Here is a 72,089-nt window from a genome sequence, read left to right on the forward strand (position 1 = left end):
CCTCAGCGTCACACAGCCATACAGGGGAGGAGTGGGTATTACAGCATCTCTCTCACCTGCCTTATCATGTCCCAGCCAGCTCCCCAGCCCTGAGAAGGAGAAGGCCCCTCAGCGTCACACAGCCATACAGGGGAGGAGTGGGTATTACAGCATCTCTCTAACCTGCCTTATCATGTCCCAGCCAGTCCCCAGCCCTGAGAAGGAGAAGGCCCCTCAGCGTCACACAGCCATACTGGGGAGGAGTGGGTATTACAGCATCTCCCTCACCTGCCTTATGTCCCAGCCAGTCCCCCAGCCCTGAGAAGGAGAAGGCCCCTCAGGGTCACACAGCCATACAGAGGAGGAGTGGGTATTACAGCATCTCACTCACCTGCCTTATCATGGCCCAGCCAGCCCCCCCAGCCCTGAGAAGGAGAAGGTCCCTCAGCATCACACAGCCATACAGGGGAGGAGAGGGTATTACAGCATCTCCCTCACCTGCCTTATCATGTCCCAGCCAGTTCCCCAGCCCTGAGAAGGAGAAGGCCCCTCAGCGTCACACAGCCATACAGGGGAGGAATGGGTATTACAGCATCTCCCTCACCTGCCTTATCATGTCCCAGCCAGCCCCCCCAGCCCTGAGAAGGAGAAGGCCCCTCAGCGTCACACAGCCATACAGGGGAGGAGTGGGTATTACAGCATCTCCCTCACCTGCCTTATCATGGCCCAGCCAGCCCCCCAGCCCTGAGAAGGAGAAGGCCCCTCAGCGTCACACAGCCATACAGGGGAGGAGTGGGTATTACAGCATCTCCCTCACCTGCCTTATCATGTACCAGCCAGCCCCCCAGCCCTGAGGAGGAGAAGGCCCCTCAGCGTCACACAGCCATACAGGGGAGGAGTGGGTATTACAGCATCTCCCTCACCTGCCTTATCATGTCCCAGCCAGCCCCCCAGCCCTGAGGAGGAGAAGGCCCCTCAGCGTCACACAGCCATACAGAGGAGGAGTGGATATTATAGCATCTCCCTCACCTGCCTTATCATGTCCCAGCCAGCCCCCCAGCCCTGAGGAGGAGAAGGCCCCTCAGCGTCACACAGCCATACTGGGGAGGAGTGGGTATTACAGCATCTCCCTCACCTGCCTTATCATGTCCCAGCCAGCCCCCCAGCCCTGAGGAGGAGAAGGCCCCTCAGCGTCACACAGCCATACAGGGGAGGAGTGGGTATTACAGCATCTCCCTCACCTGCCTTATCATGACCCAGCCAACCGCCCAGTCCTGAGAAGGAGAAGGCCCCTCAGCGTCACACAGCCATACAGAGGAGGAGTGGGTATTACAGCATCTCCCTCACCTGCCTTATCATGTCCCAGCCAGTCCCCCAGCCCTGAGAAGGAGAAGGCCCCTCAGGGTCACACAGCCATACAGGGGAGGAGTGGGTATTACAGCATCTCACTCCTCTGCCTTATCATGTCCCAGCCAGTCCCCTCAGCCCTGAGAAGGAGAAGGCCCCTCAGCGTCACACAGCCATACAGAGGAGGAGTGGGTATTACAGCATCTCCCTCACCTGCCTTATCATGTCCCAGCCAGCCCCCCAGCCCTGAGAAGGAGAAGGCCCCTCAGCGTCACACAGCCATACAGGGGAGGAGTGGGTATTACAGCATCTCTCTCACCTGCCTTATCATGTCCCAGCCAGCTCCCCAGCCCTGAGAAGGAGAAGGCCCCTCAGCGTCACACAGCCATACAGGGGAGGAGTGGGTATTACAGCATCTCTCTAACCTGCCTTATCATGTCCCAGCCAGTCCCCAGCCCTGAGAAGGAGAAGGCCCCTCAGCGTCACACAGCCATACTGGGGAGGAGTGGGTATTACAGCATCTCCCTCACCTGCCTTATGTCCCAGCCAGTCCCCCAGCCCTGAGAAGGAGAAGGCCCCTCAGGGTCACACAGCCATACAGAGGAGGAGTGGGTATTACAGCATCTCACTCACCTGCCTTATCATGGCCCAGCCAGCCCCCCCAGCCCTGAGAAGGAGAAGGTCCCTCAGCATCACACAGCCATACAGGGGAGGAGAGGGTATTACATCATCTCCCTCACCTGCCTTATCATGTCCCAGCCAGTTCCCCAGCCCTGAGAAGGAGAAGGCCCCTCAGCGTCACACAGCCATACAGGGGAGGAATGGGTATTACAGCATCTCCCTCACCTGCCTTATCATGTCCCAGCCAGCCCCCCCAGCCCTGAGAAGGAGAAGGCCCCTCAGCGTCACACAGCCATACAGGGGAGGAGTGGGTATTACAGCATCTCCCTCACCTGCCTTATCATGGCCCAGCCAGCCCCCCAGCCCTGAGAAGGAGAAGGCCCCTCAGCGTCACACAGCCATACAGGGGAGGAGTGGGTATTACAGCATCTCCCTCACCTGCCTTATCATGTACCAGCCAGCCCCCCAGCCCTGAGGAGGAGAAGGCCCCTCAGCGTCACACAGCCATACAGGGGAGGAGTGGGTATTACAGCATCTCCCTCACCTGCCTTATCATGTCCCAGCCAGCCCCCCAGCCCTGAGGAGGAGAAGGCCCCTCAGCGTCACACAGCCATACAGAGGAGGAGTGGATATTATAGCATCTCCCTCACCTGCCTTATCATGTCCCAGCCAGCCCCCCAGCCCTGAGGAGGAGAAGGCCCCTCAGCGTCACACAGCCATACTGGGGAGGAGTGGGTATTACAGCATCTCCCTCACCTGCCTTATCATGTCCCAGCCAGCCCCCCAGCCCTGAGGAGGAGAAGGCCCCTCAGCGTCACACAGCCATACAGGGGAGGAGTGGGTATTACAGCATCTCCCTCACCTGCCTTATCATGACCCAGCCAACCGCCCAGTCCTGAGAAGGAGAAGGCCCCTCAGCGTCACACAGCCATACAGAGGAGGAGTGGGTATTACAGCATCTCCCTCACCTGCCTTATCATGTCCCAGCCAGTCCCCCAGCCCTGAGAAGGAGAAGGCCCCTCAGGGTCACACAGCCATACAGGGGAGGAGTGGGTATTACAGCATCTCACTCCTCTGCCTTATCATGTCCCAGCCAGTCCCCTCAGCCCTGAGAAGGAGAAGGCCCCTCAGCGTCACACAGCAATACAGGGGAGGAGTGGGTATTACAGCATCTCCCTCACCTGCCTTATCATGTCCCAGCCAGCCCCCCAGCCCTGAGGAGGAGAAGGCCCCTCAGCGTCACACAGCCATACAGGGTAGGAGTGGGTATTACAGCATCTCCCTCACCTGCCTTATCATGTCCCAGCCAGCCCCCCAGCCCTGAGGAGGAGAAGGCCCCTCAGCGTCACACAGCCATACTGGGGAGGAGTGGGTATTACAGCATCTCCCTCACCTGCCTTATCATGTCCCAGCCAGCCCCCCAGCCCTGAGGAGGAGAAGGCCCCTCAGCGTCACACAGCCATACAGGGGAGGAGTGGGTATTACAGCATCTCCCTCACCTGCCTTATCATGACCCAGCCAACCGCCCAGTCCTGAGAAGGAGAAGGCCCCTCAGCGTCACACAGCCATACAGAGGAGGAGTGGGTATTACAGCATCTCCCTCACCTGCCTTATCACAGCCCAGCCAGTCCCCCAGCCCTGAGAAGTAGAAGGCCCCTCAGCGTCACACAGCCATACAGGGGAGGGAGTGGGTATTACAGCATCTCCCTCACCTGCCTTATCATGTCCCAGCCAGCCCCCCAGCCCTGAGAAGGAGAAGGCCCCTCAGCGTCACACAGCCATACTGGGGAGGAGTGGGTATTACAGCATCTCACTCCTCTGCCTTATCATGACCCAGCCAAGCCCCCAGCCCTGAGAAGGAGAAGGCCCCTCAGCGTCACACAGCCATACAGGGGAGGAGTGGGTATTACAGCATCGCACCTGCCTTATGTCCCAGCCAAGCCCCCAGCCCTGAGAAGGAGAAGTCACCTTAGCGTCACACAGCCATACAGAGGAGGAGTGGGAATTACAGCATCTCCCTCACCTGCCTTATGTCCCAGCCAGCCCCCAGCCCTGAGAAGGAGAAGGCAACTCAGCGTCACACAGCCATACAGGGGAGGAGTGGGAATTACAGCATCTCAACGCCATAACTGGAGGGGAAGAAGTTGTAACCGTATTAATTATGGACACCACAGCCATGTTATCCCAACAAAAACGGACTACTTTGTTTTTTAATTTTTCTCCCCATAGCTCCAAAGATACTATAATAGGAAAAAACTCCAACAAGGCCATATTCTTTATCAGGCCCGTTGCAACCCATGATATAGGCCATTCCCCCGCACACCAGCGACCTGCAAAGTATGCCCCGTAACCATGGCTGCCGGACGCATCCGTGAACATTTCCAAACTATTATTGTCCACAGAAGGTGTTTGCCAATACACTAGGCCTGTGAAGTCAGAAAGGAAGTGTTGCCAAACTAGTAGATCCTCCTTATGTCCCTTATTCAATCGCACGAAATGATGCGGTTCCAAGATACCGCTCATGGCCATGGCAAGGCGGCGAGAAAAAATTCACCCAACTGGTAGGACTTTACATGCAAAATTTAATTTGCCCAGTAATGACTGCAATTGCTGAATTCACAATTTTTTAGACCGTAATGTCATGTCCACACCTGCTAACAAATACTGTAGTTTATCTCCCGGTAATCGGCATAGACCACGGGCAGAGTCAATCTCAATCCCCAAAAATGTTAACACCGTCGTAGGGCCTTCTGTTTTTTCATGCGCCAGGGGAACCCCAAAATCGCCAAACACATGAATAATTCCCTCCATCAGTATATCACATATCCTAGACCCGGCCGGGCCCGTGCAGAAAAAATCGTCCAGATAGTGTGTTACTGAGGAAAGGCCCGTTCGCTCTTTTACAACACCCATTCCAAGAACGTCGCGAATGGATCAAAATAGGCGCAAGAAATGGAGCAGCCCATTGGTAGGCATCTATCGATGAAGTACTCGTTTTGAAAATGGCAGCCTAGCAGATGTTGACTCCCCGGGTGAACCGGCAACAGCCGGAACGCCGATTCAACGTCCGTTTTTGCCATATAAGCGCTCGGGCCCGCTTTCTTCACCAGATCTAATGCGAAGTCAAATGATGTATAAGATCCGGAGGATAAATCTGACACAATACCATAGTTGACCGAACCCCCTTTGGGGAACGATAAATGATGGATCATCCGGAATTTGTTAAACTCTTTCTTAGGAACGACCCCAAGAGGCGAGACTACTAAATTCGATAAGGGTAAACGCGCCATGCGGCCTAGCTCCACTTCCTCAACTTATCTCGTATTATTTTTGGGTGTAAGCGCGCTGATCTCAAACTCTTTGTAATTTGCAATTTCGGGAGGTTGTTACAGGGGATTACAAAACCCTCCTGAAAGCCCTTTTTTATTAGAATGGCAGCATCCCGAAGCGGATATCTATCTAACCACTGCGCCATCGCCTCTTCTTTCACTGGAGTCCAAGCCTTTTCCAGGACCGTCGGCGCCTCGTCTGGGACCACCTTTTTCTTTACGGAAACACTTCCCAACCGAGTGGCCTCCTCCACAGCCTGAGCATTCGTAACGGAAACGGCATCCGTTTCCCCACTTGCACTGCGAGTCATTGAATGCCCAACAAATTCCACGTTTCGAGGAAGCTGCCGCGCCCCCAAAGCCACCTGAGGGGGCGCCGCTCTGAAAGGGCTCCCCCCGACTTGACGACCCGCCGATTTAGCTGACACGACCCTCATCCAGATCCCAATGTCACGGTGATCCCAATCCAACTCCGGAAGCACGGACATTCTCTGTCTAAATTGCTCATCATAGCGGAGACACGTTGTGCCCCCGTATGACCTATGCGCTTCCCATATTGCATCTAGATAACAAAATAGTGCTGAACACTTCTCAGGGTGTTTTTCCCCGATTATGCTGCCCAATATGGTAAACGCCTGTAACCAATTGCCGAAAGTTCTCGGAATAAGTCTGTACCGCCGCCTGTCCTCGTCTTCCTCTTTCCTATGTTCTTTGCCCTTTTCCCACTTCTCCACATTAACCTTTCTGGCGGTAACCCCGAACGTAGTTCGGGGTAAGCCGCGCAGGAAGTTTTCTCAGGTCCTGCTGGGCCGATCTGTGTAATTTTTTTTGCTGAACGCAGCTCGCACTTTGCTAGCTGCGTCAGTATACCGATCGCCACCGCCCCGCGCCGATTCGCCGCCATCTGCGTCGCCGTACAGCACCCCCCCCCAGACCCCTGCGCTGCCTGGCCTATCAGCGCCGGGCAGCGCTAAGAGGTGAATCGGGTCTCCCTTAGACGTCACGGCATCCATGACGTCGGTGACGTCATCCCGCCCTCCAGGAAATCCCGTTCTTTGAACGGGATTTCCTGATCGCCTATCGCCGGAGGCGATCGGCGGGGCTGGGGGGATGCCGCTGAGCAGCGGCTATCATGTAGCGAGCCCTTGGCTCGCTACATGATTTAAAAAAAAGAAAAAAATCAAAAAACCGGCTGCGCTGCCCCCTGGTGGTTTTTATTAGACCGCCAGGAGGGTTAAACCTTTCTAGAGGGAGTAAAGTAAAAATGTCAAAATACTCTCTCCTCCATATTTTCTCCTTCGTTTCCATCTTTACGTGCGCACCCAACGGCCCCTCGAAACATATATATGAGTGCCCCTTTGCTTTATCCAATATCGGGGTCTTTTTCTTGGTCGATTCCTCAACCGCCACTGCCGCCTGGGACCTCGATTCTATCACCACCTCCGTTTCAGTAAACGTGGTCGAAACCCTTGTCTCTGAAGTGCCACCATTGTCCTTGTCCCACACCTGTAGCGGGTTCCCCATAACCGCCCCAGCTGTGGGGGCTTCAAAAACACCAATTAACTGTTTCAATTTTTCCTTCAAGGAGGCGTCTCTCCCCTCTGATGAACCCCTCCTTGCATCCCCGTTAACAGTAGCAGAACTAGGAATCAAAGACCCACCAGGTGGATGCGCGGGGGTATTAAGGCCGTCATCCGTGGGCCCGGCCGGCTGGGAAGAAGCCGCCGCAGAAGAAGTCCCTTGGTCAGGACGTGGAGGTACGTGAGGCACCGGTGATGCCTCGCCTGAGCCGCCAGCAGATGCTGCAGGTGGCTGTAAAGACAACAGAAAAGAGCCTAGGGGAGTGTCGGAAACAGACCCCCCACAGCCGACAAACCTGAACCAATCCGGTGCCCAACCGTTTGGCCCGGTGCAATGCCTACTGGGAAAGCAGGGTGGTTAGACCCGGTGGTCTGATAATGCAGCGAGGGGACCCAGGCCAGAATGGGGCTCCTGCAGCGTCGAGGCTCAACTGCAGCAGTACCTGGGGTGCCAGCATACTGGGAGCAGCCGCCGCAACCATCTGGGGAGTAAATTGACTATGGGGGACCCCAGCCCCGAGAGGGACATGGGTGGGGAATGGTGGATAGGGTGACCCCGTTGTGCTGAGGGCCAATGCACCGGAGTCACCTGAATCGCGGGACTGTATAGGCCCAGGGGACTGGATAGGGCCTGAACATGTCCCTGGCTGTATTCCCTGGGAAGGGGGGTTGGAAAGTGCTTGCGGGAGGGTAGCAGCACTGCTCGTACTGGGAGAGATGGGGGAAGGAGAGGGGGGGTTAGTAGGGGGAGCGCCTGGGCTGGTGGCAACAAGTTGGGCAGGGGGGGGGGATCACAGTGGGTTCCTCCCTTTATTGGCCCGTTTCCTCCCTTTGCTCTTTTTTTGTTTGGCGCCCTGCGCTCCCCTGACGGCTACTGTGGCCTGTAGGTAGTCGCCGCCATGTGCAGAGGCAGGCCCCGCCCCCCGCCCACTGGGGGGAGATCCGGGGATGGGATCGGGATGCCACGGGGACTCGGCCGCCCGCTTGGGGCGGCTGGATAGGCACTCACCGTCCGGTTGGACCTGTGGGGAGGGGAGGGAGACAGCCTCGTGGTTGCCCGGCGGGTCCTCTGTGGGCGTTCTTGCACCGGAGCGGCTGGGGGCGCCGGGGGGGCGGGGGGATAAGGTGGAATCTGGTCCACCAGGCTCTGAAGCATAGCTTCCCCCCGTGTCGCCACCGCTTCCTGGAGCCGTCGCCATAAATTATCCGCCATCTCGCCGACACAGATGAGCCCAGGAAAGTCAGTGAACTTTCCTGCAGCTCAGCCGTCTGAGAAGTGACGCTATGTCACATCCCCCCGAACTCCTCTAGTCACCCTACGCCTTTCCTGCCTAGTCCCCTCCCATTCCCCCGGCTTCCTTAAAGGCAACTACCCACCTAAACCTGCCTTACTCCTGAGGGGACAGCACCCTGACATGCTGCCCCGGGGGTGACCACCCAGGGCATTACTGTATATGACTCCTCTAGACTTGCAATTATTTATATTGATGAAGTCGAAAATTATTTGTACCAGAGGCATTAGTAACTGAAAAAGCTGGAAGCATGCTGTATATTGACAAATGGAGCGGTCACTACATGGGTGACTGCCGCTAAGCCTAATTCCACTTCTCAAAGGCCTGGTGGTTGGCCTCTGATAAAAACTATTACAAATAATGTCTTTAAGATTTTTCCTCGCCTACAGCTCATTGAGGGGAACGGTTTTATAGCTGAGGCCAAATGAGTGTCAGATAAGATTGGCCAATGTCGTTGTAATTTTTGTCTGATGGCAGTCCACTGATTATTATAAGCGGTAATAAACCGGATAGTTTTATTTTCCAATTTGATTTTTGGTCATAACAAGTCAACTCTATTGGCCTCCTTTGCTCGATTGAATGCTCTAGCAGTTACCGTCTTAGGATATTCTCTGTCATGTAGACCTTTTGTAAGGTCGTGGGCTTGCTGTTGGAAATCCTCATATTCAGAGCAGGAGGTTGACACACAATTCCAAGATAAATGGGGAATTGGCTTAGGTCCTAGGACAGTGATGGCTAACCTTGGCACTCCAGCTGTGGTGGAACTACAAGTCCCATTAAGCGTTGCAATACTCTGACAGCTCTAAGCATAACTCGGGGAGGCAGAGCATACCTCCCAACATTTTAAATGTTTTAACCACGCCCCCCCCCCCCCCCCCCTTTCACACCTACCATAAAAATAATAATAATTTTTTTTTCAATTAATAATATCCCCTAATAATTTTTAATACATATCTCCCCCATATATGATTAGGAGGAGGGTGTCCGTGGGTGGGTGGGTGGATGAGGAGGAGGGTGCCAATGCAAGAAAAAAATGATCGAGGCGCCAGCCGCGGGTAAGTGGGATGCGGGACACGTGCATCCCATTACTACCTCCCTCCCTCCCTCCCTTGGAATCTGCCCTCCCTGTGTCTCCCCCCTGTTTGCAGAGTGTGCAGCTAAGCGGAGCGGGCTGTCAGCTTACCGGTATCCATGGACGCGTACCACCATCTGGCTTCCTGCTTCCTGTGACGTCACAGGAAGCAGATTGAAGCCGGACATCGGTATGTGTCCATGGATACCGGTAAGCTGACAGCCCGCTCCGCTTAGCTGCGCACTCTGCAAACAGGGGGGAGACACAGGGGGGGGGGCAGATTCCAAAGGAGGGAGGTAGTAATGGGATCACTGAGAAGATGCAGCCAGCGAGGATGAAGATGGGAAGGCATGGACTAATGGAGGAGAGCACCAGCTGGACAGGCAAAACACACGCTGCCGGAAACTTTTGTAGGAATTTTGGGGACCACTATATAGCAGATAGGTGACCGGGAGGGGGCAGTGGGTGACAGTGGGCCTTGGGCAGTGAAGGGTACAAGTCCGACCCTGGTAGCCCTCTGGTAGCAGGAATAGCCGGGCCTGATCGGATCCATGCTACTGCACAAGTGCAGACAGCTCACGCCTGCTCAGTAGCATGGACCCAATCAGGCTCGGCTTTTCCTGCCAGAGACCGACCGTGACGGCGCTACTGCGTATGTGTGACCTGCTGACAAGGCTCTTGTCGGAGGAGAGGGACGAGGGAAGCCTCTGTATAAACCAGCTTCCCTCTGCTCAGGTAGACTGAAATGTCCTACAAAACAGCTGTCACTGAGATGCTGGGCTTTCTTACGGCACTCTTTGAGATTTTGCTCTGGATATTTTCCTGATGAAGCTGGAACCTAGTCCTGAGAAACGCGTTGCATTCTCTAGAGCTGATGCAGAAAAGGCTGATAACATTCCACACTGCACACCAATGTAACCAGCCTGTACTGAACATAATAATGCTCTTTGTGCAGATAGCACAAGAGTTTTACCATAGCAGTGCATGTAAACCGTGTACACGTGGTACGGGGGTAGCGTACTACACTACTGCCGTGCAGCGCGTACACTGTTTATGTGCATTGCTTTGGTAACGCTATCAGCACAACAAGCATTACTAGGTTTGGTACAGGCCACATTGCCACGTGGTGTGCAATATTATCGGTCTTTGTTGCTTCAACCCCTGTGAGAGTTTTTATTTTATCTTTCACTCTAAATTGTCTTCCTTGACACTTGAGAGGAGACAAGTTCATATCCTCCTCTTTTTAAATTATGAATATTATTTAGTATTTATATATCGTCTTGTCACTAACAGTCCCTCAGAGGAGCTCACAATCTAATCCCTACCGCAGGCATATGCCCATCATAGTCTAGGGCCAGCTTTGTTACTGGGTAATATATAATACCCTTAGCTTGATCAGCTACATTCTACTGACTGTGCAGGCGGCCTGCGGATCTCAGCGCTGGAACCGGTCAGTGCAGGGCGGGGAATACTCTTTAGGATCCAGAGGCTTCCCCTCCGGAGGTGAGGTGTGGGGTACAGGCATAGCCCCCAACCGTCCCATTTTCGTGGAGATTCTCCCGATTTTGGGGGGCTCTCCCATTATCCCGGTATGAGCCCCTCAAGTCCCGGGCGGCTGTCAGTGTTGACAGCCACCCATAACAGGAGGAGAGCAGCGCAGTGGAGGTGTGGGCAGCGGCGGAGAAGGGGGGCCATCTCTCCCCCCCTTCCCTCATCTTAGGGTGCTCTCCCTCCCTCGCTCTCTCCTCCGAAACTAAGTGCGGTGGCGTTTGGCAGTGGGCGGAACTTACCTTCTGTGTCGCTCCAAGCACTGGAAGTTCTGGTGCCGCAGCCGCTGCTCTGGTCTGGACTAGCGGCAAATCATCCCGCGCCTGCGACGAGACCAGACGGAGTCACGTGATGGAGGTAAGTTCCGCCCGCTGCCAGCCACCGCACTTAGTTCCGGAAGAGAGAGCGAGGGAGGGAGAGCACCCTAAGGTGAGGGAAGGGGGGAGATGGCCCCCCTTCTCCGCTGCTGTGCCCACCGCTCTCCCTCCACTGCGCTGCTCTCCTCCTGCTGGGGGGACACCTGGCTACCTATTCTGGGTACATATACCCCTGCCTACATATACTGGGGACATATACACCTGCCTACATATATTGGGCACATATACACCTGCCTACATATTCTGGGCACATATACCCCTGCCTACATATACTGGGGACATATACCCCCTGACTACATATACTGGGGACATATACCCTTGACTACATATACTGGGCACATATACACCTGCCTACATATACTGGGACATATACCCCCTGACTACATATACTGGGCACATATACCTCTGGCTACCTATACTGGGCACATATACCCTTGACTACATATACTGGGGACATATACCCCCTGACTACATATACTGGGGACATATACCCCTGACTACATATACTGGGTGCATATACCCCTGCCTACATATACTGGGTGCATATACCCATGCCTACATATACTGGGGACATATACCCCTGGCTACATATACTGGGACATATACCCCTGGCTACATATACTGGACACATATCCCCCTGGCTATATATACTGGGCACATATACCCCTGGGTACATATACTGGGCACATATACCCCTAGGTACATATACTGGGGACATATACCCCTGCCTACATATACTGGGGACATATACCCCTGGCTACATATACTGGGGACATATACCCCTGGCTACATATACTGGGACATATACCCCTGGCTACATATACTGGGGACATATACCCCTGCCTACATATACTGGGGACATATATCTCTGGCTATATATACTGGGGACATATATCTCTGGCTACATATACTGGGGACATATACCCCTGGCTACATATACTGGGACATATACCCCTGGCTACATATACTGGGACATAGACCCCCTGACTAAATATACTGGAACATATACCCCCTGACTACATATACTCTGGACATATACCCCCTGGCTACATATACTGGGAACATATACCTCCTGACTACATATACTGGGCACATATACCCCTGACTACATATACTGGGGACATATACCTCTGGCTACATATACTGGGCACATATATCCCTGGCTTCATGTACTGGGGACATATACCTCTGGCTACATATACTGGGCACATATATCCCTGGCTACATATACTGGGGACACTGGCTGTTTGTCATTATGTGCATTTACTGGTGAAAAGCTGTCTCTTATTATGTGCATTTACTGGTGAAAAGCTGTCTCTTATTATGTGCATTTACTGGTGAAAAGCTGTCTCTTATGTGCATTTACTGGTGAAAAGCTGTCTCTTATTATGTACATTTACTGGTGAAAAGCTGTCTCTTATTATGTGCATTTACTGGTGAAAAGCTGCCTCTTATTATGTGCATTTACTGGTGAAAAGCTGTCTCTTATTATGAGCATTTACTGGTGAAAAACTGTCTCTTATTATGTGCATTAACTGGGGAAACGCTGTCTCTCATTACGTGCATTTACTGGTGAAAGGCTGTCTGTCATTACGTGCATTTACTGGTGAAACGCTGTGTCTTATTTGCTAACCACTACGCCACCATGCTGCCCCAATCTAGACAAAACGGAATTTATGATCTTCCCACCCCGGCCATCCACGAACCTCCCTGATGTGCATGTCACTGTTAACCACACTACCATTCGCCCTACCTCTCAAGCCCGCTGTCTGGGTGTCACCCTGGACTCCGCACTCTCCTTCACTTCCCACATCCAAATCCTCACAAAGTCCTGCAACTTCCACCTTCGTAACATCTGTAAGATTCGCCCTTTCCTGACCTCTGCCACCACCAAACTCCTCATCCATGCCCTCATAATTTCCCGCCTTGACTACTGCAATGCCCTGCTGTCTGGTCTCCCTATGACCCAAACAGCCCCACTGCAGTCCATCATGAATGCGGCAGCCAGAATTATCCACTGCTCCCATCGCTCCACCACGGCAGATCCCCTCCTAGAATCCCTCCACTGGCTTCCTATCCAGTCCAGAATCAGATTCAAGATACTGTGTCTGACCTACAAATCTGTCCACAAAACCTGTCCAACCTACATTTCCGATCTTACTCAGAGGTACACACCTAGCCGCTCAATCCGCTCTTCCAATGAACTTTGCCTAACCGCCCCCCGCATCACCCAGTCCCATGCACGCCTCCAGGACTTCTCAAGAGCTGCTCCAATGCTATGGAACTCCCTACCTCCACCCATTAGGGCAGCCCCCTCCTTCAACATCTTCAAGAAAGCCCTCAAAACTCACCTTTTCACTCTGGCCTACTACCCCTCACAAGTGCTCTAAACCTACAGCTGAACTCTGGTCCCCTACCATTCATGTCCTTACCTCTCCCTCTAGATTGAAAGCCTTTGGGTAGGGTCCTCCTCCTTTTGTGTCCTACCTGATCTTGCACCTCCATTACTGTGAACCCATGCTATGCATCTGAGTGAACCTAACTTGCCTAATCTCCATGCTCCATCCAGTGACTAACTAAGCATTACCTTGTACTCATACTATGGTGTGTGATCTGGTTTTCTTGTATTCCTGTATTGTCATATTGCTGTATGTCACCCCTAAATATTGTCTGTAACCTAAATTAATGTTCAGCGCTGCGTAATATGTTGGCGCTTTATAAATACAATAAATAAATAAATTTAGTGGGGAAACGCTGTCTCTCATTACATGCATTTACTGATGAAAGGCTGTCTGTCATTACGTGCATTTACTGGTGAAACGCTGTGTCTTATGTGCATTTAGTGGGGAAACGCTGTCTCTCATTACATGCATTTACTGGGGAAACGCTGTCTGTCATGTGCATTTACTTCATATTTTTTTTATGCAACTACATTAGCTGGTATAATTACATTACAGTTAGCCCCACCCACGGGCACAGTATATGAGGGATATATTTATTAAAAAATATAAAGGCGTAAATATAAAAAAAAATCTTCAAAAAACTTTATGGTAGGTGTGACTAGGGTGTGTGGTTAGGGTGTGTGTTAGGCGTGTAATTAGGGGTGTGGCCTGTGTCCCGATTTCTAATTTTAAAATGTTGGGAGGTATGGTACAGGGGCACGGTCACATCTCACAGCTTCCTTTTAAACTGGACCTGAACTCTTACACAGGACAGAAGGAGATCATAGAGAAATGTACCCTGTATGTATTAGATGTCTCGGGTAGTATAAGTGTACAACTGTTTTCAATTTTCAGATGGCGTCAGTGCATGCAGTTCCACAACCAGAGGCTGCAGTTAGCCTATTCACCACAAGATGGCGAAATCTCACCTCCCAGGTGGAACGCACAGAAAGGAAGTAATGAAACCACAGAGAGGATGTGATGTAACACCAAGAGGAATTGTAGGAGTTTGAGACACTCGGCTGTAAGAGGTAATTGTATGATTATTGTTCTATATTGGGCAGAGCAGAGGTCGGGGTGGGCGTGCTTGTTATATATTGGGCAGAGCAGAGGTCGGGGTGGACATGCTTGTTATATATTGGGCAGAGCAGAGGTCGGGGTGGACATGCTTGTTATATATTGGGCAGAGCAGAGGTCGGGGTGGTCATACTTGTTATATATTGGGCAGAGCAGAGGTCGGGGTGGTCATACTTGTTATATATTGGGCAGAGCAGAGGAAGGGGTGGACATACTTGTTATATATTGGGCAGAGCAGAGGTCGGGGTGGACATACTTGTTATATATTGGGCAGAGCAGAGGAAGGGGTGGACATACTTGTTATATATTGGGCAGAGCAGAGGTCGGGGTGGACATACTTGTTATATATTGGGCAGAGCAGAGGTCGGGGTGGACATACTTGTTATATATTGGGCAGAGCAGAGGTCGGGGTGGGCGTGCTTGTTATATATTGGGCAGAGCAGAGGTCGGGGTGGACATGCTTGTTATATATTGGGCAGAGCAGTGGTCGGGGTGGGGACATACTTGTTATATATTGGGCAGAGCAGAGGTCGGGGTGGACATACTTGTTATATATTGGGCAGAGCAGAGGTCGGGGTGGACATACTTTTTATATATTGGGCAGAGCAGAGGTCGGGGTGGACATACTTTTTATATATTGGGCAGAGTAGAGGTCGGGGAGGAGATACTAGTTATATATTGGGCAGATCAAATTCAAAGGGAAAAAGGATGGCTGGCACTCAATGTGTCCTGGAAAGGCACTTGGAATAAAGTTACCGAGCCGACTATTCTCTCTACTTGGTGAGGGTATCACAATAATAACTTCAGAAGAAAGGCAAAAGGACGGCCTGACAGCCGTTTCGCAGGTCCCCCTGCTTCGTCAGAGGCCCTCTGATGAAGCAGGGGGACCTGCAAAACGCCTGTCAGGCCGTCCTTTTGTACTCTCATGTAACCTTACTGTACCTAAAAAAAATTTCACTGAAGCATTGACGACTGGTGCTGGACCTGCTTTTCTTCTGAAGTTATTATATATTGGGCAGAGCAGAGGTCGGGGTGGACATACTTGTTATATATTGGGCCTGGTCTCCTGCAGCATCATGCTTTACACATACTGCAGGGTAATGTATGATGCTGCAGTAGACCAGGCCTAATGACCACACATACTGCAGGGTAATGCATGATGCTGCAGGAGACCAGGCCTGATGACACACACATACCACACATACTGCAGGGTAATGTTCGACGCTGCAGGAGACCAGGCCTGATGACCACACATACTGCAGGGTAATGTATGACGCTGCAGGAGACCAGGCCTGATGACTACACATACTGCAGGGTAATGTTCGACGCTGCAGGAGACCAGGCCTGATGACCACACATACTGCACGGTAATGTATGATGCTGCAGAGACCAGGCCTGATGACCACACATACTGCAGGGTAATGTATGATGCTGCAGAAGACCAGGCCTGATGTCCACACACACTGCAGGGTAATGTATGACGCTGCAGGAGACCAGTCCTGATGACCACCCATACTGCAGGGTAATGTATGATGCTGCAGGAGACCAGGCCTGATGACCACATACACTGCAAGGTAATGTATGACGCTGCAGGAGACCAGGCCTGATGACCATACATACTGCAGGTTAATGCATGACGCTGCAGGAGACCAGACCTGATGACCACATATACTGCAGGGTAACGTATGATGCTGCAGGAGACCAGGCCTGATGACCACATATACTGCAGTGTAATGTATGACGCTGTAGGAGACCAGACCTGATGACAACACATACTGTAGGAGACCAGGCCTGATGACCTCACATACTGCACGGTAATGTATGACGCTGCATCAGACCAGGCCTGATGGCCACACATACTGCAGGAGACCAGGCCTGATGGCCACACATACTGCAGGAGACCAGGCCTGATGACCACACATACTGCAGGAGACCAGGCCTGATGACCACATACTGCAGGAGACCAGGCCTGATGACCACACATACTTTTACATGCTGTTAAACTCTGGATGCTTCTGAGTGTGTCTCTGCTTTTCTGAGGTGATCTTCACCAGCCTGCAGTCCAGTTTGGGTACAAGTAGATGCTGTAACACCTGACTGGCTGTATATCTGCTGAGCATTGTGTATAAGGGGGGTGCAAGGTTTGCTCACAATCACAGAGCTCAGCAAGGTTTTGCAATATTGAAAGACACGGTGGTTGGTGGTGGCAATTAAGTTCCATGTAAATGCGCTATCTTGAGCCTGTTTATTGCAGGTACACAGGACGGATATTGAACGGTGCTGCATTTACTAAACCCACCACTACATTTGAGCTGTCTTATAATTTTATTTAGTATTTATATAGCGCCGACATCTTCCGCAGCGCTGTACAGAGTATATTGTCTTGTCCCTCAGAGGTGCTCACTATCTAATCCCTACCAGAGACATATGTCTGTAGTCTATGTATGTATCATAGTCTGGGGGCAATTTAGGGGGGAGACAGGTAACTTGTTGTTTTTGGCATGTGGAAGGAAACCGGAGTGCACGGAGGAAACCCACACAGACATGGGGAACACATACAAACTCCATGCAGATAGTGCCTTGGCTGTGATTGGGGACCCAGTGATGCAAGGCGAGACAGCTAACCACTACGCCACCATGCTGCCTTATATATCGGTACTGCTGAAAACCCACAGCATGGCCACTAAATTGGATTTTTTGATTAATGTGCAGGTTTAGCGCTGCTGTCTTTATCTAAGTAACTGTAATGCTGCCACTCCCCACCCACAAAGGAGAAATCATTTATGAACATCCCTCACAGGTTCAAATTAAATATTGTTATAAATGAGTTTTCCTGTAATACTGGGGCTCCATCTGCTACCTACACTGGGGGGAGGGGGGGCTACACAACCGGAGGGGGGCACTTTGAACTCTCCACCTCTAGTGCTGGGTAACCTTTTCCCGGCCCTTACACAGCTGACTGGGGAGGTGAGGAGGATTCTGGGAGATCATGTGACATTATTGTTGGTCTTTCTATACAGAGTTTTCCTCCAGTGAAGTCTGGTGATCATGTGACCATCACAGTGCCCCCACCTCACTCTGGGAGACACAATAAGGAGAAGATTCTGGAAGTCACCAGGAAGATGATGGAGCTGCTGATAGGAGAGGTGAGCGGTGCTGGGAATTATGGGATATTATGCAGAAACAGCAAGGGGTGTGTCTGGGTGGTGACTGTATCATTGTATGTGTCAGGTTCCTGAAGGGTGTCAGGATGTTGCTGTCTGTTCCTCCATGGAGGGGTGTCAGTATATAGAAGGACACCAGGACCTCTACAAGGACACCATGATGGAGAATATGCCTCCCTTCACATCAACCGGTAAGAGGAGACTTTCATGTTTTGTAAAGAAGAGTGCAGACCAAACCCCCCCCCCCCCTCCCATCATCTAATATACACATAGAGACAATGTATTCAGTCAGTGTGTGTGTTTCCTACAGATGTATCCAGTAACAGAAACCCACCAGAGAGATGTACAGGTCCTCTTTATTCCCAGGATTGTCCACCTAGATCCCTCATCATCTGATAATCACATAGAGACAATGTATTCAGTCAGTGTGTGTGTTTCCTACAGATGTATCCAGTAACAGAAACCCACCAGAGAGATGTACAGGTCCTCTTTATTCCCAGCATTGTCCACCTAGATCCCCCATCATCTGATAATCACATAGAGACAATGTATTCAGTCAGTGTGTGTGTTTCCTACAGATGTATCCAGTAACAGAAACCCACCAGAGAGATGTACAGGTCCTCTTTATTCCCAGCATTGTCCACCTAGATCCCCCATCATCTGATAATCACATAGAGACAATGTATTCAGTCAGTGTGTGTGTTTCCTACAGATGTATCCAGTAACAGAAACCCACCAGAGAGATGTACAGGTCCTCTTTATTCCCAGGATTGTCCACCTAGATCCCTCATCATCTGATAATCACATAGAGACAATGTATTCAGTCAGTGTGTGTGTTTCCTACAGATGTATCCAGTAACAGAAACCCACCAGAGAGATGTACAGGTCCTCTTTATTCCCAGGATGGTCCACCTAGATCCCCCATCATCTGATAATCACATAGAGACAATGTATTCAGTCAGTGTGTGTCTGCTACAGATGTATCCAGTAACAGGAACCCACCAGAGAGATGTACAGGTCCTCTTTATTCCCAGGATGGTCCACCTAGATCCCCCATCATCTGATAATCACATAGAGACAATGTATTCAGTCAGTGTGTGTGTTTCCTACAGATGTATCCAGTAACAGAAACCCACCAGAGAGATGTACAGGTCCTCTTTATTCCCAGGATTGTCCACCTAGATCCCTCATCATCTGATAATCACATAGAGACAATGTATTCAGTCAGTGTGTGTGTTTCCTACAGATGTATCCAGTAACAGAAACCAACCAGAGAAATGTACAGGTCCTCTTTATTCCCAGGATTGCCCACCTAGATCCCCCATCATCTGATAATCACATAGAGACAATGGGCCTGATTCACAAAGCGGTGCTAACAGTTAGCACCGTGGTGAAAAGCCCTTTATCATGCCTAAACTCTGTTTAGGCATGATAAGTTTAGGTGTGATAAGTTTAGGTGTGATAAGTTTAGGTGTGATAAGTTTTTAGGCGTGATAAGTTTAAGCACCAACTGGGTTAGCACCGCAGTGCACAGCTGATCAAAAGTTTTGCGCTAGCAAAGTCTGGTGCACTTTGCATAGAATTTAATGGCGCTGCTTTGCGTGCGGGACTTTGCATGCGATCTAAACTTATCTAAACTTAGCATGCCTAAACTTATCATGCCTAAACTTATCATGCCTAAACTGAGTTTAGGCATGATAAAAATGGTTATCACGCCTAAAGTCTTTAACTGGGTTATCACCGCTTTGTGAATCGAGCCCCATGTATTCAGTCAGTGTGTGTGTTTCCTACAGATGTATCCAGTAACAGAAATCCACCAGAGAGATGTACAGGTCCTCTTTATTCCCAGGATTGTCCACCTAGATCCCCCATCATCTGATAATCACATAGAGACAATGTATTCAGTCAGTGTGTGTGTTTCCTACAGATGTATCCAGTAACAGAAACCCACCAGAGAGATGTACAGGTCCTCTTTATTCCCAGGATTGTCCACCTAGATCCCTCATCATCTGATAATCACATAGAGACAATGTATTCAGTCTGTGTGTGTGTTTCTTACAGATGTATACAGTAACAGAAACCCACCAGAGAGATGTACAGGTCCTCTTTATTCCCAGGATTGCCCACCTAGATCCCCCATCAGCTGATAAACACATAGAGACAATGTATTCAGTCAGTGTGTGTGTTTCCTACAGATGTATCCAGTAACAGAAATCCACCAGAGAGATGTACAGGTCCTCTTTATTCCCAGGATTGTCCACCTAGATCCCCCATCATCTGATAATCACATAGAGACAATGTATTCAGTCAGTGTGTGTTTCCTACAGATGTATCCAGTAACAGAAACCCACCAGAGAGATGTACAGGTCCTCTTTATTCCCAGGATTGTCCACCTAGATCCCCCATCATCTGATAAACATAGAGACAATGTATTCAGTCAGTGTGTGTGTTTCCTACAGATGTATCCAGTAATAGAAACCCACCAGAGAGATGTACAGGTCCTCTTTATTCCCTGCAGTGTCTACAGGAAGATCCCACCATCCCCCGGCATTATCAGGTAGGTGGGGCTGAGGGTCACCAGAGACTCCAAACCATGATACATTCTTTTCTCCTGAGTATGCTGTTATCTGTGTTTTACATTGTACATTATCTCTCACTTTGTGCACTTAGGATGGAGAACTTATACAAGGAAATGATGTGGTGAAAGAGGAAGAAGAAGAGACACATGTGAGGAGTGATCAGCAGTCTATGGAGGAGGGTGACAGGATGAGGACAAGTAAAGAGGAAGAAGAGATGTATGTGAGGAGTGATCAGCAGTGTGTGGAGGAGGGTGACATGATGAGGATAAGTAAAGAGGAAGAAGAAGAGACGTATGTGAGGAGTGATCAGCAGTCTATGGAGGAGGGTGACATGATGAGGACATGTAAAGAGGAAGAAGAGGAGACGTATGTGAGGAGTGATCAGCAGTCTATAGAGGAGGGTGACATGATGAGGACAAGTAAAGAGGAAGAAGAAGAGACGTATGTGAGGAGTGATCAGCAGTCTATAGAGGAGGGTGACATGATGAGGACAAGTAAAGAGGAAGAAGAAGAGACGTATGTGAGAAGTGATCAGCAGTCTGTGGAGGAGGGTGACCTGATGAGGACATGTAAAGAGGAAGAAGAAGAGACGTATGTGAGGAGTGATCAGCAGTCTATGGAGGAGGGTGACATGATGAGGACAAGTAAAGAGGAAGAAGAAGAGACGTATGTGAGGAGTGATCAGCAGTCTATGGAGGAGGGTGACCTGATGAGGACAAGTAAAGAGGAAGAAGAAGAGACATATGTGAGGAGTGATCAGCAGTCTAGGGAGGAGGGTGACATGATGAGGACAAGTAAAGAGGAAGAAGAGACATATGTGAGGAGTGATCAGCAGTCTAGGGAGGAGGGTGACATGATGAGGACAAGTAAAGAGGAGGACAGTGTTACAGAGGGCAGAACAGGTGAGTAATCAGCAGTGTGTATAGAATAAATGTGTATCTGTATTGCTGTGATGTCACTGCTCACAGACGGGCCATATTAGGGGTTATGCTATGTGCTCATGTTAGATTTTGCCATCTATAACTATCATTCATGACAGTATTGGGTGACCGCTTACTAACAATAGCAGTACAGACACCCTGGGGAGGGAAAGGTCTCTTTATTCTCTCACACTGGGCTGCCCTCCTTTCCTCTGACACTTTAGCAGGGGCCGCTTGCTGGTGTCAACAGCACTGATTACCTAATAGTGTTACATTTCTGCTAATTTAGTTCCAGCGCTGATGCCCTCATGTCATTGTTCAGCCACCTTAGTGTGATCCCTGGTTGCTTAGATCTATGGGGAATTGCCTGCGTCTCAGCTCTTCCTGTGTCTGACACAGCTGAGGCACACAGCCTTACACCCAGAGGCGGAGTATGGTGACATCATCTGTAGGTGAGTATGCAGCGCTGGGTTTACACACCCACAGGTATGGCTATAAAGCAATGCAGCCTCGGAAGAAGCGGCCACCAGTGTGAAATGGCTGACAGGCTTGCTTTAGTGCCCGCCCACTGCCTGACTCCTCCCATCACCTTGGTATGTCAGGCTTGCTTTACTACCCTGCACCCACTGCCTGACTCCTCCCATCACCTCAGTAGGTCAGGCTTGCTTTACTACCCTGCCCCCACTGCCTGACTCCTCCCATCACCTCGGTATGACAGGCTTGCTTTACTGCCCTGCACCCACTGCCTGACTCCTCCCATCACCTCAGTATGTCAGGCTTGCTTTACTACCCTGCCCCCACTGCCTGACTCCTCCCATCACCTCTGTATATCAGGCTTGCTTTACTACCCTGCACCCACTGCCAGACTCCTCCCCATCACCTCAGTATGTCAGGCTTGCTTTACTACCCTGCTCCCACTGCCTGACTCCTCCCATCACCTCAGTATGTCAGGCTTGCTTTACTACCCTGCCCCCACTGCCTGACTCCTCCCATCACCTCTGTATATCAGGCTTGCTTTACTACCCTGCACCCACTGCCAGACTCCTCCCCATCACCTCAGTATGTCAGGCTTGCTTTACTACCCTGCTCCCACTGCCTGACTCCTCCCATCACCTCAGTATGTCAGGCTTGCTTTACTACCCTGCTCCCACTGCCTGACTCCTCCCATAACCTCAGTATGTCAGGCTTGCTTTACTACCCTGCACCCACTGCCTGACTCCTCCCATCACCTCAGTATGTCAGGCTTGCTTTACTACCCTGCACCCACTGCCTGACTCCTCCCATCACCTCGGTATATCAGGCTTGCTTTACTACCCTGCATCCACTGCCTGACTCCTCCCATCACCTCAGTATGTCAGGCTTGCTTTACTACCCTGCACCCACTGCCTGACTCCTCCCATCACCTCAGTATGTCAGGCTTGCTTTACTGCCCTGCACCCACTGCCTGACTCCTCCCATCACCTCAGTATGTCAGGCTTGCTTTACTGCCCTGCACCCACTGCCTGACTCCTCCCATCACCTCAGCATGTCAGGCTTGCTTCAGTGCCCTGCACCCACTGCCTGACTCCTCCCATCACCTCAGCATGTCAGGCTTGCTTCAGTGCCCTGCACCCACTGCCTGACTCCTCCCATCACCTCAGTATGTCAGGCTTGCTTTACTACCCTGCACCCACTGCCTGACTCCTCCCATCACCTCAGTATGTCAGGCTTGCTTTACTGCCCTGTACTCACTGCCTGACTCCTCCCATTACCTCAGCATGTTAGGCTTGCTTTACTACCCTGCACCCACTGCCTGACTCCTCCCATCACCTCGGTATATCAGGCTTGCTTTACTACCCTGCACCCACTGCCTGACTCCTCCCATCACCTCAGTATGTCAGGCTTGCTTTACTACCCTGCACCCACTGCCTGACTCCTCCCATCACCTCAGTATGACAGGCTTTCTTTACTACCCTGCACCCACTGCCTGACTCCTCCCATCACCTCAGCATGTCAGGCTTGCTTCAGTGCCCTGCACCCACTGCCTGACTCCTCCCATCACCTCAGTATGTCAGGCTTGCTTCAGTGCCCTGCACCCACTGCCTGACTCCTCCCATCACCTCAGTATGTCAGGCTTGCTTTACTACCCTGCACCCACTGCCTGACTCCTCCCATCACCTCAGTATGTCAGGCTTGCTTTACTACCCTGCACCCACTGCCTGACTCCTCCCATCACCTCAGTATGTCAGGCTTGCTTTACTACCCTGCACCCAGTGCCTGACTCCTCCCATCACCTCAGTATGTCAGGCTTGCTTTACTACCCTGCACCCACTGCCTGACTCCTCCCATCACCTCAGTATGTCAGGCTTGCTTTACTACCCTGCACCCACTGCCTGACTCCTCCCATCACCTTAGTATGTCAGGCTTGCTTTACTACCCTGCACACAGTGCCTGACTCCTCCCATCACCTCAGTATGTCAGGCTTGCTTTACTACCCTGCACCCACTGCCTGACTCCTCCCATCACCTCAGTATGTCAGGCTTGCTTTAGTGCCCTGCACCCACTGCCTGACTCCTCCCATCACCTCAGTATGTCAGGCATGCTTTAGTGCCCTGCACTCACTGCCTGACTCCTCCCATCACCTCGGTATGTCAGGCTTGCTTTACTACCCGGCACCCACTGCCTGACTCCTCCCATCACCTCAGTATGTCAGGCTTTCTTTAGTGCCCTTCACCCACTGCCTGACTCCTCCCATCACCTTGGTATGTCAGGCTTGCTTTACTACCCTGCACCCACTGCCTGACTCCTCCCATCACCTCAGTATGTCAGGCTTGCTTTACTACCCTGCACCCACTGCCTGACTCCTCCCATCACCTTAGTATGTCAGGCTTGCTTTACTACCCTGCACCCACTGCCTGACTCCTCCCATCACCTCAGTATGTCAGGCTTGCTTTACTACCCTGCACCCACTGCCTGACTCCTCCTATCACCTCAGTATGTCAGGCTTGCTTTAGTGCCCTGCACCCACTGCCTGACTCCTCCCATCACCTCAGTATGTCAGGCTTTCTTTAGTGCCCTTCACCCACTGCCTGACTCCTCCCATCACCTCTGTATGCCAGGCTTGCTTTACTACCCTGCACTCACTGCCTGACTCCTCCCATCACCTCAGTATGACAGGCATGCTTTACTACCCTGCACTCACTGCCTGACTCCTCCCATCACCTCAGTATGACAGGCATGCTTTACTACCCTGCACCCACTGCCTGACTCCTCCCATCACCTCAGTATGTCAGGCTTGCTTTACTACCCTGCACCCACTGCCTGACTCCTCCCATCACCTCAGTATGTCAGGCTTGCTTTACTACCCTGCACCCACTGCCTGACTCCTCCCATCACCTCAGTATGTCAGGCTTGCTTTACTACCCTGCACCCACTGCCTGACTCCTCCCATCACCTCAGTATGTCATGCTTGCTTGCTTTAGTGCCCTGCTCCCACTGCCTGACTCCTCCCATCACCTTGGTATGTCAGGCTTCCTTTAGTTCCCTGCACCCACTGCCTGACTCCTCCCATCACCTTAGTAAGTCAGGCTTGCTTTAGTTCCCTGCACCCACTGCCTGACTCCTCCCATCACCTCAGTATGACAGGCTTGCTTTAGTACCCTGCACCCACTGCCTGACTCCTCCCATCACCTCAGTATGTCAGGCTTGCTTTAGTGCCCTGCACCCACTGCCTGACTCCTCCCATCACCTCGGTATGTCAGGCTTGCTTTAGTTCCCTGCACCTACTGCCTGACTCCTCCCATCACCTCAGTATGTCAGGCTTGCTTTAGTGCCCGCCCACTGCCTGACTCCTCCCATCTCCTGGGTGTATAAGGCTCTGTTCTCACTAAGCCTGCAACCAGCAAATGGACATGTCATTGGATCCTGTGCTAAGCAAATTCTGACTAGTGATATCCTGCAGTTCACATCAGTGGACAGCTCACAGCAAACATTAGCCGTTGGTATTTACCGCAAACCTTATGCTAAGTTCACGTTCGCCCCATACTTTAACATAGTGCCATATTTTGACCCTTCAACCTCTAGTCTGGTAAAAGCGTAAATGTATACATGAAAAAGACACCTGGAAAAAAGGCGCAGGGGATTGCTGCTTGTAGAATATCGCTAAAATTAGCAATATTCTACTACTGGATTTTTATAGTAAAATATCTGTAGTATTTCCTGTACTGTAATATTTACTATGGCTAAACTGAGCCCTACTCTCACACAGATCCCTCCCCTGGTGGTGCCTGCTTCACTTTTTTTCCTGCATCAAGTCAGGACAGCCAATTAAGCATTTTTACCATATGGGCCACACATGCCTGTAAAACAAACAAATCTAGCAGTCATGTTACAGTCAGACTAGAGTCAGTGTAGGTGGAGCTGTGCTGCTGATTGAGGGACAGAGAGATAGCTTGCTGACAGTGTTCTGTGTTATTCAGTGCTGTGTAGCTGTGTGCCTTCAGTTAGTGTAGGGAGAGCGTTGCTGCTGATTGAGGGACAGGGAGATAGCTTGCTGACAGTGTTCTGTGTTATTCAGTGCTGTGTAGCTGTGTGCCTTCAGTCAGTGTAGGGAGAGCTGTGCTGCTGATTGAGGGACAGAGAGATAGCTTGCTGACAGTGTTCTGTGTTATTCAGTGCTGTGTAGCTGTGTGCCTGCGGTTAGTGTAGGGAGAGCTGTGCTGCAAATTGAGGGACAGAGAGATAGCTTGCTGACAGTGTTCTGTGTTATTCAGTGCTGTGTAGCTGTGTTCCTTCAGCCAGTGCAGGGGGGGGCTGTGCTGCTGATTGGGGGACAGAGAGATAGCTTGCTGACAGTGTTCCTTTGTTATTCAGTACTGTGTAGCTGTGTGCCTGGAGTCAGTGTAGGGGGAGCTGTGCTGCTGATTGAGGGACAGAGAGCTAGCTTGCTGACAGTGTTCTGTGTTATTCAGTGCTGTGTGCCTTCAGTCAGTGTAGGGAGATCTGTGCTACAGATTGAGGGACAGAGAGATGGCTTGCTGACAGTGTTCTGTGTTATTCAGTGCTGTGTAGCTGTGTGCCTTCAGTCAGTGTAGGGAGAGCTGTGCTGCTGATTGAGGGATAGAGAGATAGCTTGCTGACAGTGTTCTGTGTTATTCAGTGCTGTGTAGCTGTGTGCCTTCAGTCAGTGTAGGGAGAGCTGTGTTGCTGATTGAGGGACAGAGATATAGCTTGCTGACAGTGTTCTGTGTTATTCAGTGCTGTGTAGCTGTGTGCCTTCAGTCAGAGTAGGGAGAGCTGTGCTGCTGATTGAGGGACAGAGAGATAGCTTGCTGACATTGTTCTGTGTTATTCAGTGCTGTGTAGCTGTGTGCCTAGAGTCAGTGTAGGGAGAGCTGTGCTGCTGATTAAGGGACAGAGAGATAGCTTGCTGACAGTGTTCTCTGTTATTCAGTGCTGTGTAGCTGTGTGCCTGGAGTCAGTGTAGGGAGAGCTGTGCTGCTGATTGGGGGACAGAGAGATAGGTTGCTGACAGTGTTCTCTGTTATTTAGTGCTGTGTAGCTGTGTGCCTTTAGTCAGTGTAGGGAGAGCTGGGCTGTAGATTGAGGGACAGAGAGATAGCTTGCTGACAGTGTTCTCTGTTGTTCAGTGCTGTGTAGCTGTGTGCCTGGAGTCAGTGTAAGGAGAGCTGTGCTGCTGATTGAGGGACAGAGAGATACCTTGCTGACAGTGTTCTGTGTTATTCAGTGCTGTGTAGCTGTGTGCCTTCAGTCAGTGTAGGGAGAGCTGTGCTGCTGACTGAGGGACAGAGAGAGAGCTTGCTGACATTGTTCTGTGTTATTCAGTGCTGTGTAGCTGTTTGCCTTCTGTCAGTGTAAGGAGAGCTGTGCTGCTGATTGAGGGACAGAGAGATAGCTTGCTGGCAGTGTTCTCTGTTATTCAGTGCCATGTAGCTGTGTGCCTTCAGTCAGTGTAGGGAGAGCTGTGCTGCTGATTGAGGGACAGAGAGATAGCTTGCTGACAGTGTTCTGTGTTATTCAGTGCTGTGTAGCTGTGTGTCTTCAGTCAGTGTAGGGAGAGCTGTGCTGCTGATTGAACGTTCTGTTGGAAACATTTGCATAAGAGTCTATGAATAGTCCGTGAACATTAATGCGCGATGTTCGTCCATCAGTAGTGTGGAGATGTATGCTGTGTCCATCGCAGTGTCAGAAATCACACGTGGCATGGATAGCCATGACAAGGACAGGAAGTCACAGCACATGTTACATCACATCCGCTGTCCTCCTGTTACTCCAGCTCACATTTACACATTGCCCAGCAAGCTCATGGGGAACCAGAACTCCCAGGAGTGTGTAAGGGGCTACAAAGGACCAAAAAGCCCTCTTACTAGAATGCTATGCAAGACAAAAACGTTGCTTCTTAAAGGAATACTATCAAAGTTTACGTTTTTTTCTGAAGCCCTTTAGGAGTTAAAATGGACTTAGTAATGGCAGATAGTGGTAATAAAAGAAAATTCAGCTTATCAGACCTTGCATATTGCTAGGACAGTGCAGTGGTCTCATAAGCTGAATAGAGGAACCCGACACCACTGCACTGTCCTAGCACTATGCTAGATCTGATAAGCTGAATAGCGGAACCCGTCACCACTGCACTGTCCTAGCACTATGCAAGGTCTGATAAGCTGAATAGAGGAACCCGACACCACTGCACTGTCCTAGCACTATGCAAGATCTGATAAGCTGAATAGAGGAACCCGTCACCACTGCACTGTCCTAGCACTCTGCAAGAACTGATAATCTGAATAGAGGAACCCATCACCACTGCACTGTCCTAGCACTATGCAAGGTCTGATAAGCTGTATAGAGGAACCCGACACCACTGCACTGTCCTAGCACTATGCAAGGTCTGATAAGCTGAATAGAGGAACCCGTCACCACTGCACTGTCCTAGCACTATGCAAGGTGTGATAAGCTGAATAGAGAAACCCCTCACCACTGCACTGTCCTAGCACTATGCAAGGTCTGATAAGCTGAATAGAGAAACCCCTCACCACTGCACTGTCCTAGCACTATGCAAGGTCTGATAAGCTGTATAGAGGAACCCGTCACCACTGCACTGTCCTAGCACTATGCAAGGTCTGATAAGCTGTATAGAGGAACCCGACACCACTGCACTGTCCCAGCACTGTGCAAGGTTTGATAAGCTGAATAGAGGAACCCGTCACCACTGCACTGTCCTAGCACTATGCAAGGTCTGATAAGCTGTATAGAGGAACCTGTCACCACTGCACTGTCCTAGCACTATGCAAGGTCTGATAAGCTGAATAGAGGAACCCATCACCACTGCACTGTCCTAGCACTATGCAAGGTCTGATAAGCTGAATAGAGGAACCCGTCACCACTGCACTGTCCTAGCACTATGCAAGGTCTGATAAGCTGAATAGAGAAACCCCTCACCACTGCACTGTCCTAGCACTATGCAAGGTCTGATAAGCTGTATAGAGGAACCTGTCACTACTGCACTGTCCTAGCACTATGCAAGGTCTGATAAGCTGTATAGAGGAACCCGACACCACTGCACTGTCCCAGCACTATGCAAGGTCTGATAAGCTGAATAGAGGAACCCGTCACCACTGCACTGCCCTAGCACTATGCAAGGTCTGATAAGCTGAATAGAGGAACCCGTCACCACTGCACTGTCCTAGCACTATGCAAGGTCTGATAAGCTGAATAGAGGAACCCGTCACCACTGCACTGCCCTAGCACTATGCAAGGTCTGATAAGCTGAATAGAGGAACCCATCACCACTGCACTGCCCTAGCACTATGCAAGGTCTGATAAGCTGAATAGAGGAACCCGTCACCACTGCACTGTCCTAGCACTATGCAAGGTCTGATAAGCTGTATAGAGGAACCCGTCACCACTGCACTGTCCTAGCACTATGCAAGGTCTGATAAGCTGAATAGAGGAACCCGACACCACTGCACTGTCCCAGCACTGTGCAAGGTTTGATGAGCTGAATAGAGGAACCTGTCACCACTGCACTGTCCTAGCACTATGCAAGGTCTGATAAGCTGAATAGAGGAACCCGTCACCACTGCACTGTCCTAGCACTATGCAAGGTCTGATAAGCTGAATAGAGAAACCCCTCACCACTGCACTGTCCTAGCACTATGCAAGGTCTGATAAGCTGTATTGAGGAACCTGTCACCACTGCACTGTCCTAGCACTATGCAAGGTCTGATAAGCTGAATAGAGGAACCCATCACCACTGCACTGTCCTAGCACTATGCAAGGTCTGATAAGCTGAATAGAGGAACCCGTCACCACTGCACTGTCCTAGCACTATGCAAGGTCTGATAAGCTGAATAGAGAAACCCCTCACCACTGCACTGTCCTAGCACTATGCAAGGTCTGATAAGCTGTATAGAGGAACCTGTCACCACTGCACTGTCCTAGCACTATGCAAGGTCTGATAAGCTGAATAGAGGAACCCCTCACCACTGCATTGTCCTAGCACTATGCAAGGTCTGACAAGCTGAATAAGGGAACCCCTCACCACTGCACTGTCCTAGCACTATGCAAGGTCTGATAAGCTGTATAGAGGAACCCGACACCACTGCACTGTCCCAGCACTGTGCAAGGTTTGATAAGCTGAATAGAGGAACCCGTCACCACTGCACTGTCCTAGCACTATGCAAGGTCTGATAAGCTGAATAGAGGAACCCATCACCACTGCACTGTCCTAGCACTATGCAAGGTCTGATAAGCTGAATAGAGAAACCCCTCACCACTGCACTGTCCTAGCACTATGCAAGGTCTGATAAGCTGTATAGAGGAACCTGTCACCACTGCACTGTCCTAGCACTATGCAAGGTCTGATAAGCTGTATAGAGGAACCCGACACCACTGCACTGTCCCAGCACTGTGCAAGGTTTGATAAGCTGAATAGAGGAACCCGTCACCACTGCACTGTCCTAGCACTATGCAAGGTCTGATAAGCTGAATAGAGGAACCCATCACCACTGCACTGCCCTAGCACTATGCAAGGTCTGATAAGCTGAATAGAGGAACTTGTCACCACTGCACTGTCCTAGCACTATGCAAGGTCTGATAAGCTGAATAGAGGAACCTAACACCACTGCACTGTCCTAGCACTATGCAAGGTCTGATAAGCTGAATAGAGGAACCCGACACCACTGCACTGTCCTAGCACTAGGCAAGGTCTGATAAGCTGTATAGAGGAACCCGACACCACTGCACTGTCCCAGCACTGTGCAAGGTTTGATAAGCTGAATAGAGGAACCCGTCAGCACTGCACTGTCCTAGCACTATGCAAGGTCTGATAAGCTGAATAGAGGAACCCATCACCACTGCACTGCCCTAGCACTATGCAAGGTCTGATAAGCTGAATAGAGGAACCTGTCAGCACTGCACTGTCCTAGCACTATGCAAGGTCTGATAAGCTGAATAGAGGAACCCGACACCACTGCACTGCCCTAGCACTATGCAAGGTCTGATAAGCTGAATAGAGGAACCCGACACCACTGCACTGCCCTAGCACTATGCAAGGTCTGATAAGCTGAATAGAGGAACCCCTCACCACTGCACTGTCCTAGCACTATGCAAGGTCTGATAAGCTGAATAGAGGAACCCATCACCACTGCACTGCCCTAGCACTATGCAAGGTCTGATAAGCTGAATAGAGGAACCCGTCAGCACTGCACTGTCCTAGCACTATGCAAGGTCTGATAAGCTGAATAGAGGAACCCGACACCACTGCACTGCCCTAGCACTATGCAAGGTCTGATAAGCTGAATAGAGGAACCCGACACCACTGCACTGCCCTAGCACTATGCAAGGTCTGATAAGCTGAATAGAGGAACCCCTCACCACTGCACTGTCCTAGCACTATGCAAGGTCTGATAAGCTGAATAGAGGAACCCATCACCACTGCACTGTCCTAGCACTATGCAAGGTCTGATAAGCTGAATAGAGGAACCCGACACCACTGCACTGTCCTAGCACTATGCAAGGTCTGATAAGCTGAATAGAGGAACCCATCACCACTGCACTGCCCTAGCACTATGCAAGGTCTGATAAGCTGAATAGAGGAACCCCTCACCACTGCACAGTCCTAGCACTATGCAAGGTCTGATAAGCTGAATAGAGGAACCCGTCACCACTGCACTGTCCTAGCACTATGCAAGGTCTGATAAGCTGAATAGAGGAACCCATCACCACTGCACTGCCCTAGCACTATGCAAGGTCTGATAAGCTGAATAGAGGAACCCATCACCACTGCACTGTCCTAGCACTATGCAAGGTCTGATAAGCTGAATAGAGGAACCCATCACCACTGCACTGCCCTAGCACTATGCAAGGTCTGATAAGCTTAATAGATGAACCCGACACCACTGCACTGCCCTAGCACTATGCAAGATCTGATAAGCTGAATAGAGGAACCCATCACCACTGCACTGCCCTAGCACTATGCAAGATCTGATAAGCTGAATAGAGGAACCTGTCACCACTGCACTGTCCTGGCACTATGCAGGATCTGATAAGCTGAATAGAGGAACCTATCACCACTGCACTGTCCTAGCACTATGCAGGATCTGATAAGCTGAATAGAGGAACCAGACACCAACTTCACTATCCTAGCACTCTGAAGGATCTGATAAGCTGATGGATGTCTTTTTTCCTTCTACCATTATCTGCCATTACTAAGTCTCTTGTAACTCCTGAAGGGCGTCTGGAAAAAACTTAAACTTTGATAGTGTTCATTTAACACAGAAAGTATTTGTGCTTATTCAGGTTGGAGAGAGCATTTGAAATGTCCCACAATGCACCACTGCTGAATATGCTAATCATCCTTATGTTGACCCTGAAAGCTGAACACACCCCCAGAACCGCTGGAATGCAATGATGTGTCAGGTTGTTTTAGCTTTCAGGGACAGCAAAGGGATGATTTGCATATTCTGCAGTGATGCATTGTGGGAGACCTCATTTGCTCACTCCAACCTGAATAATCACAAATACCTTCTGTTTTGGGAAGGCAAAATTATGTTCCAGCTCAAATGTGACCGAGCCTGAGAGCTTCTCATGGCAGAACCTGTGTGATGTGATGACTTACAGGGGGTAGAATGCCTGCTATTCACACAGGAGGTACTGAAGGGGACACACAGGAGAGGCAGAGGAGGCACTGGAGGGGACACACAGGAGAGGCAGAGGAGGCAGTGATGGGGACACACAAGAGAGGCAGAGGAGGTACTGAAGGGGACACACAGGAGAGGCAGTGAAGGGGACACACAGGAGAGGCAGTGAAGGGGACACACAGGAGAGGCTGAGGAGGCAGTGAAGGGGACACACAGGAGAGGCAGAGGAGACAGTGAAGGGGACACACAGGAGAGGCAGAGGAAGAAGTGAAGGGGACACGCAGAGGAGGCACTGAAAGGGGACACAGGAGAAGCAGAGGAGGCACTGGAGGGGACACACAGGAGAGGCAGAGGAGGCAGTGAAGGGGACACACAGGAGAGGCAGAGGAGGCAGTGAAGGGGACACACAGGAGAGGCAGAGGAGGCACTGAAAGGGGACACAGGAGAATCAGAAGAGGCACTGGAGGGGACACACAGGAGAGGCAGAGGAGGCAGTGAAGGGGACACACAGGAGAGGCAGGGGAGGCAGTGAAGGGGACACACAGGAGAGGCAGGGGAGGCAGTGAAGGGGACACACAGGGGAGGCAGGGGAGGCAGTGAAGGGGACACACAGGAGAGACACAGGAGGCACTTAAGGGGACACACAGGAGAGGCAGAGGAGGCAGTGAAGGGGACACACAGGAGAGGCAGAGAAGGCAGTGAAGGGGCAACACAGGAGAGGCAGAGGAGGCACTGTAGTGGACACACAGGAGAGGCAGAGGAGGCACTGAAGGGGACACACAGGAGAGGCAGAGGAGGCAGTGAAGGGGACACACAGGAGAGGCAGAGGAGGCGCTGGAGGGGACACACAGGAGAGGCAGAGGAGGCAGTGAAGGGGACACACAGGAGAGGCAGAGGAGGCAGTGAAGGGGACACACAGGAGAGGCAGGGGAGGCAGTGAAGGGGACACACAGGAGAGGCAGAGAAGGCAGTGAAGGGGACACACAGGAGAGGCAGAGGAGGCACTGGAGTGGACACACAGGAGAGGCAGAGGAGGCAGTGAAGGGGACACACAGGAGAGGCAGAGGAGGCAGTGAAGGGGACACACAGGAGAGGCAGAGGAGGCAGTGAAGGGGACACACAGGAGAGGCAGAGGAGGCAGTGAAGGGGACACAGGAGAGGCAGAGGAGGCAGTGAAGGGGACACACCGGAGAGGCAGAGGAGGCACTGGAGGGGATACACAGGAGAGGCAGAGGAGGCAGTGAAGGGGACACACAGGAGAGGCAGAGGAGGCACTGAAAGGGGACACAGGAGAAGCAGAGGAGGCACTGGAGGGGACACACAGGAGAGGCAGAGGAGGCAGTGAAGGGGACACACAGGAGAGGCAGAGGAGGCACTGAAGGGGACACACAGGAGAGGAGGCAGTGAAGGGGACACACAGGAGAAGCAGAGGAGGCAGTGAAGGGGGCACACAGGAGAGGCAGAGGTGGCGCTGGAGGGGACACACAGGAGAGGCAGAGGAGGCAGTGAAGGGGACACACAGGAGAGGCAGAGGAGGCACTGATGGGGACACACAGGAGAGGCAGAGGAGGCAGTGAAGGGGGCACACAGGAGAGGCAGAGGAGGCGCTGGAGGGGGCACACAGGAGACGCAGTGAAGGGGACACACAGGAGAGGCAGAGGAGGCAGTGAGGGGGACACACAGGAGAGGCAGAGGAGGCAGTGAGGGGGACACACAGGAGAGGCAGAGGAGGCAGTGAAGGGGACACACAGGAGAGGCAGAGGAGGCACTGAAGGGGACACACAGGAGAGGCACAGGAGGCACTGAAGGGGACACACGGGAGAGGCAGAGGAGGCAGTGAAGGGGGCACACAGGAGAGGCAGAGGTGGCGCTGGAGGGGACACACAGGAGAGGCAGAGGAGGCAGTGAAGGGGACACACAGGAGAGGCAGAGGAGGCACTGATGGGGACACACAGGAGAGGCAGAGGAGGCAGTGAGGGGGACACACAGGAGAGGCAGAGGAGGCACTGAAGGGGACACACAGGAGAGGCAGAGGAGGCAGTGAAGGGGACACACAGGAGAGGCAGAGGAGGCACTGGAGGGGACACACAGGAGAGGCAGAGGAGGCAGTGAAGGGGACACACAGGAGAGGCAGAGGAGGCAGTGAAGGGGACACACAGGAGAGGCAGAAGAGGCGCTGGAAGAGGAACTACATGGACATCACTAATGAATTAATAAAATAAAAATTGGGTCATGTCCGGTTTGTTAAAAAGCTGGAGGGGTTTCCCAAGTTTTACAGAGGGGCACAGTGATTTCTAGCCACACCCAATCCCCGCCTCCTCTGATCTCCTGTCCAATAGGAGCTGCAGGGTTCAGCTGCTTGGTTTCTTATTAGGCAGAAGGATGGGAGGAGGAATGCGGCTATACTGTATGTATAGGAGTATATATGTATATACAGTACAGGATCTTCTCAAAAAATTAGCATATTGTGATAAAGTTCATTATTTTCTGTAATGTACTGATAAACATTATGGTGGCCATACATGGTACAATTTTTTCATCCAATCTTACCATTTCTATGTAATATAAGGTAACTGCCTAAATTATCCTTTCAATATATTCACTTAATTTACCCTTGTACTACATAGAAATGGTAAGATTGGATGAAAAAAATTGTACCATGTATGGCCACCATAAGACTTTCATATATTTTAGATTCAAATACACACAACTAAAGTAGTTCAAGCCTTTTATTGTTTTCATATTGATGATTTTGGCATACAGCTCATGAAAACCCAAATTTCTTATCTCAAAAAATTAGCATATTTCATCCGACCAATAAAAGAAAAGTGTTTTTAAAACAAAAAAAAGTCAACCTTCAAATAATTATGTTCAGTTATGCACTCAATACTTGGTCGGGAATCCTTTTGCAGAAATGACTGCTTCAGTGCGGCGTGGCATGGAGGCAATCAGCCTGTGGCACTGCTCAGGTGTTATGGAGGCCCAGGATGCTTCCATAGCGGCCTTAAGCTCATCCAGAGTGTTGGGTCTTGCATCTCTCAACTTTCTCTTCACAATATCCCACAGATTCTCTATGGGGTTTAGGTCAGGAAAGTTGGCAGGCCAATGGAACACAGTAATACCATGGTCAGTAAACCATTTACCAGTGGTTTTGGCACTGTGAGCAGGTGCCAGATCATGCTGAAAAATTAAATCTTCATCTCCATAAAGCTTTTCAGCAGCTGGAAGCATGAAGTGCTCCAAAATCTCCTGATAGCTAGCTGCATTGACCCTGCCCTTGATAAAACACAGTGGACCAACACCAGCAGCTGACATGGCACCTCAGACCATCACTGACTGTGGGTACTTGACGCTGGACTTCAGGCATTTTGGCATTTCCCTCTCCCCAGTCTTCCTCCAGACTCTGGCACCTTGATTTCCGAATGACATGTAAAAGTTGCTTTCATCCGAAAAAAGTACTTTGGACCACTGAGCAACAGTCCAGTGCTGCTTCTCTGTAGCCCAGGTCAGGCGCTTCTGCCGCTGTTTCTGGTTCAAAAGTGGGTTCATGCCTCCATCTGCTGAAAAGCTTTATGGAGATGAAGATTTCATTTTTCAGCACGACCTGGCACCTGCTCACAGTGCCAAAACCACTGGTAAATGGTTTACTGACCATGGTATTACTGTGCTCAATTGGCCTGCCAACTCTCCTGACCTGAACCCCATAGAGAATCTGTGGGATATTGTGAAGAGAAAGTTGAGAGACGCAAGACCCAACACTCTGGATGAGCTTCAGGCCGCTATCGAAGCATCCTGGGCCTCCATAACACCTGAGCAGTGCCACAGGCTGATTGCCTCCATGCCACGCCGCATTGCAGCAGTCATTTCTGCAAAAGGATTCCCGACCAAGTATTGAGTGCATTACTGAACATAATTATTTGAAGGTTGACTTTTTTTGTTTTAAAAACACTTTTTCTTTTATTGGTCGGTTAAAATATGCTAATTTTTTGAGCTAGGAATTTGGGGTTTTCATGAGCTGTATGCCAAAATCATCAATATTAAAACAATAAAAGGCTTGAACTATTTCAGTTGTGTGTATTTGAATCTAAAATATATGAAAGTCTAATGTTTATCAGTACATTACAGAAAATAATGAACTTTTTCACAATATGCTAATTTTTTGAGAAGATCCTGTATATCCAGCTACAGCAGTATTAGTGGTTTAGGATCTCCATGACATAAAGGGATAATTCCTCCACCTCGCAGCTCCTATAATTAATGTTGTGTAAGGTCACAATATCTTTATTTGCACAATTGGGGACCAGAGAGAGATAAAGGGACATTACCAGGGGCATATGAGTGACACGAGGATACAATGGTAATAAGAATGTGTAAGTGACACCACATTGCTCTACAAACATAACACAGATGTCTTGCTATAAGTACATAGAGGTCTGTTGTCACAGGAGTAACACATTGCTTCCATTGTCTCATCAAGCTCTACAATTTACTGCTTTCCATGTATGGCCAATGCTTTATCTGTAGAAGTCAAAGAGATGTAGGTAACTCTGTAGTTGTATGCAAATATAATGCAAATTGTATGCAGCTAATCACATTTCTCAGGCAATGTATTTTCATTGTTCAAATTTCATGATACAGAAAATGTGCACGCAAAGTTATTGTCCTGTGATTGGCCGCCTGTAATGAGCACAACCTTCTGCAGTTCTCTGTCAGGCTGATAACTAGCGATGGTCAGTGACTTACCCATAACTCTGAGATGGTGCAAATTACATTATAATTATATGCAGAGTTATGCAGATACTGCATCTGGCCCATTTCCAATCTGCATCATCTTTGCACCAACTTGGAATTATCAGCAGCTCACTGACCCTCCCTAATGATAATTGCTCCTCCTCTGAATTCTCTAACAGGAAGTGATGATGTTTCTCTATTTGCAGCGCAGAGTCCCGGCATCAGGAACCTCTCAGAGACTCGTCTCTCTGTATCCACAGACTGTACAACGGATGATGATGTTACTGGACAAGATTCTCCTGCAGATATCCTGGTGACCCCAAATATTCCCCCAGATTCCCCTCACCTGTCTAACCCTGAGGGGCCTCATACCCAGCAGAGCTCTCCCCCTACTGGAGGGTCTTATTCCTGTTCCACGTGTGGGAAATGTTTTGTGCGGAAATCACAGCTTCTCATACATGAGAGATATCACACTGGTGAGAAGCCTTATTCATGTGCTGAGTGTGGGAAACGTTTTGTACAGAACTCCGACCTTGTCAGACATGAGAGATCTCACACTGGTGAGAAGCCATTTTCATGTGCTGAATGTGGGAAATGTTTTGGACAGAAATCAGAACTTGTCAGTCATGAGAGATCTCACACTGGTGAGAAGCCCTATTCATGTGCTGAGTGTGGGAAATATTTTGGACGGAAATCACACCTTGTCAGTCATGAGAGAATTCACACTGGTGAGAAGCCCTATTCATGTGCTAAGTGTGGGAAATGTTTTGTATGGAAATCATATCTTGTCAGACATGAGAGATCTCACACTGGTGAGAAGCCCTATTCTTGTGCTGAATGTGGGAAATGCTTTGGACGGAACTCCGACCTTGTCAGACATGAGAGATCTCACACTGGTGAGAAGCCGTACTCATGTGCTGAATGTGGGAAATGTTTTGGACGTAAAGGAATCCTTGTCAAACATGAGAGATCTCACACTGGTGAGAAGTCCTATTCATGTGCAGAGTGTGGGAAATGTTTTGGACGTAAAGATAGCCTTGTCAAACATGAGAGATTTCACAATGGCGAGAAGCTGTTTTCATGTTCTGAGTGTGGGAAATGTTTTGGACAGAAATCAGACCTTATCAAGCATGAGAGAATTCACACTGGTGAGAAGCCCTATTCATGTGCTGGGTGTGGGAAATGTTTTGGACAGAAATCAGACCTTGTCAAGCATGAGAGAATTCACACTGGTGAGAAGCCCTATTCATGTGCTGAGTGTGGGAAATGTTTTGGAGATAAAAGAAGCCTTGTCACACATGAGAGATGTCACACTGGTGAGAAGCCCTATTCATGTGCCGAGTGTGGGAAATGTTGTGGACAGAAATCAGACCTTGTCAAGCATGAGAGAACTCACACTGGTGAGAAGCCCTTTTCATGTGCTGAGTGTGGGAAATGTTTTGGACAGAAATCACAACTTGTCAGTCACGAGAGCGCTCACACAGGTGAGAAGCCCTATTCATGTGCTAAGTGTGGGAAATGTTTTGTATGGAAATCATATCTTGTTATACATGAGAGATCTCACACTGGTGAGAAGCCCTATTCATGTGCTGAGTGTGGGAAATGTTTTGTATGGAAATCATATCTTGTCACACATAAGAGATCTCACACTGGTGAGAAGCCCTATTCTTGTGCTTTGTGTGGGAAAAGTTTTGGGCGGAATGGACAACTTTTATCACATGAGAGATCTCACACTGGTGAGAAGCCCTATTCATGTGCTGAGTGTGGGAAATGTTTTGGAGAGAAAGGAAACCTTGTCAAACATGTGAGATCTCACACTGGTGAGAAGCCCTATTCATGTGCTGAGTGTGGGAAATGTTTTGGAGAGAAACGAAGCCTTATGAGACATGAGATGTCACACTGGTGAGAAGCCCTATACTGAGCGCAGGAAATGTTTTGGCCTAAGTGTTCTTTTCCAATGTTTGTTTTACTTCTTGCAAATCGCATATGGCAGCATATTTACACTGAATCCGAGGACTCCTGCTGCTCTTTAACTGTCTATATTTAACTCCTTCAGATCCTCCAGCAGTTGCAGGCGTTTGTAAGCGTTGGTCCCTAGCATACGTCAGGCATTTTCCTGGTTGTGGCGTTGGCTGGTTATACGCTCTGCTACCATATATTGTGCGTTTGTTGAGAGTTTACTCAGCGTTTAACGGATGTTTTGACAGAAAGCCAAAGGAACCAGGAAGTGCCGCTTAAATAACAGGAAGTGACGCTTATATTACAGGAAGTGCCGCTTATATTTCAGGAAGTGATGTTTTACAGGAAGTAGAAACCAGGTACAAAATAAAAAATGGGGGATGTGTAGAGGTTAATTTTAGAAAAAAGGGTGTTACATATAAATTTGGGGCTCTAGTGTTTGGCAATATTTTATTTGTGAATATTGCAATCTAAGGCTGAATGATTTTCGAGTTTTAAACTGAAAATCGTGATCAGGGGTAGGAAGATCTTCAGATCATCAAAGCTGCAGTTTTGTGGTGGTTTTCCCTGCTGGAGAGGAGGCCAATGAGGGGTTAATGATTCGCACCCCGCCCCCTCCCTCTCAGGGAGACTGCCAGGCTGGTGAATGGGGCACAGACACAGGAAGGATGGCTTGTCCCGCCCCTGTCCCCGGGGAAACCTCACTGGAAGTTGTTGGTGAAGACAGAGGAGCCAGAGATCGCTCCCCGGGGAGCCATTCACACATTGACACTTCATTCTGTTCTCTACCTGGTGGAGGGACGCAGGGCTGTGGAGTCGGAGTCGGGGCAATTTTGGGTGCCTGGAGTCGGAGTCGGGAAAAAATGCACCGACTCCAACTCCTAATGAATTTAAAATGTAATTAAAATAGAAAATATGATAAAATGTTTTCTCAGATAATAGTCATCATAAATAATTTATACATACAGTAATAGCTGTGCTTAGTCCACAAAAACGAAATAAACCAATCAAAATTAATTACTTGTGCTGCTTCAATAAAGCAGTCCCCGCATTTTTTAAGGCAAATATACATATCTGATTGTGACTGTATATATGATGTGTACACAGGAATGTCTTATATATACTAAATAACATCTATGCTGTAAGAATAAAGCCTGATGTGTAGCTGTGTCACTAATAGAGATGGTCAATGAGATGGAAATAATTCTGCGTTGATGCTGATTTATGCAAATGTATGCACTCCCTTTGCTGATGAAATCAAATAATTTGATATGTTGTTAAAATTTGGTTTGGTGACTACGAATTAAATGGTACCTGAAAAGGATGAAAAGAAAATTCAGCAAGTCAGCGCAGTCCGGCCGCATGCCGCTCTCACAGCCAGGAGCGTTCTGCGCCTGCGCAATAGTGCTGCGCAGGTGTAGTACGCTCTCTGTGGCGGAGTGTGTGCATGCGCACAGGGATGCTCAACTTCGGATTCGGGAGATACCCGGATAGTTGCTATCCGGATATCTCCCAGTACACCTGTGCAGGGTGGGAGGGGTCAAGCTTACCTGTCTGACGTCGTCTTCGGTCCGTCCCTCGGCGCCTCCCACGATGCGTTCCACGCAGCGGTCCTGTGACTACAAACACTTCCTCCTTCCGGGTTGAAGGAGGAAGTGTTTGTAGTCATGTGACGCGCGTGGAACGCATCGTGGGAGGCGCCGAGGGACGGACGAAGAAGACATCAGACAGGTAAGATTGACCCCTCCCACCCCGCACAGGTTTACTGGGAGAGATCCGGATAGCATCTATCCGGGTATCTCCCGAATCCGAAGTTGAGCATCCCTGCATGCGCACTTTGCCAGACTGGCTCAAGTACCTGGACTCATAGCAGATGATCCAGGTGGCGGAGGGGGACAGCTAGGGACTGATTAGCCTGAAGGGGGCTGGAGGAAGCCCCTGGTATGTATAAAACTTTAATTTCATCTGTCTCAGTATGTCTAACCCTAAATACATAAATGCCTTTAAAGAACACATACAGAACTTCTTTACCACTAACAACACTCCAGATACTGACCAAGCCACTATATGTTCAGCACATAAGGGCTACATGAGAGGCTTATACCTCCAACAAAGCTCTAGAATTAAGAAAGAAAGACAGAAAAAACACATAAACAAACATCAGATCCAACCATATATAATAGGTTGTTTTATCTCAGGCAAGAGTTGGAAAACTTTCTCCTATACCAATATGAGGCAAATCTACGGAAAACTAACTCCCTCAAGTATTCCCAAAACAACAAAGCGGGGAAATTTCTAGCGAATGCAATAAAACATAGAAATTCTAAATCTATGATACACGCAATCATTTACCCAACTACTAAATCAAACATAATGAACCCCAAGCACATAGCCAATGCATTCGCTGAATACTATTCACAGTTATATAACCTACAAAGAGACCCGAACACCATTCAACCCTCCCAGACAGCAATTCATGATTTTCGTAGCTCAATTGATCTACCGAAACTAAGATCAGAACAATTAGAAGAAATGAATATACCCTTCTCTCAAACTGAAGTTATTAAGGCGATCGAGTCCCTGAAACAAAATAAAGCACCTGGCCCAGATGGCTTTCTTAATGAGTACTTTATCACATATGCCCACACACTAACCCCAATATTAACTGATCTCTTTATCGCCTTTATGACAAACACCCCTATACCCAAAGAATACCTGCAGGCAACAATAACCGTAATCCCTAAAGCGGAGAAAGATCATTAAAGAGAATCTGTATTGTTAAAATCACACAAAAGTAAACATACCAGTGCGTTAGGGGACATCTCCTATTACCCTCTGTCACAATTTCGCCGCTCCCCGCCGCATTAAAAGTGGTTAAAAACCGTTTTTAAAAGTTTGTTTATAAACAAACAAAATGGCCACCAAAACAGGAAGTAGGTTGATGTACAGTATGTCCACACATAGAAAATACATCCATACACAAGCAGGCTGTATACACCCTTCCTTTTGAATCTCAAGAGATCATTTGTGTGTTTCTTTCCCCATGTTCTCATGCACTGACGTTTCAGGCTGCTTGTTTCTTCCTGCAAACAGCTTTGCCCTTGTCTGTAATTCTTCAGTATGTGAAAGCCCAGCCAGCTCAGAGGGCGATTTATCCAGCTTGTAAAAGATAAGAGAGAAGAGAGAAGCTGCTCTCATCCTACATAACACACAGGCAGTGTGCATAGAGGGGCCTGGAAGGGGGAGTTCATAGCAGAACCACAACACTGAAGAACTTGGCAGCCTTCCATACACCGGCCGACAAGTCTGACAGGGGAAAGATGCATTGATTTATTACAGAGACTGTGATAGCAGAAAGTGCTGCAGTAAGCCAGAACACATTAGAATAGCTTTTGGAACTTGTAGGATGATAAAAAACAGGATGCAATTTTTGTTACGGAGTCTCTTTAATATCCCCATGACTATAGACCAATTTCTCTATTAAATTCAGACATAAAGCTCTACGCCAAACTGATTGCAAACCGACTAATGCAAATTACGCCCGGTCTACTATTGCCAGATCAAGTAGGATTTACAGGCAGGCAGGGAGGCTTCAGATGGTACAAGGCGCATGCTGAATGTGCTGAGACACTTGGAGCTCTGTCCAACGCCTTCTCTGCTTCTTACATTGGATGCGGAGAAGGCGTTCCACAGAGTACATTGGGGCTTCCTAAGGGCAACCCTTACCAAATTTGGGTTTCAGGGGCCGATTTTAAACGCCATTATGGCACTGTGCAAATCCCTCAGCAAAAGTAAATGCGACCGGCTTTTTATCTGGTGCTTTTGATAGATCCAACGGCACCCACCAGGGATGCCCATTATCCCCTATTATATTTGTTCTTCTTATGGAGACATTAGCGCAAAAAATCCGTTCCACTCCCGAAATTCCAGGGATAACCATAGGAGGGAAAACCCATGTAATCAGTCTATTTGCAGACGATATAGCCTTATCTCTCTCAAACCCCCATATTTCTTTAGATTACCTACTCTCGGTGATAACAAAATTCTCTGAAGCATCCTTCTACAAACTAAACCATACTAAATCATTCATCCTAGGATTAAATATCCCACCAAAGCTTAAAGAATCTATATCTCGAAAGTTTATTTTCCCTTGGGCAGACCTAACGGTGCAATACTTGGGGTATCCATTTAACAGCAAGAGCTTCAGATCTTTTCAAATATAATTTTGTCCCGCTATTAACAAAACTCAAAAATGAAGCCCAAACCCTCAATAAATTCTCACCATCCTGGTCAGGAAGACTAGCATCTTTCAAGATGTTTCTACTTCCTAAAATATTGTATCTACTCTGTACCTTACCAATACCTATTAAAAATTCATTTTTTATAGAAACAAAGAAAATTATAAATAACTTTGTCTGGGCAGGACGGAAGCCTAGGATTGCGTACAACACTATGACATTACACACAAAAAAAGGGAGGAGCAGGACTCCCAAATATTTGGGCTTACTACCATGCTTGTAATCTTGAATTCGCCAAATTGTGGTGGTCCAAAAGTAAAGATAAGAGATGGGTTACAATGGAACAAGATATATTAGCAATGTGTCCAAGAGATTTACTCTCAAGCATGATGCTAGGGTACAAGCCACCTAGGCATACCTTCCAATGGAACAAGATATATTAGCAATGTGTCCAAGAGACTTACTCTCCAGCATGAAGCTAGGATACAAGCCACCTAGGCATACCTTCCAATGGAACAAGATATATTAGCAATGTGTCCAAGAGACTTACTCTCTAGCATGATGCTAGGATACAAGCCACCTAGGCATACCTTCCAATGGAACAAGATATATTAGCAATGTGTCCAAGAGACTTACTCTCCAGCATGAAGCTAGGGTACAAGCCACCTAGGCATACCTTCCAATGGAACAAGATATATTAGCAATGTGTCCAAGAGACTTACTCTCCAGCATGAAGCTAGGGTACAAGCCACCTAGGCATACCTTCCAATGGAACAAGATATATTAGCAATGTGTCCAAGAGACTTACTCTCCAGCATGAAGCTAGGGTACAAGCCACCTAGGCATACCTTCCCGACTATCTCAGCAACACTACTGTCATGGGAACTTTTCTTGAAGCACCCTCCCCATGAGGGCTTATATGTAACACCCAGAATTCCTCTAACAGCCATGCAAGTCATGATTCCTGATTTGAATTTAAAACAGTTCAAAGCAGCAGGTATTATAAACCTAAATGATATACTAGATGGGATTAAGATTAAAACATTCGCTGAACTCAAAAGCCGGTACAACATAGCAGAGAATGCATTATTTACATACTACAAGATCGCTAGCTTTCTAAGAACAAAGAACATAAGCCTCCCACAAATAGCTAGTCAGATTCTGACCATGCCCAACTCAGCTACACCTCCATTGGGGAGTATAGCCACATGGTACGATGAACTCCTAACATATAATGTATCACCCATAAGCAAATATGTTAAAATTTGGGCATACGACCTCAATATTAACCTATTTTGGTTCCTGGATGTAGTTTCTACGTCCAGGAACCATGCGCGCTCCCGCGGCCGATCGCGCGCGTGCACGCGCACTCCCGGCCGCATATTCGGTAGCCAGGGAATCAATGTATCGGGCTATGGTGCCCGATCATTGATTCCTCTCCCCCGCTGAAAAAGCGACAGCTTCTCTCGGAAGCTGCGTCTTTTCTGGCCGTTTCCTTCCCGATGCGTCACTGTAAGCGTATGTTACGCTTAGAGTGACGTCATGTAAACAAACTCATGGCCGCCATCTTGTGGCCAAAAAGTAATACTATACCTGTAAAAAAAAAAATTAAAATTAACACACATTTACATTATAAATCTATTGTTTACCTCCCACCCTCCCAAAACTACCCAAATAAAATGTTTACTATAAAAAAAAAAACCATTACAATAAAAAAAAAAAAAAAACATGTAAATATTTACCTAAGGGTCTAAACTTTTTAAATATCAATGTAAAGATGAAATATTTCTTTATTTTTTTTATTTTAAACGTGTAAATAGTGATAGATGCAAAACGGAAAAAATGCACCTTTATTTCCAAATAAAATATTGTCGCCATACATTGTGATAGGGACATAATTTTAATGGTGTAATAACCGGGACATATGGGTAAATACAATACGTGAGTTTTAATTATGGAGGCATGTATTATTTTAAAACTATAATGGCTGAAAACTGAGAAATAATGAATTTCTTCCGTTTTTTCTTATTCTTCCTGTTAAAATGCATTTACAGTAAAGTGGCTCTTAGCAAAATGTACCCCCCAAAGAAAGCCTAATTGGTGGCAGAAAAAACAAGATATAGATCAGTGCATTGTGATAAGTAGTGATAAAGTTATAGGCTAATGAATGGGAGGTGAACATTTCTCACGTGAAAACGACAGAACCTGAATGGGTTAATCTGTCCGTACCCCAAATAATCACATCTACTAGAATACTATCAAAAATGTCCAAATGCAATTCCCACTGGGAACAATATATAAAAATCCTTACAAGATGGTATCTTACCCCGAGAAAGCTAGCAACCTTTCCTGATAATACCTCTGCCATTTGCTGGAATTGCTTATTACAAACAGGCACCATGATTCATATGATGTGGGAATGTCACTACGTATCAGTTCTTTGGAAATATGTTCAAAATGACATCAGACAAAATCTCATCCCAAATTTCAATCTAACACCGCAACTAGCGATTTTACTCATCAGAATTGACAAGACTGATCTTACTTTTCGCAAACAGATCACGCATCTAATTATGGCAACGCTATGCACTATTTCGAATAACTGGAAGTCTGCTGATGCGTATGACCTTCCCAACCTGTTAGCAACGCACAAACGTAATATGCTATTAGAGGAATATCTGAGCCCCATAATAGCCTCTGAATAGACGCAACTAAATGAAGTGGTGAAGTCACTACAGACATCGACGAACCTGTTGAGCCCATATTAAAGGATACTCAAAATATTAAGGGTGAAATAAAAGATGCTAAATAGATACGTTGTTTTGCTTTGTTTTCTATGTTATAGTTAAGTTATAATATTCTTAAGTTTGTATTGAATCCCACTGGATATAGCATCCATAAGCCTGCTACTAATAGTTGTAGTGCAAGCAGGAAGATTAGTACCGATGCACCAGCTCTCGATTGATTGGTCTAAGCACCACTGCTTCAGTCCAACAGAACAGTGGGAGGGTGATCTGTGGCCAACCAGCCTATATGGTTTTATGAATGGCTGACTAGGATCCCAGCTCCCATTGTGCATTTATCAAAGGATACTAATAATGATATAATAGCTTATATATCTCTGCACGGGTGATAAACTAGCTATATTCTATCGTTGATGAATGATCTACTGTTTACTGTTAGCGTTTATATATACCTTGTTCAGTCTCTATGTACAAATACATCCTAGTTGTACAAACCGTTATGATGTGTATTATACAAGATGTCATTGTACTATAATCCTGATGTATATCATAATACAAACCAATAAAAATTTTATTGAAAAAAAATGTCATCTGTCTCAGGTTTACTTTGTTACACAGTAGTACTATACTCTACATATGCACTCCCCACAGAGCTGCAGGGAATCCACTGAGAATGTTATGCACATTGAGCACAGAGGTGTTGTCTATCACCCATAAACCTAGTTCAGATTGTGCATGAAGAATGTGTAATAGAGGAAGAATCTCCTCATTCCCCTGCAGAGTACCTGCACATCACTCTTACATTTACCCACAATCACATTGCCTAGGGCCTGATCCATGTTCAGATTGTGCATGAAGAATGTGTAATAGAGGAAGAATCTCCCCATTCCCCTGCAGAGTACCTGCACATCACTCTTACATGTACCCACAGTCACATTGCCTAGGGCCTGATCCATGTTCAGATTGTGCATGAAGAATGTATAACAGAGGAAGAATCCCCTCATTCCCCTGCAGAGTACCTGCACATCACTCTTACATGTACCCACAGTTACATTGCCTAGGGCCTGATCCATGTTCAGATTGTGCATGAAGAATGTATAACAGAGGAAGAATCCCCTCATTCCCCTGCAGAGTACCTGCACATCACTCTTACATTTACCCACAATCACATTGCCTAGGGCCTGATCCATGTTCAGATTGTGCATGAAGAATGTGTAATAGAGGAAGAATCTCCCCATTCCCCTGCAGAGTACCTGCACATCACTCTTACATGTACCCACAGTCACATTGCCTAGGGCCTGATCCATGTTCAGATTGTGCATGAAGAATGTATAACAGAGGAAGAATCCCCTCATTCCCCTGCAGAGTACCTGCACATCACTCTTACATGTACCCACAGTTACATTGCCTATGGCCTGATCCATGGTCTGATCATGCATGAAGAATGTGTAATAGAGGAAGGATCCTCTCATTCTCCATGCACATCGCTCTTACATGTACCCACAGTTACATTGCCTAGGGCCTGATCTATGTTCAGATTGTGCATGAAGAATGTGTAATAGAGGAAGAATCTCCTCATTCCCCTGCAGAGTACCTGCACATCACTCTTACATGTACCCACAGTTACATTGCCTATGGCCTGATCCATGTTCAGATTGTGCATGAAGAATGTGTAACAGAGGAAGAATCCCCTCATTCCCCTGCAGAGTACCTGCACATCACTCTTACATGTACCCACAGTCACATTGCCTAGGGCCTGATCCATGCTCAGATTGTGCATGAAGAATGTGTAACAGAGGAAGAATCCCCTCATTCCCCTGCAGAGTACCTGCACATCACTCTTACATGTACCCACAGTTACATTGCCTAGGGCCTGATCTATGTTCAGATTGTGCATGAAGAATGTGTAACAGAGGAAGAATCCCCTCATTCCCCTGCAGAGTACCTGCACATCACTCCTACATGTACCCACAGTTACATTGCCTATGGCCTGATCCATGTTCAGATTGTGCATGAAGAATGTGTAATAGAGGAAGAATCTCCTCATTCCCCTGCAGAGTACCTGCACATCACTCTTACATGTACCCACCGTTACATTGCCTAGGGCCTGATAGATGTTTTTTGTTCCGGCCTGTACCTTTTACAAGTACTCTTACCAAGGACTAGTTTTAGTCTATGACTAAAGGGAATAAATATGGCAGTCTCCACATCCTTCTCACTTCAGTTGTCTTTTAAAATTCCTAAGCGTTGGCAGTTAACCCCCTTGCCGGTCCAATTCCTGCGGCAAGGGTGCAGCACAGCACTTTTAAAAAAAATATATTTTTTTTAAAATCATGTAGCGAGCCCGGGGCTCGCTACATGATAGCCACTGAGCAGCGGCATCCCCCCCCCCCCCCACTCCGATCGCCTCCGGCGATCAGAGTAAGCAGGAAATCCCGGTCAGAACGGGATTTCCTGCTGGGCTTCCCCTGTCGCCATGGCCAGGATGGCGTCACCGACGTCATGGACGTCAGAAGGAATCCTGATCCACCCCTCGGCGCTGCCTGGCACTGATTGGCCAGGCTGCGCAAGGGGTCTGAAGGGGGGGGTGGCGGGTAGCGGCGAATCGGCGGCGATCGAGAAATGCACGCAGCAATAAAAAAAAAATTTAAAAATCCGCCCAGCGGGGCCTGAGAAATCCTCCTACGCAGGTTACCCCGAGCTGAGCTCAGGATAACCGGCAAGGAGGTTAAGAGATGAATTTCATGTTACATACTTTCAATCAAAAAGATTGTAATATGCAAATTAGAGGAGGCTGAGTCAGTGGAATCCTAAACTGAGGAGTCGGTGGATTTTTGTACCGACTCCACAGCCCTGGAGGGACGGACAGACAGTCAGTGACAACTACTACTGCCATTACTGTGGTCCCCAGTCTGCCTGTCCAGTGTGTGCTGCTGCTTGGTGGGGGGGTGACAGTGACTGACACTGAAAACGAAACCGTGCTGCTGCTGGCTGGTCATTTTCTAGCAATCACCCAACTACTGGCTGCTTCACTCAGTTATTTCACTCATCCCCCCGAGCAGTGTATAGATAGGAAGTCAGCTAGATATATGTAACACACACACACGCACGCACGCACGCACGCACGCACGCACGCACGCACGCACGCACACACACACACACACACACACACACACACACACACACACACACACACACACACACACACACACTGTATACACACACACACACACACACACACACACACACACACACACACTGTATACACACACACACACACTGTACACACACACACACACACACTGTACACACACACACACACACACACACACACACACACACTGTATACACACACACACACACACACACACACTGTATACACACACACACACACACACACACACACACACACTGTATACACACACTGTATACACACACACACACACACACACACACACTGTACACACACACACACACACACACTGTATACACACACACACACACACACACACACACTGTACACACACACACACACACACACACACACACACTGTATACACACACACACACACACACACACACACACTGTACACACACACACACACACTGTACACACACACACACACACACACACACTGTATACACACACACACACACACACACACACACACACACACTGTATACACACACACACACACACACACACTGTATACACACACACACACACACACACACACTGTATACACACACACACACTGTATACACACACACACACACACACACACACACACACACACACACACGGAAGTCAGCTAGATATATGTAACACACACACACACACGCCTTCTCATTCAAACAGTTTTGTTTATTTTCATGACTATGAACATTGTAGATTCACACTGAAGGCATCCAAACTACGAATTGTGAAAGTATAGTACATAACCAAAAAGTGTGAAACAACTGAAAATATGTCATATTCTAGGTTCTTCAAAGTAGCCGCCTTTTGCTTTGATTACTGCTTTGCACACTCTTGGCATTCTCTTGATGAGCTTTAAGAGGTAGTCACCTGAAATGGTTTTCACTTCACAGGTGTGCCCTGTCAGGTTTACTAAGTGGGATTTCTTGCCTTACAAATGGGGTTGGGACCATCAGTTGTGTTGTGAAGTCAGGTGGATACACAGCTGATAGTCCTACTGAATAGACTGTTAGAATTTGTATTATGGCAAAAACAACAGAGTCCCAATAGTGGTCACCTACAACCCAAGATTAAAGACACTGAGGAAGATATCGAAAGCCCTGCAACCGATACTTCACAAAGACAAACGCCTGAAGGATGTTTTTCCTGATTTACCACTGCTTGCTTTCAGACAACCTCCCAATTTGAGACAAATGATTATCAGAGGTGCATTATCTACGCCAGAAACTCCAGGCACATTACCCTACAATAACACAAGGTGTGAGACCTGCCCTTATATCTTGTGCACAAGCCAAATACAAATACAAAACTCACAGAAATATCATCAAATATCAGACCAATTTTCCTGTGAATCATCCAATGTTGTATACATGATGCGCTGCATGAAATGCCCCTCAAGAGGAATCTATATAGCAGAAACAGGACAAAAACTGCGCACAAGAATGAACCATCACCGCTTTAAAATTAATGAGGGTAAAATGGACACGCCAGTGGGCCAACACTTCTGCGAACCAGGACACAGCATGCAAGATCTCAAAGTACTTATTCTTAAGGGTAACTTTAAAATTGAACAAGCAAGAAAGATTTCTGACTACAAATTTATGAATATGTTCAAGACATTAACAGAAGGTTTAAATGTGGAATGGGATTCATGACTCCTTATGTAACATGATTAACTTGGCTTCACTATCTTCAGAAACCTGCTAGATTTCATGTTTGCTTGCATAAGCTCACTGGCTCCACCCTGCTGATCACCTGACATCAAACTGCTAAACAACAACCAGCACAACTGCCATCTTCATGCAGCTTCCCTGCATCAGTGTTTTACTACAGCTATCATCTAGAAATATGCCTGAAGAAGGGGACTAGATCCCTGAAAGCTTGCATTATTTAACTTTATCAGTTAGCCATTAAAAGGTATTACTTTTACAAGACTTTGTTTTTTTCTACCTACATATATTATGGCAAGAAAAAAGCAGCTAAGTAAAGAAAAACGAGTGGCCATCATTACTTTAAGAAATGAAGGTCAGTCAGTCCGAAAAATTGGGTGGGGGGTCATCAGGTGCTGATGAAGCGGCACAGACATATGGCATGAAACAGCTGTAGACCCCCCACCCACTTGTACTACTCTCCTATGCATGTACTGTAGTCTACAACTTTGTATATTTGTGGAAATGAAGATACTTTGCATTGGAGGTGTGTGCCCACCTATCTTCTTTTTATTGAATGATATAACCATGTGCCATATAATACATGCTGCCACCATGCACCTCATATATAACAGCAGGTATTATGCCGCCCACACTACAAGTCCCGACATCATGTCCCCACAGAGCAATTTCAGGTATCATGTCCTCCACATTGCAGCATCAGATTGTCAGGCAATGCGGTCTTCATTTCAGAATACTTTTCCACAAATCTGGGATATGTAAATGTGACCCCGCCTGTTAGGATAGCTGTGGCCTGGAGGGGGTATATCATGGTAGCAGCACACACATTTATCCTCTACACATCCATGATGTCCCCTCCCACCACATCATGGGGGGAAATGCTGCCTTATGATGTGGGCTGTCATGGCCACGCCCATTTCTCACTGCAGCACTCTCACTTCCTTTCCCTACAAGATGCCACAACCCACTTAGCATGCCAACCCCTTGAGAGAAAAGGCCTCCTATGCTTTGTCATTTGGGGCCATGTGGGGTACAATGGTATTTTCCCTCCGCATTTGGAAAACCTCACAGTTTTGTTGCTTTTTTCTCACACCGCATGCAATTCCTATTGCTGCTGTCAGCCGGCTGACGTGTGCAGAAGTCTATATGGATATTCCACAGACTCTAATGTGATGTCAGCTGACTGCATGCAAAATATCCTTAGAAAACCGCGGTGACTCCAGTGTGATCCCTGCCACACTGTAACACTGTGTGTGAAATGCAGCAGCGTGTTCTCCAGTGTGATCCCTGCAGCACTGTAACAATGTGTGTGAAATGCAGCAGCGTGTTCTCCAGTGTGATCCCTGCCGCACTGTAAGAATGTGTGTGAAATGCAGCAGCGTGTTCTCCAGTGTGATCCCTGCAGCACTGTAACAATGTGTGTGAAATGCAGCAGCGTGTTTTCCAGTGTGATCCCTACCGCACTGTAACAATGTGTGTGAAATGGAGCAGCGTGTTCTCCAGTGTGATCCCTGCCGCACTGTAACAATGTGTGTGAAATGCAGCAGCGTGTTCTCCAGTGTGATCCCTGCCGCACTGTAACAATGTGTGTGAAATGCAGCAGCGTGTTCTCCAGTGTGATCCCTGCAGCACTGTAACAATGTGTGTGAAATGGAGCAGCGTGTTCTCCAGTGTGATCCCTGCCGCACTGTAACAATGTGTGTGAAATGAAGCAGCATGTTCTCCAGTGTGATCCCTGCCGCACTGTAACAATGTGTGTGAAATGGAGCAGCGTGTTCTCCAGTGTGATCCCTGCTGCACTGTAACAATGTGTGTGAAATGGAGCAGCATGTTCTCCAGTGTGATCCCTGCCGCACTGTAACAATGTGTGTGACATGGAGCAGCATGTTCTCCAGTGTGATCCCTGCCGCACTGTAACAATGTGTGTGAAATGGAGCAGCATGTTCTCCAGTGTGATCCCTGCCGCACTGTAACAATGTGTGTGACATGGAGCAGCATGTTCTCCAGTGTGATCCCTGCCGCACTGTAACAATGTGTGTGACATGGAGCAGCGTGTTCTCCAGTGTGATCCCTGCTGCACTGTAACAATGTGTGTGAAATGGAGCAGCATGTTCTCCAGTGTGATCCCTGCCGCACTGTAACAATGTGTGTGAAATGGAGCAGCATGTCCTCCAGTGTGATCCCTGCCGCACTGTAACAATGTGTGTGACATGGAGCAGTGTGTTCTCCAGTGTGATCCCTGCTGCACTGTAACAATGTGTGTGAAATGGAGCAGCATGTTCTCCAGTGTGATCCCTGCCGCACTGTAACAATGTGTGTGAAATGGAGCAGCGTATTCTCCAGTGTGATCCCTGCCGCACTGTAACAATGTGTGTGACATGGAGCAGCGTGTTCTCCAGTGTGATCCCTGCTGCACTGTAACAATGTGTGTGAAATGGAACAGCATGTTCTCCAGTGTGATCCCTGCTGCACTGTAACAATGTGTGTGAAATGGAGCAGCGTGTTCTCCAGTGTGATCCCTGCCGCACTGTAACAATGTGTGAAATGGAGCAGTATGTTCTCCAGTGTGATCCCTGCCGCACTGTAACAATGTGTGTGACATGGAGCAGCGTGTTCTCCAGTGTGATCCCTGCCGCACTGTAACAACATGTGTGAAATGGAGCAGCGTGTTCTCCAGTGTAATCCCTGCTGCACTGTAACAATGTGTGTGAAATGGAGCAGCATGTTCTCCAGTGTGATCCCTGCTGCACTGTAACAACATGTGTGAAATGGAGCAGCGTGTTCTCCAGTGTAATCCCTGCTGCACTGTAACAATGTGTGTGAAATGGAGCAGTATGTTCTCCAGTGTGATCCCTGCCGCACTGTAACAATGTGTGTGACATGGAGCAGCGTGTTCTCCAGTGTGATCCCTGCCGCACTGTAACAACATGTGTGAAATGGAGCAGCATGTTCTCCAGTGTGATCCCTGCCGCACTGTAACAATGTGTGTGAAATGGAACAGCATGTTCTCCAGTGTGATCCCTGCTGCACTGTAACAATGTGTGTGAAATGGAGCAGCGTGTTCTCCAGTGTGATCCCTGCCGCACTGTAACAATGTGTGAAATGGAGCAGTATGTTCTCCAGTGTGATCCCTGCCGCACTGTAACAATGTGTGTGACATGGAGCAGCGTGTTCTCCAGTGTGATCCCTGCCGCACTGTAACAACATGTGTGAAATGGAGCAGCATGTTCTCCAGTGTGATCCCTGCCTCACTGTAACAATGTGTGTGAAATGGAGCAGCGTGTTCTCCAGTGTGATCCCTGCTGCACTGTAACAATGTGTGTGAAATGGAGCAGCATGTTCTCCAGTGTGATCCCTGCCGCACTGTAACAATGTGTGTGACATGGAGCAGCATCGTCACATGTCTCTGTATGTGTTTTACTGCCTGTTGTAAATAAAGTTGGTTGAAGTGAAATGTATATTTGTTTGGTTCGTATACACTGGGCGTGTGTGAGATGTGACATCATATGTGTGAGACATTAACCCCAACCTGGCAGCCATGACTATTTGTGCAATAGTTATTGGCTGCTGTCCTGGCAGAACCACAAGTAATTGTGATTGCAATCCAAAACGAGATTGGGCCATGTAGGAACACTTTGGGGTTTCCTCTGTCAAAGGAAAAGGCTTCCCTAACAAATAGGTGTGAAGAGCTTCATTAGGCTTCATGTCTGCCCTCTCAGTGACAGAAGCATAATCTCAGCATGGGGCAGGCCTAAGACAGTGATAGGCAAACTTGTCTCTCCAGCTGTTAATGAACTACAAGTCCCACAATGCATTGCAGGAGTCTTACAGCCACAGTCATGACTGTAATTCCTTACCAGCTGGAGAGACATGTTTGCCTATCACTGGCCTAAGAGAAGAGCTTCCTGCAGACCGCATGTCACACCCATATGGGGCCTGGACCTGTAACACATAAAGGTACATTTCATATTTGCTGGATATGAAGAGGCGTCATGCTTCTGATCACCTGAAAATATATCACTGAATTTCTGGCAGCAAGCCGGACCTGTGCATATCATTATTGTGTACATATCACAGCCAGAAACCACATTATTTCATCTCTTTGTAAGGGGACAGGCTAGGAAAGCCAAGTGTGATCTGATAATGATGTATGTTTAGTGGGTCAGGAATCTGCTACTATTGTGCATGTGTGATGAGCGATGCACAAAATATAACATATTAAGATATGAACATTTTCCCACCGATATGGATGAGGAGGTTCAGCCTAAAGCAGGGGGCGGGACTTGTAAACCCGCCTCCCAAAGCAGATTCCTCAGAAGAGAATCCTGCCTAGCGGCATCAGGCCTCAATTTTCCAACAAGCCAGGAACTTCTGGAGCCAGCAGAGGACTCTTAAAGGACACTCAAAGCGAAAATAAAGTAATGAAATAAACAATTGTATCTATCTTCCTTCTCCTAAAAATGACTTTTTAAGACATTCCACAGTTTCAGTTTGTTTAAATCTACTTTTTAAGTTTTTACTGTTTTTTTTTTTTTTTTTGCTCAATGACACATTCTTTGAAGTATGCCAGAGCTAAAATCTATGAACTGTTGACCCTTTGTATCTCTTTCCTGCTCTCAGAAGCCACTTTCTGCTAGGAAAGTGTGTTATAGTTGTAATTTCTTATCAGTGAGGACACACTGTAGTCACTTCCTGTCTGAGTCAGGACCGAGTCAGCCACTTACATACCTGATATTTAACTTTTTCAGGCAGAGAAAGAAAAAAAGGAACACAGCATAGTTATTTGTGTGCTTGGCACTGTACATACCCATGTCTATCTCATCATGTCACATAAAGTTGAAGAGAAATCGAGAGCCCAATATGGTGTATTATGTCAAAATTGATTGGGTAAATGAAATAGTGAGATGGTAATACTCACAAACACGGGTTACCACCTAGGTAACCACTCATTAGGCAGGTGAGGAGATTAGACCTGTCCTCACTCAGGATTAAGAAGTCGCTCTCCGTAGATAGGAAGAAAGGGGGTAGATCACCCCTCCACCTGGGGTGGACTCAAATATATTAGTAGGTGAACCGAGGCATCAGAAGGATAAAAGTACATAAAATCTTTTTAAAAATTGCTGGGAGGAAGTGGTGGACTCGCCTCCGTTAAAGCAGACACCAGGGACTGTAAATATATAGATATACACATTTATTGAAAATACCCCAAAGATGCAACGCGTTTCGCGAGCACAGCCCACTTCTGCAGGCAATAAGCAGGGGATAAACAACTGTAAACAAAGGACAGAGGCATAGCTATAAATGTTGCCATAAAAAGATACAAATGGATTATTAGTTAGTGTAATAAGAATAGTACTTCAAAAATAGTGTTAAGTGATATGTTATAGTAGGGGGGTGATTGCAAGGAATGGGTCGGTGTAAACTACATAATGTGTATAGGGGAATGGACTAGATAACAGTGGTAAAAGGTAGTTAGTAAATCAGATTAAGTTGGCATCAAATTGACCGCATTTGGTATATTTCAGTAGAAGGTAGGGAATGGAAAAAGTTGTAGCTGGCAAAAGAGAAAAAGGCATGCGTAGTGGTTAAAAATAAAGATAAAGACTTACCAGCAATTCAGTTATAGCAAGCAGAGCACCTCTGTACTGTTGTGAGGTCGCTTGCTGCTTTAAATGTGTTAATGCTGGCAGCTCTGGCCTATCCAGAAGCTGCTTCGGTGTGGGTGGGTGGAGTCGGTGGCCATGGTGACAGAGGGTCCTCCAATCAGCTGCTGCCAGCTGTAAGGAGTACATTGGTGTGCATGTGGTCTTACATAACATGCATGCTTTCTCTGCATGCACATGGGAGTGTTTAAAGAGACACTGAAGCAAGACTAAATCTCGCTTCAGCTCTCATACATAGCAGGGGCATGTGTGCCCCTGCTAAAACGCTGCTATCCCGCGGCTGCACGAGGGTCCCTGACCCCCCAACCCACCCCCCGCATACCTTGGTCGCTGATTTGGTCGTGATTTATTGCTTCCTGGAGGCAGGGCTAACGGCTGCAGCCCTGCCTCCAGTCGCGTCTATCAGACGCGCATCGCCGCCTCTCCCCCGCCCCTCTCAGTGAAGGAAGACTGAGAGGGGCGGGGGAGAGGCGGAGATACGTGCTGACAGACGCGCGTGGGGCAGGGCTGCGGCAGTTAGCCCTGCCCCAATGCGGAAGCGCTCCCCTGCATTACGGAGGGGATTTGGGGGGACAGGGACCCCCGTTAAGCCGCGGGATAGCAGCGTTTTAGCAGGGGCACACATGCCCCTGCTATATATGAGGTCTGAAGCGAGATCTATTCTCGCTTCAGACTCTCTTTAAAGAGGAGCTGTTAGGTATAAGGTCTCAGAGAAAATAAACACATATATCAGTAGCTAAATATTGGCTGTACTTTCATTACATATGCATTTCACTGTCCACGTTTGGATTTCACAGAATTTGTATATAGTATATGCAGAGATAGATGCTCCTGACAGCTCATGGCAGGCTCCATGTTTTTCTGTCAAATGTGTCGTCATGTCCTGCCTGCTTCCTGATCACAGAAAAGCTGGTACTGAATAACACAGTGTGCAGTGAATATTAATGAGCCATGTGGCTAGGAACAATAGCTGACTCCTGCAGTGTACTCTGCCCAGAGATTTATCAGTGCTACGCGCTGGACTGATTACAAGCTGCTGTAACGTCTCATTAGCAGCCGAGGGGAGGGCCCCAGAATGCTTTGCAGTATAGTATGCGGCTTGCGTCCTCTTGGGTCTAATTAGCTTTTCTGATAAGCACACATCAAAGGTAAGAGAGATTTTTATCTTCACTAATGGCTTTCTGGCTTCCTTCTAAACTGTTTAACACAGGAGAATAGAGGTTTAAATTAGCTTCTGCAGCCTGACAGTTACTCTTTAAAAAGAGAACATGGAACACAGTGGTGTGTTTGTTGCCATCTAGTGGTTCAAAAGAACAAGTACAGTGAAAAGACTTCAAATGTCATTATACATGCTGAAATATAATGAAGATAAAAGCATGAACAATGCCTGACTTTTTACAATTGGTAAATAAAAAAGTGTACACTTCTGGAATTAATTAAAAAATAATAAAATAATAATAATAATTAAAAAAAATAAAATAAAAAAATTTACTAAAAAATAAAAAAAATTAAAAATTAATAATAAAGAAATAATGTGAATATGACATGAAGATATAAGCATAAAATCGAAGAACACATAAAAAACATAAAAACAATTGTAATATATCCAAAATATGAGGAGGCCATTGGCAAAAAAATTGTCCAGGCCTGGTAATATATGGAGTATAATCCCGTCTACGGTAACTTTTGATATCGTAGATGAATGTTTGCAGCTGTAATAATTATCATTGTATTAGAAGGATGATAATAATAGTCATAATGAAGATAATAATACACATCAGTAATAGAAGATAAGATATATAAAAAGGATTTTTTCCTAAAGCGGATAAAAGAGAGCGACCGAGATAAAAGAAAAACTATTGACAGGGATGGTTAGTGGATTTTTTCTATAACTTCGTTAAGGCCCTCCGGGGATAGGGTTCTTAATGTCTGTATCCAGAACATTTCGTGTTTTTTGAGGAGATCAAATGCATTCGGTTTTCTTGTATCCACTGAGTCAATCAGTGTAATATTGAATAGCAGTGGATTGCTGTTGTGATGGGTGCTGAAGTGACGTGACACACTGTGAAGGGGAAATTGTTTCATGATATTTCTTTTCTGTTGTCCGATTCTGCTGCGTACTAATTGGTTGGTTCTCCCCACATACTGGAGCCGGCACGGACAGGAGATGAGATAGATGACATATTTGGAGTCGCAAGTAAACCGTTTTTTTCAAAGGGAAATTGCAGTTAGTACTGGTAGAAGAGAATGATACACTAGTGTTGATGAATTGGCAGGCTGTGCAGCGAGTCTTGTTACATGGAAAGCAGCCTGGTTTGAGTGGTTCTGAATGAGTGGGCAGGGGCTCTGTGGGCAGACACAGTTTACTGGGTGCAAGAATGTTGCGGAGATTGGGAGCTCTCCTATAGGTGATGGATGGTACTTTAGGTAATAGCGGTCTTAAGAAGGGGTCCTGCATCAGGATCTCCCATTTGTTGGTTAGAATGTCACGAATGTGCGAATGCTGGGCATTGTATTGAGTGATGAACCTTGGAGGGCCTGTGTTTTTAGGTAGTTTTGTATCAGTACTCGGGGGGTTGGGGCGTTTGGCTTTAACCACTTAATGGTTTTAGTACAGTATATCTACTCCCCTAAAAACTTCATCTAAGCCTCAGGGGAGTAAATATACGTACTCTGTCGAAATCGCCGCTTTGCGCTCTCCTGCTTGCCCGTGCGTGCGATCCTGTGCTTGTTATCACCGCCACCCGTTAGCCCGGAAATCAATCAATGGGAACACAGTTCCCATTCATTGTTTTAGGCCCCCATGTCGAGGATCGCAGCATCAATGTGATGCCTGCGGTCATTTGTAAACACTGTAATTACCCTTACACTCATTGCTTCCTGTTTTGCTTACTAAAAGCATGCACAGTAAGTTAATGATTGAGGACATTTTGTGGCCAAATAGTAAAATTACACCTACACCCAATTATTTTAATAAGGAGATCTACACATAATCTATAATTAACCCCTTACCTCTCACACTCTCCCATAAATACCCACATGAAACTTTTGCATAAAAAAAATACAATTTAAAAAAACAAACAAACCAACCATAAATAAATACCTTAGGGACTGAACTTTTTTAATATGTATGTCAAGAGGGTATATTACTATTATATTTTAAATTATGGGTAAATAGTGATGGACGCAAAACTGAAAAAATGTACCTTTATTTACAAATAAAATATTGGCGCCATACATTGTGATAGGGACATAATTTAAACAGTGTAATAACCGGGACAAATGGGCAAATATAGATAATTTCGTTGTGATAGGTAGGGATAAAGTTATTGGCGAATGAATGGGAGGAGCGCTGAAATGTAAAAATTGGTCGTATGCATATGGTGAAAATACACTGAAGGCTGAACTGGTTTTAAATATAGCATTTTTTATCAAGGTCTTAGAATATTGGCGGTCCGTGAATTTTTTGGTGAGGATTTTGGATGTCATATTGTGATGGATCTGTGCAATTCCTGTAAATTCTCCTGAACTGACTGTATGGTGTACTGGTAATCCAGGGGTGATGATGGAAACTTTTGAAGTGAATGTAGTTATTGGCATCGACCGGTTTGAAATTAGTTTTTGTTTTGATGTGATTCGATTCGATGTATAGGGTAAGGTCAAGGTATTCCATGGAGATGTGTGATGGTGGTATGTAAATTGTAACCCTGCTGGGTTGGAATTAAGATAATCAATAAAATGTGGGATGGTAGAAATGTCACCTTTCCAAATAAGGTAGGTCATCAGTGTAACGTCTGTAAAATACTATATTATTTATAAACTGGTTGCCAGGGGAGAGTTTCATTTGTTCGAGGTAACCCATTGTGAGATTAGCGTATGATGGGGCGAACAAACTCCCCATCGCCATTCCACTAATCTGATGGTAAACTTCTTCATTGAATGTGAAGATATTATTCTGAAAGATAAATTCAGAGCATTGTAGCAGAAACGTTTGTTGTGTTGTAGGCATGGAGGAGTTGGAGGCTAGGAAATGTTGTAGTGCGCTGAGGCCGAATGGATGGGGGATGTTGGTGTAGAGGGCAGAAACGTCACATGTCAGCCAGACATAGGCTGCCAGGGGACATCATGCAATAAACAAATGAGTTGCTGAGAATCTTTGAGGAATGATGGAAGGGACTGGACATGTGTTTGTAAATGTTGATCAAGGAATTTGGAGAGATTGCTGGTGATTTAGTTGACTCCTGAAATATTCAGTAACAAACACTGTGGGAGGCGCCCTTAGGTTTAGTGGTATATATATATCAATTGGACAATTGATATATATACCACTAAACCTAAGGGCGCCTCCCACAGTGTTTGTTACTTATTAAAATACCCCACTACGTGGGGTTATACTGACTGTAAGTGTATTATAGTAGTATCTTTTTCCGGGAGCGACGACCGACAAGGCCGAGTGGAGACGGTACTTCTCCACATGTTTTGATGGTGGTTGCCTAAATAGCAACCCAGAATTGTGAGTATATTTTTTCTACATTTGATCATCTTACAAAACGATAATACACGATATTGGGCTCCTGGTGTCCCTGTGTTTTTTACCTCTACTAGTTCTACTCCTGAAATATTCGGTCGGCCAGGAGGTTTATGGAGACTTTTATGGATTTTGGGTAAATAATAAAAGTTCGGAGTGGTTGGTTGGGTGTTGATTATAAAATTCTTTTCATTTTTGGTGATGATGTTGGATAAAAAGGCATTATTGATAAAAGTTTTCAATGCGAGGTTAACCTCCTTGGCGGTAACCCCGTGTGTGACACGGGGTAAGCCGCCGGAGGGTGCCGCTCAGGCCCTGCTGGGCCGATTTTAATAATTTTTTTTTTTGCTGGACGCAGCTAGCACTTTGCTAGCTGCGCCAGCACTCTGATCGCCGCCGGCCCCTTTGCGATCGCCGCTATCTGCTGCGGCGCGGGCCCCCCCCCCCTCCAGACCCCAGCGCTGCCTGGCCAATCAGTGCCAGGCAGCGCCGAGGGGTGGCCCGGGACTCCCAATGACGTCCCGACGTCAGTGACGTCGGTGACGTCATCCCGCCCCGTCGCCATGGCGACGGGGGAAGCCCTCCAGGAAATCCCGTTCTATGAACGGGATTTCCTGATCGGAGATCGCCGAAGGCGATCGAAGCGGGCGGGGGGGTGCCGCTCAGCAGCGGCTATCATGTAGCGAGCCCTCGGCTCGCTACATGATTAAAAAAAATTTTTTTAAAAAAAACCTGCTGCGCTCCCTCCTGGCGGTATTTTTCATACCGCCAAGGAGGTTAAGTGCGGGTGTTGGGTCTGATGTCAAGATTTCGTAATGTGTGGGGTTGTTGAGGAGTCTAGCTGCTTCGTCTAAGTAGTCGGACCGATTGAGTATGACAATGCCACCCCCTTTGTCGGCTGGTTTGATGATGAGATTATGATTTTTTTGTAAGGATTTAATAGCAGAGGTTTCGTTACGGTTGAGGTTGGAATTTAGTAGAGGTGGGTTGTTGTGTAAAGTTTGTAGATCATTGAGTACCATGGAGTAGACTGTATCAATAAAGTGACCCTTGGAGGCCACTGGATAGAATCGTGATCTACCTTTCAGTTGTGTGGTAATATATTTTTCAGTGTTTAGTTCAGCTTGTGTAATGAATGAGATGGGTAGGGCGTCGTTGGTCGTGATTATGAGTGAGGGGGGATCGGGGTCAGAGCTGGGTTTGAAAGATTTTATTGCAAAATGCCTTAAGATCGGCAAAGAGTTCAAAAGTGTTGATTTGGTTATTAGGACAGAAGGAAAGACCTTTCTCCAATACTGCCGTTTCATGTGCATTGAGGATATGGTCAGACAAATTGAAGATACATTTATTTTTAGGGGTCAGGGAGTTTTGTGTGATTGGGGTTTGCTTCTTTTTCCTTTTTCCTCTACTTCCTCTTTTTCTAGGTCTGGTAATTGGCGTTTTGATTTGTTCGGAGGCTGGAGATATACCTTCTCTGAACGGGGGCTCAGTAGTTGGGTGGTGAGGATGTTTTGTGACAAAGCTGAGGGGAGCTCTAAAAAAGAGGAAGTTAGGGTGTTGTTAGCTGAATCATTGATAGATATAGGGTTGGTGGAAGGGGGCACGGGGAAAATATTGGTTGTGGTATTTTGTGTATGTGGACTGGTGGTATTGCTACTCGCCAGGGGAACGGAAATCATGTTTGTGGGTGATTTGGGGCTGGAATTGTCTGGCGGGCTCGGTGAGTCTGGATCTGAGTTGTAGATGCTGATCTGGGGTGCCCTGATGGGTGAGCTGGGGTGGCCTCTGGTGGTTTGGATGCCGTGGAATTTTTTTGTTCTGACTGGGTTAAATTTGTGGCAGTTTTTTGTAACGTTGCAGGTGGTCCGTTTGGGATGAAATTGAATCTAAGGCTAGTCTGTGTTTTAGAGATTTTCTTGCCGACACCAGTACGGGGGGTAGAGGTGACAGATTTTTAGGGATTGGTGGTTTTGGTGCGCTGGGTCTTGGGAGCAGTGATGATATAGAAACTATTGGGCGGTGGAGCTGTGCCTGTGAAAATGATATTTTTTGGGATGGTGTTGGTGATGGTATTGGGTAAGGGGATATTAGGTGTGGGGGGGGGGGGTGCAGTGGAGGCTGGAGGTGTTGCTTGGACTTGGACTGGTGGTGGACCTAAGGGTGGAGGTGGAAAAGGTGGATATCTATATGGTGGTGGTGGGATGCTAAGTCTCATAGGTTAGCTAAGCTTACGCTGAGCATTGGGAAAGGGAGCGCAGACCGCGACCGGTTCCCGCCTCCCTGCCCCCGGGCCCAGCCCCCCCACCACCTGTCCCCCTAATGAGCCTTAGCATCCCACCACCACCGGTCACTGTGTCATTCATCTAACTAGACGAATATCACTTCGGCTGCGCAGCCAGGGCCGCGTGTGTCCTTGCTCACGATCGTGTCATCAGGACTAGTGTTGGGCGAACACCTAGATGTTCGGGTTCGCGAACGTTCGCCGAACATCGCCGCGATGTTCGGGTGTTCGCGCCGAACTCCGAACATAATGGAAGTCAATGGGGACCCGAACTTTCGTGCTTTGTAAAGCTTCCTTACATGCTACATACCCCAAATTTGCAGGGTATGTGCACCTTGGGAGTGGGTACAAGAGGAAAAAAAATATTTGAAAAAGAGCTTATAGTTTTTGAAAAAATTGATTGTAAAGTTTCAAAGGAAAAACTGTCTTTTAAATGCGGAAAATGTCATGTTTCTTTGCACAGGTAACATGCTTTTTGTCGCCATGCAGTCATAAATGTAATACAGAGAAGAGGTTCCAGGAAAAGGGACCGGTAACCGTAACGCTAACCCAGCAGCAGCACACGCGATGGAACAGGAGGAGGGCGGCGCAGGAGGAGAAGGCCACGCTTTGAGACACAACCCAGGCCTTGCATGAGGACAAGAAGCGTGCGGATAGCAATGCTTTTTGCCGCCATGCAGTCATAAATGTAATAAAGATGAGAGGTTCAATAAACAGGGACCGGAAACGCTAACCCAGCAGCAGCAGCAGCAGCAGCACACGTGATGGAACAGGAGGAGGCGCAGGAGGAGAATGCCACGCTTTTTGAGACACAGCATCCCAGGCCTTGCATGAGGACAAATAGCGTGCGGATATAGCAATGCTTTTTGCCGCCATGCAGTCATAAATGTAATAAAGATGAGAGGTTCAATAAACAGGGACCGGAAACGCTAACCCAGCAGCAGCAGCACACGTGAGGGAACAGGAGGAGCCGCAGGAGGAGAAGGCCACGCTTTTTGAGACACAACATCCCAGGCCTTGCATGAGGACAAATAGCTTGCGGATATAGCAATGCTTTTTGCCTCCATGCAGTCATAAATGTAATAAAGATGAGAGGTTCAATAAACAGGGACCAGAAACGCTAATCCAGCAGCAGCAGCAGCAGCAGCAGACGTGATGGAACAGGAGGAGGCGCAGGAGGAGAAGGCCACGCTTTTTGAGACACAACATCCCAGGCCTTGCATGAGGACAAATAGCGTGCGGATATAGCAATGCTTTTTGCCGCCATGCAGTCATAAATGTAATAAAGATGAGAGGTTCAATAAACAGGGACCGGAAACGCTAACCCAGCAGCAGCAGCAGCACACGTGATGGAACAGGAGGAGGCGCAGGAGGAGAATGCCACGCTTTTTGAGACACAGCATCCCAGGCCTTGCATGAGGACAAATAGCGTGCGGATATAGCAATGCTTTTTGCCGCCATGCAGTCATAAATGTAATAAAGATGAGAGGTTCAATAAACAGGGACCGGAAACGCTAACCCATCACAGATGGTCATTGTTCATGTTACTTGGTTGGGGTCCAGGAGTGTTGCGTAGTCGTTTCCAATCCAGGATTGATTCATTTTAATTTGAGTCAGACGGTCTGCATTTTCTGTGGAGAGGCGGATACGCCGATCTGTGACGATGCCTCCGGCAGCACTGAAACAGCGTTCCGACATAACGCTGGCTGCCGGGCAAGCCAGCACCTCTATTGCGTACATTGCCAGTTCGTGCCAGGTGTCTAGCTTCGATACCCAATAGTTGAAGGGTGCAGATGGATTGTTCAACACAGCTACGCCATCTGACATGTAGTCCTTGACCATCTTCTCCAGGCAATCGGTGTTGGAGGTGGATCTGCACGCTTGCTGTTCTGTGGGCTGCTGCTGCATGGGTGTCATAAAATTTTCCCACTCCAAGGACACTGCCGATACCATTCCCTTTTGGGCACTAGCTGCGGCTTGTGTTGTTTGCTGCCCTCCTGGTCGTCCTGGGTTTGCGGAAGTCAGTCTGTCGGCGTACAACTGGCTAGAGGAGGGGGGGGATGTCAATCTCCTCTCTAAAGTCTCCACAAGGGCCTGCTGGTATTCTTCCATTTTGACCTGTCTGACTCTTTCTTCAAGCAGTTTTGGAACATTGTGTTTGTACCGTGGATCCAGAAGGGTATAAACCCAGTAATTGGTGTTGTCCAGAATGCGCACAATGCGTGGGTCGCGTTCAATGCAGTCTAGCATGAATTGAGCCATGTGTGCCAGAGTCCTGCCAGAATCCTCATCATCCTCTTGTGAGCGTTGTGATAGTTGTTGTGATGCATCATAGTCGTCACCTTCTTCCTGGTCTGCTTCTGCTGACCATTCGTGCTGAATTGTGGAAGTCCAACGTGCACCGCTCTGGCCCTCGTCAGTGGTGGCAGGAAATTCCTGCTCCAACTCCAGCTGTTCCTCCTCCTCTTCTTCGTCATAGCTGCTGGGGCCAGCGTTTCCTGATGCGGATGGCCTGATGTTGGTACCATCACGCTGATCGTTTTCTCCTTCAGATTCCCCCAGTTGCATCATGACAGCTGTTTCCTTGATTTTCAACATTGACCTCTTCAGTAAACACAGCAGTGGTATGGTAATGCTGACTGAAGAGTTGTCACTGCTCACAAGCAACGTGGATTGCTCAAAATTTTGGAGGACTTGGCAGAGGTCCAACATGTTGGCCCAATCGGATCCACAGAAGCTTGGCAGCTGTCCGGATGCGCCTCGGTACTGCGCCGTCATGTACTGGACCACTGCACTCTTCTGCTCGCAAAAGCGGGCTAGCATGTGCAGCGTAGAATTCCAGCGCGTAGGGACATCACACAGCAAGCGATGGTGGGGGAGATTGAAGTGCTCCTGCATCTTGGCGAGTGCCCCCGAAGCAGTACTGGAATTTCTGCAATGTTTGGCCACTCGTCGCACCTTCAACAGAAGATCGGCCACGCCTGGGTATGTCCTCAGGAACCGCTGAACTACTAGGTTCATCACGTGCGCCAGGCAAGGGATGTGTGTCAGCTTAGCCAACCTTAAAGCGCGAATGAGATTACTCCCATTATCACACACAACCATGCCCGGTTTCAGGTCCAGCGGTGCCAGCCACAAATCCGTCTGTTCCTTTATTCCCCTCCAAATTTCCTCCCCTGTGTGCTACTTATCCCCAAGGCAGATCAGCTTCAGCAACGCTTGCTGACGCATGCCAACAGCTGTGCTGCACTGCTTCCACGATCCTACTGCTGCTGGGTTAGCGTTTCCGGATGAGGTACAGCTTTGAGATGCGTTGGAGGAGAAGGAGTCAGAGAGGTAGGTGCTGCTGTTGTTATCCAGTGGGAGGGACGGCGGTGCAGCTGTTTGCGGCGTGGGCAACACCCGCGCCGTAGCAGGTGAGGAATCGCTGCCAGGCTCCACAAGGTTCGCCCAGTGCGCGGTAAGGGAGATGTATCGACCCTGGCCGAACGCACTCGTCCAGGTGTCAGTGGTGAGGTGAACCTTGCAGGCAACGGCATTCTTCAAGCTTCAGGTTATTTTGCTGACCACGTGCTCATGCAACTCAGGCACTGCAGAGCGCACAAAGTGGTAGCGGCTGGGAACCACGTAACGTGGGATGGCCACTGACATCATGCCCTTGAAGCTGTTTGTCTCCACCACTCGATATGGCAGCATTTCGCAGGCCAGAAGCTTGGCTATGCTGGCTGTTACTGCCACGGCCCGGGGGTCATTTGCTGGCAATTTCCTCTTGCGATCAAACATCTCCGAGACAGACAACTGAATCGTAGGGCTGCACACTGAAGGGCTGTTGGTTGTTGTGTTTGATGAACACTGGGAGACCTCAAGAGCACTACTCCGGAAAGTGACAGTGTCAGCGTCTGATGTTTGTGAATGTTGTGAACCACGCAATGGCTGGGCTACTGCTGCTGCTGAGGCGGGTCTGGTGAACCCAAGGGAGGCAGTGTTGCTGGTACCCTGTCCTGCCGCGTTTGCCCACAGAGTGGGATGTTTGGATAGCATGTGGCGGCTCATGCTGGTGGTGGAGAGGTTGTTAATACTTTTCCCCCTGCTCAGGCAGGTCTTGCACACCTTGCAAATCGCCATAGTACCATCCTCAGTGCAGTCTTCAAAGAAAGCCCAGACTTTGGAGCACCTGCCTTGCTGGCGATTTCTGTTTGCGCCTCTTTTGCCTCTCACTTGAACTTCCACGCTTGTGGTGCCTGAAATTGCGCGCCGCCTACCTTGTGGCACAAGGCGAACTCGTGCAGCAGTGGGTTCTTCAACAGACTCATCTGTGCTGCTGCTACGACGGCGATGTTCTCGTGCACAAACAAAATCTGGGTCTCTGTCCACATTGTCCATACCCTCCTCTTCCATCTCCTGAAACTCGTCATATGTCATTGTGGGGGGCCGCCGCCGTGGAGTAGAGCTCCCCAGAACAACCTCTGCGCAGCTCACTCCAACGTCGTCTTCCAGATCTTGTCGGCCGACCTCCTGCAATTGCAACCCCTCCTGCCCAACTTGCTCTGGGATTTGGGTTTCCGAGTCCTCCTCGGACTCGCCTTGTATTTCAGTGCGCGGTGCATTTCCCACAGTTAATAGTTGTGAATCCGGGCACAACATTTCTGGCTGTTCCTCCATTGACCTTTGAAAGGTGGAAGTCTGTTGGGCTGGGAATAGCTCCTGCGAATACCCCATTGTGTCCTGAGGTAATTCATCGGACTGGTTATCTGGCAGTTGTGTGCGTGGTGTCGCTGCCGGTTGTGTCAGCTTTGTGCCCACTGGCTCCTTGTAACTGGCTGAGGACTCGGACCTCGTGCGTGATGTGCTGTTGCTGCTTAACCCACTGCTGGACGCTTGAGAGGTCATCCAAGTAATTATCTGGTCCTGTTCTTTTCGATTTGTGAGGGTTGTTGTCCTGGACAACATGGGCGGTATTGAGTGGGTTTTCTTGGGTGCTCCCCTGTGGCCTGTACGTGAACCGTCAGGGGAAACACCTCTTCCCTTGCCCCTCCCTCTTTCACCGGATTTCTTCCTCATTTCACTTATCCTTAAAGTACACGCTGACTGGCAGCAGTACAGTGGCAGTACAGAAATGCTATACAGTGGTGGGTGAGCGGTGTACCACTATTCCCAGCAGCGACACAGAACACAATGCTATACAGTGGCGGGTGAGCGGTGTACCACTATTTCCAGCAGCGACACAGAGCACAATGCTATACAGTGGCGGGTGAGCGGTGTACTACTGTTCCCAGCAGACACAGAGTGGCAGTAAACAGAATGCTATATAGTGTGGCTGAGCGAGGTACACAGAGTGGCAGTAAACAGAATGCTATATAGTGTGGCTGAGCGAGCGGTGTACTACTATTCCCAGCAGACACAGAACAGTAAACAGAATGCTATATAGTGTGGCTGAGCGGTGTACCACTATTCCCAGCAGCGACACAGAGCACAATGCTATACAGTGGCGGGTGAGCGGTGTACCACTATTCCCAGCAGCGACACAGAGCACAATGCTATACAGTGGCGGGTGAGCGGTGTACTACTATTCCCAGCAGACACAGAGTGGCAGTAAACAGAATGCTATATAGTGTGGCTGAGCGAGGTACACAGAGTGGCAGTAAACAGAATGCTATATAGTGTGGCTGAGCGAGCGGTTTACTACTATTCCCAGCAGACACAGAACAGTAAACAGAATGCTATATAGTGTGGCTGAGCGGTGTACCACTATTCCCAGCAGCGACACAGAGCACAATGCTATACAGTGGCGGGTGAGCGGTGTACCACTATTCCCAGCAGCGACACAGAGCACAATGCTATACAGTGGCGGGTGAGCGGTGTACTACTATTCCCAGCAGACACAGAGTGGCAGTAAACAGAATGCTATATAGTGTGGCTGAGCGAGGTACACAGAGTGGCAGTAAACAGAATGTTATATAGTGTGGCTGAGCGAGCGGTGTACTACTATTCCCAGCAGACACAGAACAGTAAACAGAATGCTATATAGTGTGGCTGAGCGGTGTACCACTATTCCCAGCAGCGACACAGAGCACAATGCTATACAGTGGCGGGTGAGCGGTGTACCACTATTCCCAGCAGCGACACAGAGCACAATGCTATACAGTGGCGGGTGAGCGGTGTACCACTATTCCCAGCAGCGACACAGAGCACAATGCTATACAGTGGCGGGTGAGCGGTGTACTACTATTCCCAGCAGACACAGAGTGGCAGTAAACACAATGCTATATAGTGTGGCTGAGCGAGGTACACAGAGTGGCAGTAAACAGAATGCTATATAGTGTGGCTGAGCGAGCGGTGTACTACTATTCCCAGCAGCGACACAATGACTGGGGGGACCCTGGCTAGCGTGGCTGGAGCGCGAACTACCCTGCCTGCCTACCCAAAGCTAAACCCACAGACAAATGGCGGAGATATGACGTGGTTCGGGTATTTATTTACCCGAACCACGTGACGGTTCGGCCAATCAGAGCACGTTCGGGTCCGAACCACGTGACCCGTTCGGCCAATCACAGCGCTAGCCGAACGTTCGGGGAACGTTCGGCCATGCGCTCTTAGTTCGGCCGAACGGTTTGGCCGAACACCATCAGGTGTTCAGCCGAACTCGAACATCACCCGAACAGGGTGATGTTCTGCAGAACCCGAACAGTGGCGAACACTGTTCGCCCAACACTAATCAGGACTTACTGCGCAGTACAAAGCTTTCTCGAACTGCTCCTGTGCAGTAAGCTCCCGCTGAGGCGATCGGAAGCGAGGACGTGCACGGTCCCGGCCGCGCAGCCGCAGTGATAATGACACCGTGACCGGTGGTGGCAAACGCAAGATCCTGCAGGGAGGGCGCGGGAGTTGATGTCTTCAAGGGGCTGGTAGAAGCCCCAGGTAAGTGTCCGATTTTCTTTTTAAAAACCCCACAGTACTCCTTTAAAGGGAACCTGAGGTGAGAAGGATATGGAAGCTGCCATATTTATTTCCTTGTTAATCATGCCAGTTGCCTGGCAGCCCTGCTGATCATCTGGCATAAGTATAATAAGTACAACACTAGCCAGCAGCGCTGCCGCTGTAGTTCCGCAGTGTCGGCACATGTCACGTGGTGCGCTCCCGGGCCCCCAGCATGCAGCCCCCGCTGGAGTCTGACGATGTGTATGACTTCCTGTTTAAGCTGGTTCTGGCCGGGGATGCCGGGGTCAGGAAGATGTGCGTCATGCAGAGGTTCAGGAGCGGCGTGTTTGTGGAGAGACAGGGCGACACCATCGGGGGTGGACTTCACTATGCAGAGCCTGGAGATCCAGGGCAAAAGGGTGAAGGTAAGGGGACTACAATTCCCAGCATGCCTCCCCAGCCTTATATGTGTGTGTGAATAGGGGGGGGGGAAGGCTACAGCTCCCAGTATGCCAAACTATACAGTGGCTTGCAAAAGTATTTGGCCCCCTTGAAGTTTTCCACATTTTGTCACATTACTGCCACAAACATGAATCAATTTTATTGGAATTCCACGTGAAAGACCAATACAAAGTGGTGTACACATGAGAAGTGGAACAAAAATCATACATGATTCTAAACATTTTTTACAAATCAATAACTGCAAAGTGGGGTGTGCGTAATTATTCAGCCCCCTTTGGACTGAGTGTAGTCAGTTGCCCATAGACATTGCCTGATGAGTGCTAATGACTAAATAGAGTGCACCTGTGTGTAATCGAATGTCAGTACAAATACAGCTGCTCTGTGAGGGCCTCAGAGGTTGTCTAAGAGAATATTGGGAGCAACAACACCGTGAAGTCCAAAGAACACACAAGACAGGTCAGGGATAAAGTTAATGAGAAATTTAAAGCAGGCTTAGGCTACAAAAAGATTTCCAAAGCCTTGAACATCCCACGGAGCACTGTTCAAACGATCATTCAGAAATGGAAGAAGTACGGCACAACTGTAAACTAGAGTGACCAGACGTCCCGGACTTCCCGGGACGCGTCCCGGATTCGGGGTCCGCTGTCCCAGGCTGCATGAGGTCCCGGGAAACGTCCCGCTTTCAGCAGCGGGACGTCCCGGCCTCGGGACTCTGGTCACTCTAACCTCATGAACTGGCAGCGGCGTCTATAGACGCGTGCCAGTTCATTGCCCGCAGCCCCGCTCCAGCCTCCTTCTTCCGGTGTCTGTTACGACACCAGCAGGCGAGCAGGGCTACGGCAAGATAGCTGCTGAAGCCCTGTACTGGAGACTATTTGTGTCTCCAGTACAGGGCTTCGGGCGCCATCTTGCCGTAGCCCTGTCAGCGCGGAACTCTGCAGGAGGAGGAAGGTGGTCCCAGGAGCAGCGCGCCAGAGGCCGGAGACTTCTGCCAGGTGAGTAAATGCTTTCTTTTCCAGGTGAAATGTTTGCCCGCATTGCGTTTCTTTTCTGGTGAAATGTTTGCCCGCGTTGCGTTTCTTTTCCGGTGAAATGTTTGCCCGCATTGCATTTCTTTTCTGGTGAAATGTTTGCCCGCGTTGCGTTTCTTTTCTGGTGAATGTTTGCCCGCATTACGATTCTTTTCTGGTGAAATGTTTGCCCGCATTGCGTTTCTTTTCTGGTGAAATGTTTGCCCG

At 48.3% G+C, this 72,089-nt stretch overlaps 2 protein-coding genes across 2 annotated transcripts; one reads left to right on the plus strand and one right to left on the minus strand.

The window, feature by feature from the left end:
- Positions 1-6,068: 6,068 nt before the first annotated feature.
- LOC137536572 (uncharacterized) lies at positions 6,069-8,144 on the minus strand. Its single transcript, XM_068258816.1, has 2 exons — positions 7,866-8,144; positions 6,069-7,088 (listed from the first exon to the last, which is right to left on the minus strand). The coding sequence occupies exons 1-2, from the start codon at positions 8,067-8,069 to the stop codon at positions 6,354-6,356; spliced, it is 939 nt and encodes a 312-aa protein (XP_068114917.1). The 5' UTR covers positions 8,070-8,144; the 3' UTR covers positions 6,069-6,353.
- A 6,414-nt stretch (positions 8,145-14,558) lies between these two features.
- Positions 14,559-40,237, plus strand: LOC137535549 (zinc finger protein 271-like). The gene is made up of 6 exons (XM_068257379.1): positions 14,559-14,617; positions 17,684-17,809; positions 17,895-18,018; positions 20,287-20,384; positions 20,498-21,308; positions 37,399-40,237. Exons 2-6 carry the CDS (start codon positions 17,786-17,788, stop codon positions 39,096-39,098), a joined length of 2,757 nt encoding a protein of 918 aa, XP_068113480.1. The 5' UTR covers positions 14,559-14,617; positions 17,684-17,785; the 3' UTR covers positions 39,099-40,237.
- The last annotated feature ends 31,852 nt before the right edge of the window (positions 40,238-72,089 follow it).

The sequence above is a fragment of the Hyperolius riggenbachi genome, chromosome 10 (genome assembly GCF_040937935.1).
Source record: "Hyperolius riggenbachi isolate aHypRig1 chromosome 10, aHypRig1.pri, whole genome shotgun sequence".
NCBI lineage: Eukaryota > Metazoa > Chordata > Amphibia > Anura > Hyperoliidae > Hyperolius > Hyperolius riggenbachi.

Coding starts and splice junctions, on each gene's coding strand:
- LOC137535549 (XM_068257379.1), top strand. CDS start 17,786: ATGATGGAGCTGCTGATAGGAGAG. Junction 17,810..17,894: donor TGGAGCTGCTGATAGGAGAG/GTGAGCGGTGCT, acceptor TGTATGTGTCAG/GTTCCTGAAGGGTGTCAGGA. Junction 21,309..37,398: donor TGTTACAGAGGGCAGAACAG/GTGAGTAATCAG, acceptor CTCTATTTGCAG/CGCAGAGTCCCGGCATCAGG.
- LOC137536572 (XM_068258816.1), bottom strand. CDS start 8,069: ATGGCGGATAATTTATGGCGACGGCTCCAGGAAGCGGTGGCGACACGG. Junction 7,089..7,865: donor CCCACAGGTCCAACCGGACG/GTGAGTGCCTAT, acceptor TTGTCTTTACAG/CCACCTGCAGCATCTGCTGG.